The following is a 72,089-nucleotide window of genomic DNA, read 5'->3' on the forward strand; positions in this document are numbered from 1 at the left end:
AAAGTTGTTGTCAGAAGTGGGATTCGAACCCACGCCTCCAGGGGAGACTGCGACCTGAACGCAGCGCCTTAGACCGCTCGGCCATCCTGACAATTTATGCCCGCTTTCAGAATCATGGCAGTTGTGGGTATCTAGTCGCGGTCTACTGGTCGATACGGACCAGGATGAGCTACACTGTGTTGCAATTTTAAAACCTGTTAAGAGATATAATTTGTAAGTTATTGTATGAAACTATTACTTGTGTTGTCACTGAATTAGATCATGAAGCTGCGCTGCGGGCATGTGTACTATATTGGTGTGTCATTGCTGCCACCTTGTGGATATAAAGAGTAATGGCGGCAAACGTCCATTTTCAGTTTCTCAGTCAATTATTACTGTTTCAACTGTTCTGCGTTTCTCTCTGATAGTCATTGCTCTGCTGGACCCTGCAGGGCGGTGAAGGTGTGACTGGATAATAGATGATAATTTTTTAAAAACCTGGCATTTCCTCCTTGTGGTTTTTCTTTCAGTGTGTCAGTTCTCAGATGACACCCCTGCTGAAACAAACAGCATCCACCAGCAAAACCAGCATAATGTTGTGTTTTGGATGCTGTTTTGCTGGTCAACCAGTATGACCATGCTGGGGTGACCAGCTAAACCAGAACCAAACCGGCACTAGACCAGCATAAACCAGCACAAACTAGCATTACATGCTTGCTGGTCTGTCCTGGTTTTTCCAGCAGAGACATTACGTCTGCAGTCATCTATAATGCAGGAAAAGGGATGTTACTTTCAAAAGAGATTATTTAAAGGAACATTTGTGGAAGCAACAGATACATAAAATAAATAAACAATTTCCTTGCTGAAAAAAAGAGAGAAAAAAAAAAAAAAAAAAAAAAAACAGCACAGAGCAGCATACAACATACACCTCTTGGTACCATTCTGTTTAATTCATCTGTGCATTCAAACCACAGTCAACAAAATGTACAATTCAAGCAGAAACAAGACATATATGAGATCTTTCACCAGACAGACTGTCAGTATGTATGGTGTACAGAAGTGATTATAGGCTTATACTTTATTGAACATAAACTCTGCAATAACACAAAAAACGTCTGGGACAGATCACATCTATTTTGAATATATAAATTATAAGCTAGAACAATGTCAGAATTATCAGCCATGGATGTTCACAAGTCATGCAAACCCTAGCCAAGTGTCTGGGGTACTAGTCCAAGTCTTAAGTCTTTTAGTTTAGTCTCTGTGTTTGCTACAGGCATTGCATTGTACAAAAGTAATCCCTACTGTCAGATTCAACACAGCTTCAGATAATAAACCTTTCAATAAAGAAAAATATTCTGAAAGGCAAAACTGACGCGCTACATGCAGTAACTGAGGTTTAAAAGATTGGGGCAAAACAACTCAGCCACTCTCTGGTTTGCACAGCAAGTATACTAGCTAGCGAGAGTAAAAGCTAATACAGACTACGTTTCAGTACGTTTTAAAGGAATGTGATCTGTAACTGCAGCTATATTAGCCGACAACTTCAGCTAAACTAGCTCACGCTAGCTAGCATTCTTGCTATCAAAACTATGTGCTAGCCAACTGTTGCATGTTGCTTTTCCTTTTCTTTAAACACCACATTTACTGCATGTAGCACTTCAGTTCTGTCCTGAACACTGAAGGGTTTTCTATAATGAAAGGCTCATTTTGCGAAGCCATTTTGATCCTGAGACTGCTGCAAACAGGGGGAGCTAGCTAGCCATCAAAACTGTGTGCTAATCAAGTATGTGTCGCTAATTCGAGTTACTTTCTCTGTTATTAGTCAATGACTGCAGGCACAGTTAATACTGTGCTCTGTTGGCAGTTAGGCCGAAACAGCCCATACTACAAAAGCATTATATAGTGGGCTTGTGCGTTTGTCCATCTGGTGCCCAACGGCCTCATAGGACCATGGTCTGTCCCTGATTACACCTCTCTACTTTGCTGGTATATTACACCACATTCTTTTGGCAAAAACATTTAGAAACCTGTAGTTATTGACATATGAGTCTTTTGTCCATTACAAACTCAATATTATGAGCTTAAAAGAGAAACTGTCATGTTGTGCATTACATTAGAGGATTCATAAATGGTGTGAAAAGGGAAGATGCATTCAACGAAAAGCTTGCCTCCATGTATCTCTGTGTTCTTTGAAATGCAGTAGTGCCCTGTATATAACTAGCTTTTATGTGAACTCTAAATGAAGCCTACACGATAGCGCAGTGAATTAGGTTAAAGCTAAATGAACTTGCAGTCCTAGTACAAGGAAAACACATTCCCACCTAAAGATGACCTCCCCAGAAGGGTTTGACAGATTAGGTGGTATACCTGAAACTTTACATAACTTTTCCAGCAACTGTCTGAACTTGAAGTTCCCAGGAGATCTTTTGGATGCGTCTTGCAAACGTTGACTTTACCATGCCACAGTTGTGTTATCCTTGGCCAGGGGACTACGGTATTGCTTGTTCTTGGTACTGAGTAACTACACTGCTTTCCAACTCCAGCTCCAGCGATCCATTAAATTGCATTTCATCATTGTGGCCCTCTGTGAACAGGAACATCTCAAACATCAAGCTTTTGATGGCGTTTGGTGGTATTTAGCGAAAGGCCATGTTTTGTGGATCGCCAGGATTGGAGTTGGGTATAACTGAGATCTGAGCACAATCTGAGGCACATGCACTGTGTTCAGTTCCTCGTCTCAGTCCATGCTGGTAAGATATGTAGGAAGGGAGCGACTGTGGTCAGATCTTCTTTCGGTCATTGGTTTTCGTGGCAGTCTCTTTTTCTGTCCCCAGGCACCGCACGCCCTCCAGCAACATCGGGGTTCCATGGTGGCGGTCTGCAAAATTCAGGGCAAAACTGTTAGTATGTGTTTGGAATGATGATCCCAAATTAGTGCAAAGTTTGGAATCAGTGTTTTCAATGATAGAAAACTATCATATCAGATATAAAATGATTCTAATTTGATTCTAGTACCATAATGATTGAGACGGCTGTCCATCTAGAATGAATATCAAATCTTCAGGCAAGTGTATGATGATGTTGGCAAGCAGTTTACATGGTGCTAATTGGTGGGATGTAAGTATTACTTGTAAGCTCCATCAGACTTGTAGCTCCAGTGCAAAACCAAACTTTTTGATGTAACTGAACAATGCTTTGGGTCAGTTTAAATAATCGCAATCACCTCAAATATTTGCGATTAGTGATTAATTAATAACTGTGACAGGCAAGCACAGGATAAACCTCTGGCTTTTTATTTTCAGGGTATTTACACTAAATGACAAAAGAAAGCATGTAACATGTTTTAATCCTCACAGTACTTTTATTACTCTACAAAGGCCAGAGAGCCCTTGTATTATTAAATAGACGGAAACAGAAGTGATTCTGGAAATAACCAAACTGGAATTTGAGTATCGGGAGTAGTCATATTCTGACAGGGTAGTCAGGCTTAGCTCTGTGTTGTGACTAGTATTTAAAATCCTGAAGCGAAAACATTACTGTCAGAAGTGGGATTCGAACCCACGCCTCCAGGGGAGACTGCGACCTGAACGCAGCGCCTTAGACCGCTCGGCCATCCTGACAGGTGGATAACGGTCGTTTGTGACAGTCCACATGCAACGATTACAAAGCGTTTCTTGACTTCAGTCTCTATCTACTGTAGCGTAGAGAGAAGCATTCACATAAAATAGCAAATAAAATAGCTTGACGTTTTCTTTCGCAATAGCTGGGACAGATAAGAAAAGCATGTTAACCCCGAATTTACAATAATGGGACAAGATCCTATATGAACCACCAGAGGGCGCTGCTGTCTCATTCACTCAAACATGAGCCGTTTCACTGTTAGATTGTAGTGTCAGACAAGCAGGTCAGACGGATGAGAGAGTGGTGGCTGAAATCCTGATGTCACTCAGGATTATAGCTCTCTCTGACGGACGAAGAGGACCAACCAGATGGTCAGTGTGTGAAAAGGTCTTTGTCCACACAAGGAACTATGCTTTTTTAATCCAAAAGGAAAAAAAATGTTTTGACATTTTTTGCAGTGTTTAGACTTTTTGAACCTTCAGGTGCCTTAGGCTGAAGGGGAATTCCACCATTTGATCAAAATTTAGGTAATTCAGGTAGTTTGGTGTGAAATGCAGGGACATTGTCAGAATGTTTGCAATGGGGCAGCCAGGTTAGACCTAGTATTTTTTTTATCAGGGTTTCAAACTACTTGAGAAGAAAAGAAATACTAAAAGAAACAGCAAGATAATAACCTTCTTCTGCACTTAAATTAGACCTACATTAATAAAGTAACTCTTTGTTTTTAAAACAGCTGTTTTCCTGTTTTCAGTGGGAAATGTTTATCTTGTTTAATTTATACTGCTCAGTATTGCGTCTTTGGTTAAAATCATGCAATTAAAATCATAGAGGATTCAAAAATGTATTTAAAAAAACAAAAACACTGTACTATATTGATGTAGAAATGTATTTGGGTGCTTAACTGTGTTTCCCTAATGTGGGCGTCCAAAGCTGCTTCTTTAAGCAAAATGAACAAAGCTAACATTAAGGTTTTGACCAGCATCTTCTGACTTTTTAGATGTAGCACTGATAGTACTGAACATTTGAGCTTAGTTTTCTTTTTGTATCTCTGTCTGAATTGTTCAGTGTGGGAACTTTTATGTAATAGACATCTGGTTCCTATCACCACCACTGTGAACAGTTCTGAGTCAGAGTTTCTCTAGAACAGAGCATTTTGCACCAAACCACTCTGAATGACTTTGTTTACGTCTTAATTACATCTTACAATTATTTAAGCTGACCACACAGTTCTTAACTTTCATAATCATAAGTTTACGTCGCAACACACTACAGGTCTATGCAGGACTGTCCTGCAGAATATCTGAATTATTTGTCCCACACCTGCCCGCAACCGAAACATTTTGTCCCGCCCCCGCCCTTTCAGTTAAGTCAAGTAGAACTGACATCTAATATCTGACACAGTCTATTCACAAATACATTATTCTCGGCTGAAATAACACTGCAGTCATGGTCATCAGGCTCACTGTGAAGTAACTTCACCAAACGCCCTTTATTCCAAGTAAACACAGTATGATGGAACAAACATACATAACACTTGATCCACAGAAAATGGTAGGTTTAGGTGTTGCACAGCAGTTGTATCGAAGTTAATCAAGACCCAACAAAGATAGGAATACAAACTTGGGTGTACTTTCGCTTTGCCAGCACTTATGTAAATGCACAAACACGATGAAAGGTTTGTGTGAGGTTGTATACACACGTTTTTCACCCATACGTCATTCATTGCCCATTGTTATGTAAGGCTGTGTGCGTGTATGTTCCTCACCCATCACTCTGGCCTGCACTCTGACCCGAATGCTGCTGTCCCTCCTGCTCCTGTTAACCAGAGTGAGCTCCTCCTGCACCACTCCCTCCTGCTGCGCACTGTACTCACACACCACTTTCACCCCACCTACACAGAGACGGACGAGGGGGAGGGGAGGCGGCAGGAAAGGAGGAAAAGAAGAGGGAGAAGTGGGGGTGAGAGAGTGCTCACAGAAAAAAAGAATAAGATGAACTTAATGATCGGCAAAGGGAAATTCAGTTGTTAGTGTATAGCTCAGGGTACAACGCTTAAGAAGATATAAACATAAAAAATGAATAAGTAGACATAAAAATAGGATTATGAATAAGTTCTGGTTCTAAAATCTGATTTTATTCTACTGAATACATCAGTTAAATTTGCATAAATGTGCCAGGTTAGTAGGGATGCAATAAATACATCATCTAATAGTCAAATGTAAACATTTATCTAATGCTTGTCATTTTAAAGCAGTTTCCAATACTAATATGATGTCATTGTGCATTTCTATTCAAAACTTATGTTTCACGGCAACCAAAACTTGCTGTGAGCATAACCTTCCATTGACTGCACTGATGGACAGAATAATGGATTGTTTTGACTGTTATTAAAAAGAAAATAAATAAATAAATAATAATCTTGTATTTGAACATTGTAATAAATTAGAAAACATTTTTATGAAAGCATGAATATAGCCAAAAGGGTAGAACAATCAGCTATTGCACTTTTTATTAAAGACAAAAGTGCATTAACTGAGTATTCTTCCTTTTGTATATATTAATATATAAGTGTCTATTCATTTTATTAGATTTTTTTTATATGTACGGCTGCCGTGATTTTTTTTATTTTATCTTTTAAATGTGATCCTAAAAAACAATACAATTATGAAACCATGCACTTCCGCTTCACTGCTAACCACGTCACTGGTCATCACTGACGTGTTTACACCAGAGAACTTGTAGAGAGGAGAATCACCACTCCGTAATGTCTTCCGGGTTTCTCAAGAGTTAGAGGGCGCTCCCAAGCGAGTCCAAAATGAGTGGGTTAATATGGAGCATTTGAGCAAAATCATAGTTTATAAATGCTTAAACATTTTTAATGTTTCATTTCATTTTAATAATGTAAAAGAATGCAATCAATTCCTGAACACAGAATAGCATAACACATTTTAACACTGCTGTTATATTTTAAGAGCTTTTAAACTCAAGTTATAGGACTCAAGTTATATATATATATGTTTAGATGTATGTGGGCACAAACAGCTAATGAGCTGCTCCGCTCATGCTAATGCCAGCCTCAATCTTGAGAATACTATAAACCCTGCAGAAAGGCTTGAATCATTTACCTTACTTCAAGAAAATGAACTAGTTAAAATCGTTTCTTCCGCTTGTATGTTAGATCCAATTCCTACAGGTTTACTCAAGGAAATTTTGCCAGAAATAACCAAGCCTGTTCTGTCAATAGTAAACTCCTCTCTTAGCCTTGGATACATCCCAAAAACTCTCAAACTAGCAGTAATTAGACTGCTGATTAAGAAAGCTAACCTCGATCCCTGCGAACTATCAAATAATAGACCCATTTCGAAGATCTTGGAAAAAGCTGTTGTAAAACAATTAAGTTCCTATTTGCATAGGAATCAAATCCATGAAAAATTCCAATCTGGCTTTAGGCCACATCATAGTACTTATAGTACGTATCTTACTAGACAGACTAGAAAACCTTGTAGGAGTAACAGGAACAGCTCTTTCCTGGTTCAGGTCCTACCTCACTGATCGTTATCAGTTTGTTCATTTAAACGGTGAATCATCTGCCCTCGCAAAAGTAAAGTATGGTGTTCCACAAGGCTCTGTTTTAGGACCTGTATTATTCACATTATATATGCTACCACTGGGCACCATTATCAGTAAACACGGCATAAATTTCCACTGCTATGCCGACGACACTCAGTTACACTTAGCAAGCAAACCGGATGATAAAATTAAACTTAGCAAGATTGAAGACTGTATAAAAGACATAAAAGACTAGATGTCGAGTAATGTTCTCCTTCTAAACTCTGATAAAACAGAGGTTCTACTTCTTGGTCCAAAAGTAGCTAGAAACAAACTGTCTGATTTTACACTTAAACTTAACAATTTCTCAGTTGCATCAAGCTCATCTGTAAAAAGCCTTGGTGTCATTATAGACCCTGATCTGTCCTTCGACGCACATATAACTAATATTACTAGAACAGCCTTCCTGCATCTCCGCAATATTGCTAAATTGAGAAATGCATTATCTCTACAGGATGCAGAAAAGTTAGTTCATGCATTTATTACTTCAAGGCTAGATTACTGTAATGCCCTGCTGTCTGAATGTCCCAGCAAAAGCATTAACAAGCTTTAGCTAGTCCAGAACGCTGCAGCCAGAGTTCTTACTAGAACCAGAAAGTTTGACCATATCAGCCCAGTTCTATCAACCCTACACTGGTTACCAGTTAAATTTCAGATTGATTATAAAATTCTCTTACTGACTTATAAAGCTCTAAACGGACTCGCCCCTCAGTACCTGAGTGAACTTCTCTCTCACTATGAACCATCATGCCTACTTAGATCACAAGGTGCTGGCTTACTATTAGTACCTAGAACTAATAAAGTAACGTTAGGGTGGAGAGCTTTCTCATACAAAGCCCCCCAGCTTTGGAATAATCTTCCTGTTAATGTTAGGGACTCAGACACAGCCTCAGTCTTTAAGTCTGGGCTAAAAACGTCCTTGTATAGTCAAGCCTTTGGTAATTAGTTTTCCCTGTCAGTTCTATACCTGCCAGAGTCTCTGCTGCTCTGCTAACACTGTAATCTGTGATCAGTCACCCATTACAGAACTGACACCCATTACAGAACTGACTCTCTGTGTGTTTTTCCTTTCCTTTCTTTCTTTCCTTTGCCGAGTTGAACAGCTGCCCATCCTGTGCGTCTGATGCTGCTGCCTCTCTGCCTTGATCGGGTGCCACTGCTCGCCAGCCCTCTGGACCGGCTTGACCACCATTGAGCTTCTTGCTGTACAACGCCGTGCAAACCTCACCCTCACAATCCCGACCCCACTGATGCTGCTGTTGCATAAACTAAACTAATCAAATTAATCAATTGAACTAATCAATCATTTAAACTAATCAAATTAATCAATCACCCATTATAGAACTGACTCTGTGTGTTTTTCCTTTCTTTCTTTCCTTTGCTGAGTTGAACAGCTGCCCATCCTGTGCGTCTGATGCTGCTGCCTCTTCTGCCTTGATTGGGTGCCACTGCTCGCCAGCCCTCTGGACCGGCTTGACCACCATCAAGCTCCGTGCTGTACTACGCCGTGCAAACCTCACCCTCTCAACCTGACCCCACTGATGCTGATGCTGCTGCTGCATGAACTAAACTAATCAAATTAATCATTTGCTCCACCTGTTTTCCCTGTTTTTGTACTAACAATGTTTACTATCCGGTGTCGACTAGAGGAGGATGGGTTCCCCTTCTGAGTCTTGGTTCCTCTCAAGGTTTCTTCCTGTTCCCTAGGGAGTTTTTCCTTGCCACTGTCGCCTCTGGCTTGCTCATGGGGGCTTGGACCCGGATTTCTTTCTGTCATGCTGATATCCTTGTAAAGCTGCTTTGTGACAACACCTGTTGTAAAAAGCGCTATATAAATAAACTTTACTTACTACTTACTTACTCATAAACCATTTAAACAGCATTAGCAATTTCCTCAGGGTTGCATTTTAACTTTTCAAAAATGTACAATGTTATTAATGATGCAACAACAGCAACAAATGTTTCTTTTTTCATTGCCACTAAAATTGTGAAATATGTCTCAAACTTTTTTCTTATAGAACTTGGATATTATAGATGCAGCCCAGGTTTTATGACATAAACATATTTGGCAGAGAGAGAGTTAAAGCATCAGGGAGCAAGTAACGTAATAAAAGCATTTGCACGTTACGAAACCAAACAAAAGACTTAGGATTAGAATTAGAATGAGCAGAATGGACAGTGTTATACAAATCAGCCTCCTTTGTCTCTGTGGAAGCAACAAGCTGACCGTGTACCAAGAAACAGACAGGGTTGGAATATATTTCAGTCATTATTATACCTATTGCTTAATTAGACATGAGCTACCCTACCTGCCTTTTTATTGATGCAATGAAATAAACAAATGCATGACACAGACTCCCTCCTACTGTCTCACAGACCTCAGTCGGTGAACCTCCGGCCAACTTGATTAAAATATTGAACCGCTGAAAAATGATGCTGCCATAAACACGCCTACAGTGTTCCTGCTAATGGCAGGATCGATGAAAGAGTGAGATGTGAGTGTGCGTATCGATCTCGCCCTGTCCTTCGGCACTTAGCTGGACGTATGAAGTATTAACAAGATCTGACACCCATGTAAGCTGATCCAGACTGAATGTTCACTAATGCAATCATGATGTTGTTTTAGGTCCAAGTTAGAATTCCACTGACTGGTGTCAAAATATAGATCAACAGAAGTGCAGAAAAAGACAGATCCAGTTTCAGCTCCTGAATGAGTAATGACTGTTCTAAATGAAGTTTCCAATCAATTGTAAAGTCATTCATGTATAGGGATGTATCACTGGTATGACACTCATCTATAAAGACACAGCCACTGTATGTAAAACAACACGCCTACCATTCTGTCGTTGTGCAGTTTATCATAAGCGCACATCCATCTCTGACAGCATCACAAATAATCTGCATGTACCAGAATGGACAGGGCTGGAAGGCACTGGTGTCTTTGGTGACTAGCAACTGTTATGGATTCAAATGCAGAGCACAGAGCTGACTCCAGAAATAAACTCAAAAGAACCTTTTTTACTCACACTGTGACTCCAGAAGACTCAAAACTTCAGTTCTTTTTTAACTTGCCCTCACCCACTTTGCGTCACACCTATGTTAGAGAAGTGGCCACTTGCAGCAGAAGGGGAGGAGAGGACAGTGAGGAGCAGAACGCACTCACCTTCAGCTGGGTCTTCCTCATTGAGCTAATAGGTTAGCCAAGCAAACTTTACACTTCAAAACATTTCTTTTACAAGTTTGAGCATAATGTACATTATATTTATGAGGAATTGGTTTGTATGGCTATAAACTTGGTGTAGAACCATAGTGTAACAGCTTTCTTTTTGTTGTTCTTAGCTGTGTAGCCTTTAGCATGCTAATGAGCCAGCTAGCTGAGGAAAGTGATGATGTATCAGCATTCATGCATCACAGATGGAGTGGTTTGTAACTTAAAGCCTGGGGAATCAAATGTCATGGTTTTTAAATGTTAAGCATTTTAAAGTAGTTTGTTGCTATAGCTTATAAACAGCTTTGTCCACCTCTATTTTGTTGCGTGAAAAGGAAAATGCGTCAGGTCGCAATAAATTTGGTATTCTCGCAACATTTTGAACAAAATTCAAATGAAGACAAAAGATGACTATGATGTTGTTGCACTTACTAATGATACTAAAGGTTGCAGGAGTGCTGGAGTGAGTTGTTGATAGGTGTTAATTGATCTTCAAACAATGCACTTGCATTAGCTGGCATGCTGAAATAATGTTTATTTTACAAAATGCCTTCTTCACAGTTTTGCACAGCGATATCACAATGTCACAATGCGTTGTTACATCTCTTCTGTTAACTAGTAGCAAGTAGTAAATAATATGGAGGATACATTGAGGACATTTATGGTGATGAAAGGCAGTTGCTCATCCAAGACTAGAGGAGTGTTTTATTAGCGCTGGGTGTCGTAATTCGGTCAGTACCGTAAAATTTGACTTTGATAACCAATCCGATGTCTTACAAAGCAGAGTCTCTTTATTGAGTTGGATAAACCAGCCAAAAGTGATGCTCATCCAGTAGGAAGGTCCTATATTTCTTCTCCTATTGGACAGCCCTGATTTTGGACTTGCAATGAGTTTAGAAAGCAATGATGGCCAAAACTCATATTTATACAACTTATTATACAACGGGAGCTGCAAAGCCAATGTAGCTAACAAGTATGAAAAGCTTATGGCTGCTAGGTTAACGATGTGCACACTGCGTGTCTAAATGCAGCGTCAAGTTGTTGAGTTATGCAATAAAGATGAACTGGCTGATGAACTACATATTGGCTAAGGAGACTGCTCTCTGCTTTAGCTAATAATAAACTGTTAGAAATAAAGGTTCTGTGCAGGTACATTTTTCGTTCATCAAGGTACAAACAATGTAAATGTGCCCTCAAAGGTACAGCAGTGGTTTTAAGGTCCATCTATGAACCCTAAATACGTTTTAGAACAATAGTTCTAATAGTTAGTAACAGAACAATAAAATAAAAGCCTGGAGACGAGACGGGGTGTGTGGAGTCGGTACAACTTAGAAAATATCATTTCAATGGATTATGGTACAATTATGTTCCCTGACTAAAGGTACTGAGATGTACCCTTGAGGGTACCACCCCAGTGGCAGGAGGGGTACTGCTCCAGTGACAATTTCATACCTTTATTTCTGAGAGTGCCTATCCAGCCTGTGGAACTTTGTCAGAATGGTAAAGTGTACCTTCAGGGCATGGTATGATGCGTGTTGCACGTAGACGTGGCTTGGGCGTGGTCCGAAGGGCTGGGGACAGGGTGGCATCTTTGCCCAGAGTGGGGACTTGTGGGATAGTGAAGACAATCTCGTACTTGTGCTGGATTCTTAGAAATCCCGCCTGCACAGATAAGGTACAGCACAGCGCACAATTCACACAGTGCACAATCTTCTCTTCTTCAACTTCAGAAACACTGTAAACCCCAGTGAGGAATGAAAGCCCCAGCCCACCTACACTACAGCTGAAACGTCTGGAATCACTTGTCATACTGATCATTTTTGTTGTTTGGTATACTTTATACACTCTTAAAAAAGATGGTTCTTCAAGGGTTCTTCAGTAACAAAAATGGCTCTATATAGAACCATGAACACTTAAAGAACCCATTTGCATGATTAAAGGGTTCTTGTGAATCGTTCTTCAGATTGATGGACAATGTGTTGTAAATGGTTCCATATAGAACCCTTTTTGAAAAAGGGTTGTATATAGTACCAAAAAGGGTTCCACCATTGTTACAAGCCAAAGAACCCTTTTTTGCTACTATATAGAACCGTGTTTGCTAACAGTGTATGCTATGCATTGAAATATTGAAATATTATAAATATTACAAACTGGAATAAATTATTGTTACTGCTTTGTCACGTTATCTGCCTTGAGTTTCAAAATGCAAGGCTTTCTGGATATTCATTTTATAGTGCATCCTTCTACTAAAACACTGTTTCTATAGACTACAGCTGAAATCTCACTCACGCAGCTTCTTTTTGGAGAAAATATTAGGTTTTTAGCTCACTGCTTGTCTATTGTGGAGAGAGAAAGCAGTTGATGTGAGGGTGAAGAGTGGGCAGATGTTCCTGTGAGACTGTGCTTCTGTCATGCTGTGTGTTTGTCGACCCCGTTCACCTTAACCAGGTACGTTCCGTCCGGTTCCGCTATGGCTGAGATGACCTTGTCCTGCTGTGTGTCATTGCAGCTATCGCTGAGAGGGTCCTCCTCCGCATCGTCAGGAAAGCGCACGCCTCCACCCTTGGATGTCGAGCCTGTCGGAGCGAGGGAAGGTGGGAGGGTGAGGGAAAGAGAAAGAGGAAGACATATAATCAGGGAGAAAAGAGAGAAAGAATGGAATAGGGACTCATGCAGAGATGATCAACACATGTGAGACCCTGTACTCAGTGTGTGGGAGAATGAGAAAGAGAGGAGAGATACAGTTCTGTGAAGTTACTGAGGTTTAAAAACAGGCCTAGAAAATTCTTATTTCATACAGCTACTTATGTAGTACACATGGGACATATACTTATTACAATAGGTACTTATAACACATATGAGACATGTTCTTTTTACATAAAGACATTTACATATATAATATTGATAGATTTTTAAAAAGCTATTGTTATGGTAAGTAAGCATTTATTTGTGCAGGAAAACACAAATATTTATAATGAATGCAAATAACACAATAAATAGTGATTTTACATATGTCTCTATGTTCGTTCGACAATTTCTAAACCCCTGCTTGTTGTAGCCCAGTATTATGTGTAATCATCCAGTACCTAGTTTGGCTAATCAGTCCTTACAATAAACCATAAATCAAGTGTGCTGGTAAGGGAACTTTACAAACCCATGCAGTGACTGGAGGTGTGAAGGAGGTCTTGTTACATATAATGCATAAATTTTGTAAAGGTAAACTGCCACATTCAAATGGCGTAGAAGAAAATATATATATATATATATATATATATATATATATGCATTCCTTTTATACATTTTATACAAATTTTACACATGAATGTTTTCACAAATTTCAGAATTTTTTTATATTTGGTACAATATGTCCCTCATTTGGTATAATGACAGCATGAGCTTGAGTTGGCATGGACTCCATGAATTTGTGCAAAACCCTCTAATGAGTACATCAAATCCACCAGAGAGACATTCTAACATATTTCAGTGGAAGAAATCAGACAAAAAAATCTTACTTTTGTACAAAAAAGCACCTTAAAACAGTCAATTTCACAAATTTGCTTCAATTTGAATTGAGACTTAGAAATAGTGCAGAATTTGTACATTTCTTTCGCATTTCAATGGTCAACCTTTTCTTTGTTTTATCCTTTTTTCAGGATTCTAAAATTTTATTTCTATTTCTATGTTTAAACTAAAAAAATACAAGCACCCCACGTCGTAAAAAACAAGGGAGTGTCTGTGTGCGTGTGTACGTGTGCGTGAGAAACAAGAGACAAGAGAGAGCAGGGCAGAAATTGGGACATCAGGCTGCGTTTGTACGTCACTGTGTGCATGTGTGTGTGTGTGTGTGTGTTTGTGTGTTTTATCCACTATTGTGTCAGTGGGCTTAAGTCAAATACGTCAGTAAGACTACATATGAAAATCTGGGTTTTGAAAGTACACACAAAAAAAATGATGAAACGGATTAAAGACATCAGACTGGAGTGCATTAGTTCAAAAAATGTACATATTAGTTTCATAGAAGTTCTGAATTATTTATAACACTTACTATACTTATGTAATCATTTATAGAACTTAATAACAAGTCTTAAAGTGACAGTTTGGTGAAAAATTGACTTCACACAATTTTCCACTTAGTCCAAATGTAGTAGCTTTGCACTGGAGTTACCAGGCTAATGTAGCTTAAAGCACTGTAAGCTTATATTCTTCTGTCAGCATTGCGCAAACTGTATGCCTAATCATCACATTTTGCCTCTACCCATGTTGAACTGCTAATCTCGAATAGACTTGCTGATGTGGTTTCCGACACATGCTGTCATCTATATAAATGAACCAGTGTTAAATAACTGAATAATAAGCATGAAGTGTAACACACAGGACACCAATCATGCATGCATGCAACATTCAGTCACAATCACATATACACACACATGAACACTGACTTTTTCTTCCTGTTGCCATGTCAACATAGGGCCCGGAAAGACCAGCGATGATGAGGGATGTCAGTGGGGTGGCATCTCTAATGACCAGCCATTCACTGTCCGGCCCCTGCCGAGAGAGAAAGAGACAATTTCAGTTTAATGCTGGTCCTTTGCTGTCTTCAAGAACCCATATCTTTTTTTTAAGTCCACTATATCTTTTGTCTGGTTGTATTTACCAAAACTGACTTTTACCTGACTATTTTATAGCCTCTTTTTACTGTGCCTTTGACACTAATGTGTTGCCGCTGTCACTAATGTATTTTGTCTCTTTTCATGCTAGTTTTTATTTATATCTTGTCAATTTCATAATAAATGGACCCAATAAAAATGCTCCAAAATTGGCACAAATAACTGCTGTGTTAAAGTTCAATGTTTTTTTCCCTTTTTCTGTAAAGTTACCCTTTTCGGAGATATGTGGTTTTGTTTTGACTGCAACAATATGGAAATGACCTCTGTTCTTATTGTGCCTCATTCAACAAGCAGTTGAATATAACGCAAATGTAAGACGTTATAAATGCCAGCCACTTCTTTCGAATATCTTCTGGTCATGTAAGGCAGCAATGACATATTTGCCTCCTGACAGACAGGAACGGCACCACGTTTAACTGTCTTCCACTCATAACTCTGCTACAATGCATCTGCATTAACAACACTCCATATCACTTTAATGTGCTTTGCAGGCTAAACTGCCGTAGGCTGAATGAGTGGACCTGTGTAAGTGTGTTCATGGTTGTGATGTCACAAAAGCTTAATTTCCATATATACACTGTAGCATCTGGTGTGTTTTGGAAAAAATAAAATGTGTACATAGTAGAAACTCGTTTATTTCAAAAAAAGCAAAGGCTATTTTTTTTTCTATGATTAAATACAAACCTTAGCAACTATTGCATCATGAACCAGCCTTGCATGAGTGGCAGAAAACAGCTAACCAGCTGGCTTGCCTGTCAAACAGTGCTCCTTTTCTAGATCTATTTTTAGTTTCATCAAGAGAATGGGAGAAAACAACTCGGAGCTGGACAGACATGATTAGTCAAGTGCCATGTGTGCTTCAAAGAACTGCCCAATCACTGTCCAATGTCACATCAATGGCAAAATTGAAAAGGACAGGTACAAGGAAAGAGTGTATTATAGATTCACTGGAGTTTCCATTTACTTTTATCGTTAGTATTATTAGTAGTACTGTTCAAAAGTCATTATGAATAATAAGTATCATATTGTCTTTTAAATATAAACCATTAGATTCATCTGCTGCAGGAGAGCAACCATTTCAAGCAAATTTGAATATTGTTGTTGTTGTTCATTTACATTTTAAATTACAGGATGATTGAAAATTCAGAGCCACGAACACTCATGACCTTGCAAAAGTCAGGGAGGATGATCTCACAAAGCCTCTGGGAACTGGAGCACTGTTTCTGGATCATTTCTGCTGGGTTTGACCTTCTTCTGAAGTCAGATAAGAGACAGAAGAAAGCCTGATCTGAAAGAACTGCTGCTCAGCTTCACGAGTTATGGACTTGGATTGCTCTGTCTCCAGATCAGCTGGCCCCTAAGGCAATGTAAATGGATCAAAAGGTTGACTTTTCAGAAGGACGTGACCTACATGACGACTATAAGCTATGGCCATTCCAGTTCCCAAGAGGCCAAGGCCCCGCTCTGTTATGTTCAGCTTTTAACAGCACACATCATTACACTCCTATGAGCACTGCTCTTAACAGAGATTGAAGACAAAAAAGTAAAATGGCAGGGTCTCCATTCTGAATGCTCTCATTTATCCCGTCTTTAAGGAGTCACCCTTAAAGAAGACATATTGCACTCCTTTTTTTTTGGTTAATATAGTTTGCAGTGCTCTTTGAAAGACAACTGTGGAGAATATAAAAAACATAGCTCCTTAATTCACTCTTTCATTTAGCACTGACATTTAGGACTGAAACAATTATCTGATATTATTGATAATGTTGACCAAAAAAAATAACAGTATTCCTGTTACACATTTTTTGCTTACATTTTCAAAGTGCTGTTCAGCCTAGAGTGAGTTAATCACTAATTCTGAAAAGTGCAGCTATCCATTTATAGTATCGTACCTATGTGCGCAGATAGAAAAAGAACAATGTCTGGGGGCATTTTTTAAAAATGAATGACGAAGTAGTCACATACAACATATGCATGTCTGACCTTCCACAGAAGCACTATGTTACCTTTGATTACCAGAAAAGAAAATAAGCTGGTGTCGAATCAGCAAAAAGGGACGAAGCAGAAGTTAGGCTTCTTACAAGCACCAGAATGAAAATGCTGGCCCATTTAAGGTGGAACAGATCATTTTCTTTATAAAAAAAAGCTGGCAATCAGGAAGCCAAATTCAGCCCATAGTAAACAGAAGCTTTCCCTCCATGCCAGTAGTTCTGACAAACCAAACTAGGATGTGTGGTTTGCACTGTAAGGGATTTGTCAGAATGAGCTAACATTCCATTACAGAAATCACTAAAGCTCATGCTACATTACTAACATTAGTCACTGGAATATTCTAAGCTGTATCAGTTTCTGTTAACTAGTAGAATTTAGCAGCTACTTCATAAACTATTGAACTAGGGAGGCATCAATACCATTTTTTTCAAGTGTGTTTTTAGTACTTGCTAATAGCTAGACTGATACATAATGAGTAACCTACTTAGAATTAAGTAGTTGTGAGTGTAAATGACCTTAATGTACCATAGCAGTTAAATGATTGAAATTTAGCTGATTTTACATAAAGTGCAATAGCTAGCTACGTTACATTATGTTATGATACCCTGCATTCAATAGGGTTACAGTGGAGAAGAGTACTGTTTGTTCCATATGAGAACAAATAGTACTTCTGCACTTCAGTACAGGTGTAAGTATAGTACATTTCATAGTTTTGATCCCTGCTTTTCATCTGTCTCATTTAAATGTAGCACAACAAAAGCAGGAAACACATCTAATGGATCCTGCAGATCACAGTATATAGAGGCCACACATGTTCAACTTTGTAAGCTCATTTAAGCTAAAAGACTACATAGAGTCACTGAATCCTGAGCATGTGCCAGCCAAGCATGTTATTTTATATTTTAGCAATCCTTCTGAAGAAATTTGTCATTTTGCTGCCTGTTCAGTCTGGAAGCAACATGTCTTCGCCCACAGAGCCGTGCCACCTGGGGCAGTTGGGGGTTTTGCCTTTGTCAAGGGCACAGCTGGGACCCAGTCACTAGGATGTGAACTTGTGACCTTTCAGTTGCTGGCTCACCTTGCCTGCCAGTAGGCTCTTGGCTACCCCAAGCAATGTTACACAACAAAGTTTAATGCAGAAAACGTTAGGTAGCATGTTCTTTACTTTGGATGCTACGATTTAGATGGTGATTTGGGTGAAGAATTGAACTTAACCCCTTGAATGGCCAGGGCCTGCGGGCCCAAGGTTTTATTACATACTTCTGTGACCTAAGAATAGCTCAACCAGTTTGCAGTGAAGTCCCTATAGTTACTGAATAATAAGCCTTAGTATGTAATTAGCCTGGGATTTTAAGGAGTTAAAGCCCTGCATAAGTCTCTGAATATTACTAGAACCTGTTAGCTCAGCTTTGTGCCAAATTTACTCTGGATTTACTATAGTGAGAACTGAATAAGGCCCAGTTTGCCCACCGAGAGCCTGTTAACATCAACAGAGAAGAATCTGCTGTTTCAGTCACTGACAATGTAGTTCAATGTTTTGAAATTACATCACTGTTTTATAGAGTCCCGTCTATCAGAGACGTCCGTTTGTGAAATGGCAGAGACTTCACATTTCACGATTTCTCAAGTGGCCGATACAGTGACAAGTGAGGTAAATGTCAACTGGCAAGGAAATGCAGTTTTGTTTACTATGCCTCCTTTAATGCTGAGGATAAACTAAGTAGACAGTGGCTTTTTGTTAGGCTTTTCTCTCGCTTTGCACAGTCACACTTTACTAATTGCTGCAAAAAAATAATCTATCTTGGCTTTTAAATATAATCTCATGGGACAAACACTCTGCAGGAGTGGAGCAACAGAATTTGGAATTAATTGGGATGGCATTTGATGAAGCCAGACCTGCTAATTATTTATAAGATGCAGAGGAATCCCACCGAGGGACCATTCAGAGTAAAGTTTATGAGCATCAGTAAATTCAGATGCACAGTAAAGCTGAGTCGTTGCAGCTACTGCATTTGTACAGTACTGTGCAAAAGTCTAAGTTTAAAAAATAATAAAAAGATGTAGAGAAAATGGGACTCCTAACAACCATGCAAGACCTGGTAGACCATCAAAACTGCCCCATCAGATAAACAGCAGATTTTTCTCAGATAAGAGAAAAAACAAGCTTTATCCTTGCTTTAGATCTGTAAATATCCAAGTGTTTCTGTCTAGGAACTGAACTTTGGAGATGTGGAAAAATATCTCTGCATTTTTTTTTTGAAAAGCTCAAAGCACATCTCTTGAAAAGAATGGAAGGTAAAGAATGGACACATTAAATATTGAACTTAGTGGCGGTTTTAACTGAAAATAAATGAAAGGATGGTCTCCGACTTTTACCTTATACTGTATAGACAGGCACACATCAATATGTAGAATATAAAATAGGCCTACAAGGCTATGATCAGCAGAGGCTAAAAGAGTTGGGTCTTCACATCCCCTGGTTTCTGATACTGATATCATTAATAGCTTTTAAATATAGCTTGTTCTGTCCTGAGACTTACAAATCTCATCTCAGAAACCACGCAGGAAGGAATTAATAATGAAGCACGGCCTATTGACCTGAAAATCACTGGGCTTTATCCATGTTATTATGCCAGGCCAGCTGTGTGCTTGGATATTTCAAACAATAGTAGGACTTACATACATATCAAAGAGGCTTAAGTCAACCTGAGCTTTCCCTTGAATAAGGAAAGTTATTTCTGGCCTTTTAACTGTGTCTGAACTTTCCCATTTAAATCTGCTCTGACGTGCCGAGGGGAACAAAGAGGGTTTATGTAACTCTAATCACCAGTGAACGGGGAAGAACAGCAGCAGACGTGATGCAGGTATCTAAAGATCTGGTGTCCCAGGGGTTCACTGACTTGACAAATAGGAAACTTCATCTGCAGAAGCGAGTCGCAACGAGGAATCGTTCATATGTAACTGTTTCCCGACCCTGCTTGTGTTCCTTGATGTTTTAAATCAGCTCACAATCTGCTTTATGCCCATATTGAACTTCTTACCATGTTCTTACATCTAATTCTGTACACTCTTAAAAATAAAGGGGCCAAAAAGGGTTCACTGGAGAAATGCCATAGTGGTAGCACTTCCTTTAGATTCCCTAAAGAACGTTTCCTTGAAAAAACTCATAATTGAAATCACCAAAGTGGTTCTTCTACAGCCCTAAACACCCAACATAACATGCAAGAATCTTTCTTTTGCAACTATACAGTAATACAGTATTACATAAAGTAAAGTAAAAATCTGATGCAACCCAGAGGAGAATGGGTTCCTATTTTGAGTCATGACCCCTCCTTGCACTCTTAAGGAGTTTGTCCTGCCACTATCAGCATCAGCTTGCACATAAGGGGTCTATACCTCTCCATATTTCTCTGTGACAAACCAAGCTGCAGTTAAGTTCCACTGGCCTCCACATTGCACCATTTCTCTTGGACTAACACACCATTTTAAAGGCTTGTTTATGAGCTGATGATTTAAGTCAGGTGAGTTTTAGCAGGGAGAACACTCACACATGCAGTGCAGGGTTGCCTGAGGACCAGCACTGGGAAACACTGATGCATAATTCATAAGGAGCACAATCCAAGCAGAGTGTAATGTTTAAAAATAATAACAATAATTCCAGTTTAGTGCTGTGGGTTATGACATAAATTGCAGTCTTATCTTTGCAAGCCAAAGCCATGGCACAGATGACAGATGCAGAGGAACGACGGGACACAAGGCGCACAGTTGGTGTGCCAGTATGGGTGGACTATAAGATTATATGTCCTGTAACTGGTGAGCTGATGCTGTGGTTTTGTGGACCTGGACACATTGTAGACTAACACACACATATATATATATATATATATATATATATATATATATATATATACATATATATAATGTATGTGTATTTATATTAAGGTTATAAGGGACACACAGAAAAGCCCACATCCCCATATATTTCTTTCTTCGATAATAATCCTGCTTACACAACTGGGAGACTTACTGCAAAAATATCCATGAGATCAAAGACAAAACATGCCTCTTACTCACCTCTTTACCTCTATGATGGATGGGTGCTAAATGAAGGCGTGTGCTCTGCTCCGTCCGTCCGGTCTCTTTCTGTGTCCTCCTAGACGCAGTGAACAGCACAAATTGTACAGCAACCTTTTGGTCCCACCTGTATTCCGTCAAACCCCGCCCTCCTGCGCTCCGATTGGCTGGTAGTCCCATCTCTGTGCATACGATTGGCTGGTTGTTCATACTCTCCAGCAGTCCGAGCGCCGTGTCGACAGACTGCCTAGGGCGGTGATATAAGGAATATTTTTCTTTTTCCACCCGTATTCCGCCAAATTCTCTTCCCTTGAGGTGTGATTGGCTGGTCTCTCGCGTCCTATTAGTTCATATTCCCAAGCAGTAGGTATACAGTGTCCCCCATAAAGGCGGGATACTGGCAGCCAATCACAGTATAGGAGGCGGAGTCAGTCCAAATACGGGTGGGGAAAAACAGGAGTCCACATTCACCGATACTGGATTATGGACCACAGAAATGGTCCGTCAGCTTAAAAAGGAGTAAACTGGTTTCATGAACCTCAAACTGTCAGAATAACAGCAGGTGTTTATACAGTTTGAACAACACTAAGGAATTAAAGTGGTTTCATAAAAGAGAAAAAATAAAAGAAAAAAGGTGAAGCGTTTAAATTAGGAACACAGCAGGGGCGAAATACAGAATTCATAAATACATTTTGAGACATTTAGGGATTCAAGAGGTCAATCAGGGGGTCCTGGTGGCTCCTGATTAACCTCTTGGACCCTCTGAACGTCTCAAATTCAAAATTCTGGGGTGTCCCCGAAAATAAAACCTATTATGATGTTATGCTGTCATTGTTTACCTGCTTCACCCACAACCGATAAACTTCTGTCTTCGGTATTCATAACAAATTAGAGCTGCTTCACTGCTCTGCCTCAGGGGGGTGCTGTAGCAAATTGGTTCACCCAGTTGGTCTTTCATAGCCTAGAAACTGTAACTATGTCCGGAATACCTCTGAAAAATTTTACAATATGCCATAACATATTTGTAAATCTGAAAACTTGCCCAATTTTCCCAGGAGACTGGAGAAAAGCGTGAATTGTTGCTCATTTCTCAAACTGAAAACAAAGGAAGAGACATATAGGATCACAGTTAATGTGTGGAAAAGCTCAGTACTAAACTAGAAGAGGGCATTTCCAGAAGAAGAATTGTTAAACCAAATATTTTTTGACAGTGAAGCTAGCATCGGTGCCGCTATGGCGAGTGAGCAGCCAGTCAATGCTGGATTAGTGAGCCAACAGGGGACCCCCGAACTCCTTGGTAGGCCTATTTATCTACTACTTAGGCCAAAATACCTCTCAGCCTTACTATTGGCTCAAACTCAGTTGATTAACTAATAAAATTAAGAGATGTTTTGATCTGTTTGGACTGAACATCATTGCAAACCTTCTACCTGTTATTAGGGGAAAAAAGACTTGAGCAGGATTTCAGATCAGCAAATTTAACTGGTATAGCTTGCAGTCCAAATAAGTGAAGAGTAATTTGACATGTTGAGATTCTAATTACGTGTTCAAATTGATTTCATTTAAAAAAAAACGTAGCTTTAATCTTATTTTTCAATTTCCAATGGATTTTACAAAGGTGAATGTGTGAAAATGATATTTTACTGGTGAAAAGCACATTTCTTGCAAGTAAAAACAGAATTCAGAATGAAATAGCTAGTTGAAATGTAATTTGTAATGTGTAAACTGAATTTCTGAGATCTAGAAAAATAGGAAATAAATGCTAAAACAGCTCATCATAGGAATTCAAATCTTAGCATTTCCTTTTTGAACTGTAAAAAAAAAAGTGTAAACTAAATTATTACTGCAATTACAACAAAGTGCAAAAAGGCTTAAATTCTCACCAATGAGAAATGAATTCTAACGTGTTAAAATACAATTCTTTTAAAATGTTATAATTTGATTTTTTCATACATCATGTTTTATAGTAAAAGCAACAATTGTCTAATTAAGAAACTGTTTTTCTTGATTAAAAATTAAAAGCATCTTTACCAAACAGTTTAGCTTTCTTTGCTAGCACTTCTTCCCTTAAAATTGATCACTCTCCTCCATAAGATCTCCTCACATTGCTCAAATCATTGCTTCAAATGTAAACAGGAAAGAGGTACATATATGCACTGTTTTTGGTCATGTGACGATACAATTTTAGGGGAAGGGGATCCACCGTGAACTTGAAAAAATATCGAAGATTCATCTAGTCTTCTCTCCTGCTTTGTTTCTATTAAACTTTGATATGGAATCTGTACTTGACTATAAAACAAAGCACTTGTTTTTTTATATTAGAATCTTTGGCCAAGAAATGTATTTTACTTTTGTGGTCAGCTCCTCAGGTTCCATCTGTTGATCTGACTTACAACTTAAATCAGAAAATGTATGAGTTCTGGCAAATTTGGCAGAACTAAACACGGTCCTAAATAGTCAATTTCTTCCTTTTTTTTCTTCCCTCCCTCCTTTACTCTATCATGTCCACTGTTAACCATGAGTATGTATGTCCTAAGGTAACTGTATCTGCGAACCTGATTGCGTGTGCATTGATCACTGCAAATTGATCACTCTTTCTGAGAATGTTGGCTTTCTTTGTTTCTTTGTGTTCAGTTTTTTCATTATGTCCATTTTGGTAGCCAACTTCACTTGTCATGGGTCTTTAATATGTCCAATGCAGCTTTCATTTCAACTTGCTTTCAGATTTCCAAAAAAGTCTGCAAGCGATGTTTTTCCTCATCTTCAAAGTTCAGTCTTGAGTTCAGTTGGTTGCACTTTCTGCTTCTCACAACCCAAGTAACCCCAAACACAGTCAGTGATGTTGAGGTCTGGACTCTGGGGTGGTCAGTAAGTTGTTCTGAGAACACCAGCAGTTTGTTTCATTTGTATTTTTTCTTATTTTTTGTTTTTTCCCTTTTCCTCTTTACAGTTACAAATCCTTTCAGACCTGTAATGTTGAGTTGTCTTCTTACAGTGGAAGGATTTTTTCAGACCTGAAAAGTGGAGCTTGATTTTCTTCTGTCTCTCAAAAAATAATGACTTTTTTGGACTGGAAATGAATTAAATAAAGTCTATTTTATCCCACTAATGATGTGACCTTCGATTCATTCAACGTCAAAAATCGATTTTCTAAATATTTAATTTATAATGTAATGTTGACGGAACGCAAAAGGCTGAACTGGAAGTGGGAAAGTGCAGCGCCCGGACAGTCTGTGACGGCACATAACAAAAACACTACTGGAGGAGCGAGAAATTCAACCGGCTCCCTCTGCATTAAAGGCAAGGTTAGGTCAGGAGTCACAACACAAATGATAAGAAGAGCCATTTTGCCTTTCAACGAAGTCAAACCACCTTGGGAGCCACAACATTTAATGTCCAGTATGTCTCAGTATGTGTTAATGTCCTAGTATGGGCTAAACAATATAAACGAGAGCGCAGATTTACTTCGCTCTGCTTTAAGCTTTAGCTTTAGCCGCTTTCCTCCCCTTTCTGCCAGAAAACTTTTCTTCAAAACTAGAAGTTTCTTGTAAAGTGTCTCAGCATCCGGCTGTTTTACGAGGCTGAAGTCGCTTCTCATTCGCCAGTTTCTCGTTCTGATTTTCACGTTCCACCTTAAATTCTGCCTTAGGCGCCGAATGTAACTGCTGCACCATTTAAGGTGGAACGGGAAAATACGAAAGAGAAGCGAGTTCATTTTCGCAACTTTTTAGAGAAAGACAGTCTCTCAGCAGATTTAACCAACCGTGCTGCTTATAAATGCGAATAAGTCCTCCAAATGTTCGTCTTAATCTGTTTTTTCGTTCGCTACTGGCGAGGCCAGACCTCGGGGCTATGTGAGCTGCTGTCAGCTGTCTGTTCTCAGTCGTTGAGAACCAGGGCTTTCGCGTTATGCTGCACACGAGCCGAGATTCAGCGTCCAGTCTCGAAAATACATTACAAATACTTTGCTTTAAAACTACCAAGTCCTCAGACAGTAGGAGGATAGAAATCATGTATAGAGAAAAAAGATGCATCAAGATGCATCGATAATCGTTTTATAATCGCATCGCAGCCCTCTGGATCGTAATCGAATCGAATCGTGAGGTGCCTAAAGATTCCCACCCCTAATGGGACCTTTTTGTTAGCTTGTCTCATTACATTTTAAGCTCTCAAACATAAACAAGTTTAATATTATTTTGGATACATGACATGCCTTGTATTTCATATTTTAACAAAGTTCTTCACCACATGTCAGGTAAATTATGAGGCTACAAACTGTAAGGTATAACTGTTTATCACCCTAAAAAATGTTATTTCTTAAACAAAACATGCATATACACAGACAAGAACACAGTGCTTGGACAGTAAGCAATAGCTAAATTACAAAACCCAGAGATAGAAGTAGAGAATGTAGAAAATATTGGTCTTAAGAGTTCCCAAAATGCTTTACATAGGCATACTTTTTGCATTTTCACTCAGCCATTTGTACATTGTTAAAACAGTGCTATTGTTAAGCATATGAAAAATGTGAAAAATACCTATTTGTATATTTCTCATGTTTCAAACTCATGTTTCAAAACAGAACAATAAAATAAAAAGCCTGGAGACGAGACGGGGTGTGTGGAGTCAGTACAACATCAAAACAGTACAACAAAATATCATTTCAGTGGATTACAGTACAGTTATGTTCCCTGACTAAAGGTACTGAGATGTACCCTTGAGGGTCCCACCCCAGTGATTAGAGGTGTCCTGCCCCAGTGACAGTTTACCTTTTTCCTGAGAGTGTAGAATTAAACAGGGTGTTATTGTACTTTTAAGAATGATATATGTACATGACCTCTGTTCTCACTGGCTGCCTTATACAGCGCCTCGCTCAAAAAGCAGTCCAAGCTGAAATACTACTTATAACTTCAACATGAATGGATGAGGCTAAACTGCTGGCTGAAAAAGCAGGTATATAAATATATCACAAAAACAATTTTTCAAAAGTTTTACATTCTACATAAAACTCCATTACTTTACAAATGTGAGAAAACTTCAGTTTTCCATGATATGGGCCCGTTGAAAGTCAAATTTCCATATCATTTGACCTCTCCATGGCTCCCAGAGTCAATTTCCACTGTTTGGAGATCAGCAGAAGGCTAATTTGTGGACTAATTCTGGGCTAATCTATGGGGTTGTATCTCTCCATCTCCTTCTTTTCCCTCCCCTCTATCATCATTTCATGCCACAAATTGCCTTTGTACTCATTATCTGTCCATCGCATATTTTTAAAAAATGTGCTGAGATGGCAGAAGACCTGCATACACGTACTGAGCACTTTATTAGAAACACTCTACTGATGCTAGGTAGGGCCTCCCTTTGCTGTTAAATCCTACAGATTTCTCAGGAGCATTTCATGCTGTGAATCTCCTGTTCTACCATATTCCAAAGGTGTTCTATTGGATTCAGTTCTGGTGACCGGGAAGGCCACGGAAGAACACTGAACCTTGTTATATTCATGAAACCAGTTTCAGATGACTTTTGCTTTGTGACATGGTACATTATCATGACTGGAAGTAGCCATTAAAAGATGTGGCCATGAACGGATGAACATGGTCAGCAACAATACTCAAATAGGCTGTGGCATTCAAGCAATGATTGATTGGTATTAATGGGCACAAAGTGTGCCAGGAAACATTCCTCATAACATTCCACCACCTCCACCAGCCTGGACTGTTGACACAAGGCAGGTTGGGTCCATGGATTCATGCTATTGGAGCCAAATTCTGACCCTACCATCTTTGTGCCTCAGCAGAAATCGAGATTCATCAGACCAAGCTATATTTTACCAGTCTTCAACTGTCCAGTTTCGGTGAGCCTGTGCCCACTGCAGCCTTATCTTTCTGTTTTAGGCTGATAGAAGTGGACCCTTCGTAGCCCCCTGCTGTTGTAGCCCATCCGCCTCAAGACTCAATGTCTTGAGGTGCATTTCTGATCACCACAACTGTACAGAATAATTATCTGAGTTAGCCTTTCTGTCAGCTTGAACCAGTCAGGCCTTTCTGCTTTAACTTTAACTCTCATTAATAAGGCATTTCCGACCGCAGAACTGCCGCTCACTGGATGTGTTTTCTTTATTGCACCATTCTGAGTAAACTCTAGAGATTGTTGTACATAAAAATCCCAGGAGATCGGCAGTTATAGAAATATGCCATGGTCAAAATCACTGATATCACATTTTTTCCCCATTCTGATGGCTAATGTGAACCCGTGAAGCTGATAGGCCTTATTTACATGATTTTATGCACTGCACTGCTGCCACATGAATGGCTGATTAGATAACTGCACGAATAAGTGGATGTACAGGTGTTCCTAATTAAGTGCTTGGTGAGTGTATATCAAGGGTAATTCTGTTCTAAGTGACTGAGACAACAGTTTTCTCTTGATGCATTTATGTGTGCCTCAGCTAGCTGGATTGATGGGACATATGATGAGGGGCTCCACATTTCTGCCTGACTTGTTTGTGCAGGGACTGAAGAAGGGATGTAGAAAGTCAGTAAAGATGTCCATGTAGGTGAAAATAAGCATCTTGGCATCTACATTATAGAAGGACACTTGGCCCTTCTCAAAGTCAACATAGATACCAATCTTCTGAGGCTTGAGGTTTAAAGATATTGCTGTAGGTGGATCGGTGCGAAAGGCGTATTCTTTATTGTCGCGTAAGCTCAGAAACCAATAGCCATTGGCTGGGCTGACGGAGATCTTCCCTTTTCGGTTGATGGAGCGCTTGGCCACGCCCAAATCCCAATCTGTCTTCCCTCCCACTTGGACCTCCCAGTAATGGCGACCAGAGTTGAAGCCTTGGCGTCCCAGTACGCACACCACGCGGTCAAAACGTTCAGGAGTGTCCACTACAGCATGGTAGCGTTCGCTACAGTACACTTGCTTACAGTCCTCTGAGATAAGCAGCCGTGGATGGGCGGAGTCTCGATCCAGAGTCACATCCACTATGAGAAGAGTGGTAGAGAGAGTTAGACAGGTTTCTGAGTAATAATTATGTGTTAATTATTAATATGTGGCCATGCAGTAATGAGCAAAAGCCACCTGAGATAATTGTTTCAAACTATTTTATCATGTTCTCTCATTACAATAGCCATAATTCCACTTGGAATCCCTGTAGGGTCAACCAGTCTTAATTGCTAGCCCAGCCACTGATTTATAGATAAACCAACAAAACCAGCATGAGTGTAACTCCTACCTCAGTGGTCAAACAAATTGTGAATAAAACAGCAATTCTATCTTTATTTAGCACAAAGCTGACAAGTTTTTTATTCATTCAGCCAGAGAAAAGAAGCCAAACTGAAGTAAGACATCTAGACAGACAAGCAGCTAACTTGCTAACTTTAGCGTTTAGCTTGTTCTTCACATCTGATGAGTTATTTCTTAATTATAATTAATTAATTAATCAGTTCACTCCATTGTAATGATGATTACTACAGGCATATGGCTATTTGGCTTCCTAAAAAGCCCACAGTGTTTGTAGTTTTTCAAAAGTTCCTCCTTCAAGATACATCATCAAAAGGGGGTTTCGTAGTCTTTAAACCATCTTCCCAAGCAACTAAACATTTACTGCCCAGATAAACAGCTTTAAATATAATTTCTCATGTGGCCTAAGACATTTGTGCAGTATTCTAGGTATATCTAGAAGATCTTGCATTTGTCAGAGATAAGAAAGTAATAAAAACAAACTCTTACATGCGTATTCTTGCACGGTCTGCACTTCTACAAGCAAAGGAAGAGATATGAGATATATTAGCTAAATGATCAGACCAAGTCTTAAAATAGGTCATCTTCTAATAGTGATGAGGTTATATAAACAGTGTTAGTCACATGTTAGCTTTTATGAGGATACCATATTTACAGGGAATTCAAGTGAATCTCAGGTACATGACTAAACTTCTGCTTCAAACTATCAAAGAGTCTATCTCTGGTGAAAAACAGACAAAACTTACTTGGATAATATTTAGCCGGTGAATCCATGGGTGTCTGCAAACCTGTACAACAAAACAAGCACGTACCAGCGTCACAAACAACATGACACCATGATTGGCATTCATACACAGCACAACAATCTGCTCCCAGTGAGCATACTGTTCATTTTTTCAGGAAAGAAGTCAAGCATTGAAGCAGCAGAGAAATATTGTAAAGGGCACACTTGTTGTTTGTAAAAACAAACTAAAGACTCATTAACCCACCTATTATATTCAGAGTGATGTTCTTGTTCATACTGGCAGGTTAATTTAACATAAAAAGAATGTTTTGTGCTGTGTATTTTCATTCATTTTCATACACACATTGGCTGACAAGTCACTGCCATAGAGTCAATGATGTTAATCCTTTTATACTATCACAAAATGAGAATAATTGCTATGAGATCAATAACTGCGAGGGGCTTTCATAAGCAGTCATGAAAGGACAGCAAACTGACGAGGCCTGAATGTTATTATAATACATCCATATATGAACAAGCTTACTCATTTTTTCCCACCCAAAATAGATCATGGTGGTGATGAATTTGGATTCTAGTACTGTGTATTAGGCAAAAGCTTACAGCTTGTGAAGCTTTGTTCCATTTTACCTATCTCCAGAGAATCATTAGTGTTTGAAAAAGACCCCCACACATTAATGGGCTGCTGCCTCAGTAATTTAAATGTAAAGGGTCCATGGGTTCTATATTCTTACTGCAATTTATTTTTTCCCCAAAAGTTCAATTACAAATTTTGCATTTATGTAGCAAAAAACAGCTGTGATTCATTTTCCATCCTCCCTTAAAAACATATATTTAACCGATCTCTGTTCTGATTGGCTGCCTGTAGTGTCATTGAAAACGCAATTTTAAAAAGTATAGAATAAATTGTTAAGTATGGAAATCCTCAGGGATATCAGAAAAAATAAAGTTCAGCACTTGCTTTCAGATAGGTGGATACTTTGTAAGGCTGCAGTGATACATTTGCTTCTTGACAGCCAGGAACAGCACAATGTTTAGTAATTTTCTACTCTGCTATAGACTGTATATATCTGCAGTAACAACACTCCTTATCACTTCCACATGAACGAATAGGCTAGGCCTATGGTCACCAACCCTGTACAACCACAATCTATGCAAAACAGCCTCAATTCCATATCTAGATTGTATGGATTGACAAATGCACAATATGTTTTGAAACTTTAACAAAATGTATGTAGTACATCAAGCTGAGTTATTTAAAAAAGACAATGAAAATTCAAAGAAAATAGTAATGTAAACATGTCCATCTCACATAGCTGTGGCAGTCTCTTCAGCTCCTCCTGGAGGCTTTCCACTATTTGAGTGGCATTCCTCAGCACCGCCCCTGCTGTGGGATCAGGGGTTAAGGTCAGCTCTGTCCAGCTCTTCACTTGAGGAACACTACACAAGGACGAATAGGCCTGCAGAAAGAGAGAGATATGTGAGAGGGGGGGGGTGGTAGAATTTAAGAAAAAAATAAAAATAAATAAAAAATAGAGTATTTGAAATTTCTTTCATATTGGAGGTGCTTCTGACTAAAATAATTCACTAAATTTCCTTAAAAGAAAGGAGACAAACTGTGAGACAAATAAATGAACCAGCACAGTAAGTGCTCGAACTCAGTATTAGGCAACAGCTTCCACAGACCGGGCTCTGGTCCTTGTGGGCCAAAACACTGCAGACTTCAGCACATTGCCTTTAAACACACCTGATTCAGCTCATCAGCTAATTAGCAAGGCCTTCATGAACTGAAGCTAACTGAGCGTTAGATGTGGGTAAATCTCCACAGCACTTTGGCCTGAAGGTCCCCAGTTTGACATGCCTGCTATAGACACATAGCAGGTAACTCTACATTAGCAATGGTTCTATCAAAAGATGTCTGGAAAACTTTTCTAAATGGAAACAGCTACAGCTTTTCCAGATGGAAACCTCATCTTTCTTAATTGATAAACCAAAACTTTCATGATAACAGGGCTGCATTCAGCCCCGACAAAACTATGCAACTGTGGCAGGTAAAAAGGTCATTTTTGCCTTTCTTTTCAATGATTTTTCGGAGCCTGATAAAGTAGGTTTAACCATGAGTTTAGTACTTCAAAATACAGCTTCTTATGTCCTCAGCTGTTCCATAAAACAAGCTGCAGTGACCACATTTGTAGAGGACTTTATTAGACTCTTTTTAATACAGTGGGGTTCACATACACATCATTGCTGATTGGATAACACCCCTGACACACTCATCAAATGAGAGAAAATATACCCCAAAGCCCACTGCACACTGTTCTGCACCATGTCAATGAAACATGTCATTCAACCTGTAAGCAAAAGCATAATGGTGCACAATGGCTGTGTCCAAAACCGCATAGAACCATACTAAATAGTATGTGAAAATAGTACATCACAAATAGCAGTGAATTCAGCAATGCAGTATGTGTAGTTTGGTAGCATGCGGTTTTGGACACAGCCAACATTTTGAGATTAAATGTTTCCCAGTTTTTTACAGGAAATGACATACTGTAAAGCATTTGTCTCGCTACAAGTTTGCGTAAATAAGTACTGTCAGCATTGTCGGAGACTGTCAGCAATTTTGTAGCTAGAACCAATACAAGGATTAAAAATACATAGAACATGTGAAACAGTCATCACCTTCAATCAAGCAGAGTAAACTGTGATACAGAGAGTCCAAATACACAACCCCATTTCCAAATAAGTTGGGATGCTGTGCAAAATGTAAATAAAAACAAAATGTAATGATGTGCAGATCATTTAAACCTTATATTTAATTGAAAATAGTACAAAGACAACATATCAGATGTTGAAACTGAATTTGATGCCAACAACACTTTCCAAAAAAGTTGGGACGGGGGCAGCAAAAGGCTGGTAAAGTTGTATAATGCTAAAAAAAAAAAACCTGTTGATTGATTGAATGGGAACAGGTCAGTAACATGATTAAGTATAAAAAGAGCATCTCAGAGAGGCTGAGTCTTTCCGAGTTAATGATGAGGAGGGGCTGACCACTCTGTGAAAGACTGCGTGGGCAAATAGTGCAACAATTCAAGAATAACATTTTTTAACATAAAACGGCAAAGAACTTTTGCTTTTCATCATCTACGGTACATAATAACATTAAAAGATTCAGAGAATCTGGAGAAATCTTTGTACGCAAGGGACAAGGCTAAAAAAACAGTATTGGCGGGCCGTGATCTTCGGGCTCTCAGGCAGCACTGCATTAAAAACAGACATGATTCTGTAGTGGAAATCACTGCACGGGCTGTGGAACACAGATATACGCAATCATTGCATCCACAAATGCAAGTTAAAACTCTAAAATGCAAAGAAGAAACCATACATAACAGGATCCAGAAATGTTGCCACCTTCTCTGGGCCTGAGCTCATTGAAAATGGACTTGTGAAGTGGAAAAGTGTCCTGTGGTTGGGCGAATCAACCTTTGAAATTCTTTTTGGAAATAATGGACACTGTGTTGTCTGGGATAAAGACCACTCAGCTTGTTATCAGTGCACATTTCAAAAGCCAGTATTCATGATGGTATAGGGGAGCATTAGTGCACATGGCATGGGTGACCTGCACATCTGTGAAGACACCATTAATGCTGAACGATATATCCATGTTTTGGCAACATATGCTGCCATCCAGACGACATCTTTTTCAGGGACAGCCTTGCTTATTTCAGCAAGACAATGACAAACCACATTCTGCATGTATTGAAACAGCATCGCTCAGTATTACAAGTGTCTAAACTGGTCTGCCTGCAGTCCAGACCTGTCACCCACTGAAAACATTTGGAGGGTTATGAAATGAAAAATACGACAAATGAGCCCCCAAACTGTTGAGCAGCTGAAATCCTATATCAAGCAAGAATGGGAAAACATATCACTTCCAAAACTACAGCAGTTGATCTCCTCAGTTCCCAAATGCTTACAGAGTGTTGTTAATAGAAGAGGTGACGAATCACAGTGGTAAACATGCCCCCGTCCCAGTCTTTTCGGAATGTATGGTTGGCATCAAATTCAAAATGTGCATAAATTTTCCAAAAACCAATAAAATTTCTTAGTTTCAACATCTGATATGTTGTCTTTGTAGTATTTTCCTTTTAAAAATATGGTTTACATGATTTGCATATCATTGCATCCTATTTTTATTTACATTTTGCACAGCATCACAAATTTTTGGAAATGGGGTTGTATTTTAAGGTGAAACAGCTGAGATGAACTTTAGATGACGGCCTTGCTTATGGTATATAAGACAAGTTTTTCTCTAAAAGAACTCCAGTTGGTCTTTTTCAATCTCTCAAAAGAAAATGGATGAGAAACGAAGCAGAAAAATGACAGGGAACATGCAAAACAAAGGCTGCATGAGCTTCCACGCCACAGTGTCTTATTAGTGATAACAGTTTTCTCAAAAGAAGACAAATTGCAATGAAGTTAGGTAAGATGCGTCATTACAATAAGATTTAAAGCTCAATGAAAACTGGGAGAGCATTTGCAGCGTTGTTTCCTGAAATGATGAAGCATCTGAAAAGCGTTTATCTGAAATCAGAGTCTTATTCACTCCACCTATTCAAGCAGAGTATGAGTCATACTTTAAGGAGATCTATCAAAGCCAAGAGTTTAGAACACAGAAATAAAGAATGGCACAGATAAAATGCTGAAATTAATGCTATTCCATCTTTAACCTTGAGCAGCAGGGAAAACTAGAAGTAAATGAGAAAGCTGTAAAAAGCTTAGTCACTTCACTTCCACTAATTTCAGGTTTCTTACGTGTTATTTTAACAATCACAGAAACTTTTCCCAGAAGAAATGAAGCTCAAAACTTCTTCTGTTTTCCCAAGCAACACATTGTGGGAAATAACAATAATGTAATATTAAAAACTGATTATGCAAAAAAAATAAATAAATAAAGCAGAGAAACAACAAAAGAGTAAACTGAAGCTTGTGATCTCAGTTCTTGAGGTTTTGTTTTATATGCAAGTAGTAAATACAAACCTCCATATTTCACTCTTTTTTTTTTACATTTTCACCAGGCTGCTACAACCAGCGAATTACTTCGATTTTTAAAGTTTTAGTTGTTGGTGCTGTTCTGCTGAACGTTTAGATGTGACAACTATGACATAAGAAACTGGCAGAGGCCTCACAGAAATATAAATATATAATCAAATATAAATAAGATTTTGGGTGATTTTACTTTATTACATCTAAGCAAAAAAAAAAATACTGCAATGCAATGTGTTTGTGTCTCTTGCTTGACAAATTGATTTTACTGCTGTAAACAGAAAAGCAACTTAGAAAATCTCACATGTAATTGGTATTGCATATGATCAGTTGGCCTATGATTAGTCAGTTTATGACTGTTTAGCCTATGATTGGTCAGTTTTTGACTGATTATACTATGAATGGTCAGCTTATGACTGGTTATCCTATGATTGGTCAGTTTAAGACTGTTAAGCGTATGATTGGTCAGCTTATGAGTGGATAGCCTATGATTGGTGAGTTTATGCCTGGTTAGTCCATGATTGATCAGTCAGCTTAGTTAAGAACTAAGAAGAAACCCCCCAAAAAGACATATTTTCTGTACATTTGATGAAAAATGGTGCATGATTTTTAGTCATTCTTAGTTAATGATGTAAGCGTAAGGTTTAGGTATAGGTATATAAGGTTCTCATAAAAGAAACGGAAACAACTCTAAGTTCATGCCCATGACACAGCTTTATTTTATCGGCACCCAGAGTACAAAAGGGGACAGTCAGTACCTAACTCAGCTCACGTCTTTACTCCTGTCACACTCTCTCTCTACACACACACACACACACACACACACAGCCTGGGGCAGTTTCTTGGCCTGCCCTCTACAATAAGAGTCTCTAGCAAAATGAATCCAGTGAATAAATGCTGGAGAAAAAGAACCCAAAACCAACATGCAAACATTTCTCAAACACACCTCACTGCTGCTTTATTAACTAAATAAAACCCAGGTGAGTCCTCTGAATGTGAAACCATGTGGAAAGTAAATACTGTAAACAGTGGGGTGGGGGGTCAATAAACTGGTGTGTGTGTGTGGTGGGAGGTTCCTTCAGTTTATAATTTTTTGTCTGGTAATTTTGAGACGGTTCCTAACACTGAAGCGGTTGCAGAAGCAAACACAGTGGTAGTTTGCAAGTTGAAGCTTAATGTTTGTCAAATAAAAGTACATAATAAAAGTGCTATTCAGTTGTGGTTGCACAACATTGTCACATTTAATTTGGCTGTTTTGTCTGATGTCTGAAGCCTGGTGCTGTGTCTGAGGATGTCCTAAAATGTACAACCAAAGTGTGAAATACCGCTTAAACCACACAATGGCAAGGTCAGCCTATACTTGATATTCTTAACTAACTGGAGATGCTGTAGTCCTTCATAGCCTAGAAACTGTAATTATGACCAGGATACTTTTGAAAAAAATTACAGCATGCCGTTGCATATTTGTGAATCTGAAAACCTGCCGAATTTCCTAAGAAGCTGGTGGAAGTTTTTACTCATTTCTCAAAAACAAAAGACAGAAGAGCAGATGTGTAACATCTCCAATAATGTGTGTCAGAGCCAATTACCAAACTAGAAAAGAGCATTTCCAAAAGAGGAATTGTTAAGCCAAACGTTTTGTTGCCAGTTGAGCTAGCAACAGTGGTGCCAAGCCAGCCAGCCAGCCAATGCTGGAGTAGCCAGCCAACATGGGACATGTCACACACTGTGTACAATCCACCATATAGGTGGCTTTTTGTACTGGCATGACATCTGCTTGTAGCACAGAGCATGTTCAAACAGAGCAGCTCAACAGCTGTTTCTACAACGATCTTATCTATGTGCAATAAATGTGTGAATAATCACATCAACCAACATGTTCAAATGTTAAATAATGTTTATGTGTGGAAATACTACTGTCTTGCTATTGGTTCACATTAACTAAATCAACAAATTAATGTTTTTTTAAGCTGCCAGTAAATGAGCTTTTAGTGTCACTGAGGCTGGTATGATGGTAACTCAGTTAAGTGTTACTCAGCCCAAGCTTACAGTCACGTTTGCATATTTTAAATTCTGCTAATAGATTTACGATTCATTACGATTCATTAACTCCATACCTTTGCCTCCTCCCGAAAAAGAAAAAAGAAACCCACACTGCAGTCTGACGGAGACTGACCTTGAAGAAGCTGATGTGGTCAGTGGCCTGTGTGAGCTGGGTGAGGGCGCTTCTCCTTTTTTTCAATTCATCTATCTCCTGGTGAATGTCCTGGATGAGGGCCTGTGCACGCAGTTCTGCGGCCATGCGGCCCATCTGCACCACCTCCAGAAGCTCGGCCTGACACCTCTCCATAGTGTTGAGTAGGATACGAAACATACTGACTGTGACCTCCGCCTCTTGCTGTGCATTCGCCTGAGGACCGAGGAAGAAAGCGAAGGAAACAAGGAAAAATTGGTTTCAAAGAGATTCAGTCTGACTTCAATCTTACCTTGGATTTTCAGAATGTACGTAAAGTAGATGTGGTGTTGAGATACACACTTGAATGTCTGCCAGTGAAGTTTGAATTTCCTCTATCTTCTTTTCTCTGGCCGTGATTAAAACCTGCAGCTCCGTCCCTATGATGCCCAACTGAGACTGAGCAGATCATAGAAAGGATACAGACTTTCAGACATTTCCATATTCAGAAATCACACAATAGTTCATACATTCTCCAGTAAAAGCACTCATACGCACCCCCTCCCTCTCAAACATATACCATACACTTGACAACAGATAAGCCTATATTCTACAAAGAGACACAAATAATGGGTTCTGAATATTTGTTCCCTCTAAATATCTCCCAATACTATTTGTATTCATTAATTTTTCTTGTTAGGTCATTTGTTAGGTTGTACTGCAAGGAAGTGGCCTTCAATCAGCTGACAAAGTCATGAATACAAGTGGTATTAAAGTGGTAACTGACGTATTATCAACTCATATTTTCTGCACAGTAAACAGTATAGAAATTGGACTGTTCCATTTTGCATTGTGCAATACACAATGGTGCCATCAAGGGGCCACCCTAATACAATTGCATAATATGCTTCTATCTGATATATTATATTATATAAACACTTGAAAAATATGGTTCTTTAAGGGTTTTAGGAAAGAAATTGGTTCTATATAGAACCACGAACACTCAAAGAACCCTGTATGATTATAGTGTTCTATGCATCATGAAATGGTTCTTTGGATTGATGGAGAATGTGCTGTAGATGGTTCTATATAACACCAAAAAGGGTTCTGCTATTGTTATGATGTCAAGTTTGTAATAATAGAAGGATTTTTTTTTAGAACCCTATATAGAACAATCTATAGCACATTCACCATCAATTTGGAGAACGCTTTCATGATGCAAAGAACCCTTCAAGCATGCAAAGGGTTCTTTGAGTGTTCATAGCTCTATATAGAATCAGTGTCTTTACAAAAGAACTCTTTTCCATATGCCTGTATATCAGTCTTAAAAGCACAGTAAGAAAACAGCATAGGCATAAAAAATGGTCAGGAATGGTCTTATAGAAAATAATTATAATTGTTTTTGATACATAAAACCACAGAAACTTTATAAGTGAATTTCCGATTCAAAACCAATATGCAAGAAAAATATAGGACATGAGTCCTTTAAAGACTGGATGGATTTAAGAGATGGATTTAAGAGCATCATTAACTGTGCAATGCTTAAGTTTTTCAGGTCTTTGTCCTATCTCGGCACCTTATTTCCATTTCTGGTTTAAGCCACACCCACTGCTAGTTTACAACCAAATACAAATATATTTTTCATTTGAACAAATAGTGGACACTGACCTTCTTAATATTCATCTCTCGTTTAGCCGGGGTCACGGAGTGTCCATGATGTTCTCCCTCAATGCACATTGCACACACACACATTTGTTCATTTCTGCAGAACATATCTAGGCACAGTCCATGCCTGGCACATGGTGGTCCAGTTGAGCCACCTGCACTGACCCCACTGCTGCTGAAACGCCTCTGGGAGGCCTCATATGGCGGTGGCGATGCTAGCAAGTTCCCACTGGATGATGCTTTCTGGAACCTGGTCTTCATCTCTGTCAGCAGTCCTCCAGGCAGCTCCCCTGGTCGCGGTGGGACACTAGGTCTCTGGTCAGAGCCGGAGGGTGCTTGAGCGTTTGCAACCGCACCTCCAGCCTCTGCCATGCGCTTAAACTGCTCGGTTATCTCTTTGAGAGTGTGGTTGGTGTGGAGCTCGGGCCGCTTGCGGAAGCTCTCCTTGCAGAGGGGACAGATGCACGCCTTGCCCCGTGTGTCCCAGTAAGAAGTGATGCAGGCCAGGCAGAAGCTGTGGCCGCAGGGGGTGGACACAGGGTTGGTGAAGACATCCAGGCAGATGGAGCAGGTGAACTGCTCCTCCAACAGGAAGTCTACAGGAATTGACATGATGGGTGTGGGAGATGGGCTGCGGCATAGAAAAAGAGCAAAGTTAAGAAGAAAAATGTAATGGAGTTAGCTTTAGGTACCTGTTCTATTCTTCATTTAGGGACTTTGCCGTGTCTGCAAGATGGAGCTTAAGTGGAGGTTTGGCCAAAAAAGTCAAACATATTGCGCAATCTGCATGTCTAAATAATCAGACACATGCCTCGAGTTGTTGAGTAATCAGGGGCTGCTGACACTTGGTATTAACAAATGTCTCAAGTGATCTGTTACAAAAATTTATACTGCATAGACTGCTAATGCAAATTATAAAGAAACAGGAGAGGAGATAAAAAATTGAGTTGATTAAGGCGACCCTTCCTTGTTGTTAGGGACACAGCGGGACGCAACATTACAAATATTATGTGGTCATTTGCTGGTTTTGACCTTGCCTTCAACATATGGTTGTACTGTGAGAAGAGACTATATGACTATAGGAAGGGAAGAAACTTCTGGGCAGCTTCTGCTTTGAGATAGAAAGCTAGACCGCTCCTGATGAACAGATTGAGGTACAGCACTGAGTAATAGAGAGGAAAAAGGGTGGTGATAGGGTGTGAGAACTTTGTCACAAGAAACAGAAGATAGAGATGGAAATTTAGGACTTTAGATTGGAAGGAGGAGGAATTTCAAGCATGGTCCGCCTCCCAAACCTTACATATTTCATAACTCCATTATGCGCCCCTGACCACGTTCAAAGGTGATCAGATCATAATGTGTCTCTGAGATGCAGTGGACCCCATCACACCTGTATTAAGCGCGTATGATCAGATCACTCAAGACACAAGTCAATGTCAGGTGTTAACAGGGCCTCAGATAGACTTTCTTATATGGTTTATTACTGCATGACTGGTCGTTCTTAGAATGAAGAAAAGTGCAGTGTCAGAAACCACATAAGCAAGTCTATTTGAGATTACTTAACAGCGCAACCTGGTCTGAGGTGATCATTTAGGCATGGAATTTCATGATGATGTTATCAACACACTTAAGAAATGGTTTTTCAAGGGTTTTTCCATAAACACATCTTAGGAACAGAAGAACCTTTTCAAAAAGTTCCATACAGAAGCATCTACAGAATATTTCCCATCATTTTGAACAACATTTTACCATGTAAAAAATCTTTAATCATACAAAGGGTTCTTTGAGTGTTCATGGTTCTACATAGAACCATTTTCTTTACTAAAGAACCTTTGAAGAACAATCCTTTTTAAGAGTGTATGTTAGCCGGCATACTAAGGCATACTGATAGTTGGTGGTGACAGCCTGACATTTGAAAGAGTTCAAAAGTCTGGAAGAATGTACACTTCTATGGACTGACCACTCACCATGTTTTAAGTAATGCATAGAAAACCAGTTTAACTGTTTGTTTAAGTTCTGTTCTTGCTTCATAGATCCTCATCTCCAATGTGAATGCCAAACAAACTGTACATCAAATTTTAACGTTTTGCACTTTGTTTTTCATTTAAAAAAAAAAAATACAGGGTTTAAATCTTTGGCTTTATCCAATAAGTACAGAGCACAGAAGTTTCGATTGTAGCTGACGCCAAGCTGTAAGTAAAAGGTCCTAAAGCATATTCCCATCCCAGATTTAACAGTCTTTGCTGGGGAATAAATATAAGCAAAAATGAATCAAAAGTTGGAGGCATATAAAGATTGACAAGGTAAAGACCTATTTCCAGTGTTCCGTGAATCTCTGGAATGAAGCCATACCAGCCACAAACTCAAGCAAGAGGCCTAAGCACTGATAGAAGAGCAGTCTTCCCAGCCAACAACTGGCTGGCACAAAGTACAAAACTGATTTCAGAGCAGTTTGTGATTAACATTACTGCTTGTTAGCTTGCAAAGTACACAGTGGAAAAAGCAAAGTCATGCTGTCTGTTACCTTAGAGAGTATTGTAACAGGACTTTTATTATTATTAAATTATCTATCATTTCAAAAATCTTTAAGAAGTCAAAATAATCAGCTTACCTGTAGCTCTGTTTCAATGGGCTTCCACTCCAATAAGTTTTATATGCTCAGATATTTTAAGAATTACCTTTTCTCCCCAATTCCTGCCTTGTTTTTCTCTTTCTCTCTCTTATTGTCTCTGTCTTACTCCCTCTTTCTCAACATGTCAAGAAATGGCATCTCTCTTACTTTCATTCGTTCTGATTCTCTCAGTCTCTGTCCTTCCTCTCTCACCCCACGCATGCTATTTTCATCTCTGCCACTCTTCTGGTCTGTACGTTCTTGGCTAGCGTTTAAGAAAAAACTTGAGAAAGAGGGTGTGACTGCACACCTCTGTACGCAGTACACACACACACACACACACACACACACACACACACACACACACACCTGACCACTAGTCCAACAAGTTAGACAGGCAGAACCATCTAGGAACTTTGTATAGCTTCCTCTCCGTTCTGTTGCACCTTTCCATTACTACATCTCCAAGTCATGGTACGTCAGCACTGTGACGTTGTCAATATGCTTATACAAGAGAACGTCTTATAAGCCTTATTTAAAAAGTCACATGATGGAGTTTTATGTATAAATCTCAGTTCCACAAGTGTTGGGACAATATGTAAAATACAAATAAATACAGAAAGCAGTGATTTGTAATAAATTGTATATAAATTATAGTAGTACAAAATAGTACAAGACCAGATATTTCATGTTGTGCTGTATTATCGTCATTGTGTTTTTGTAAATATTTGCTCATTCTGAAATTGATGCCAAAAAAGTTGAGACAGGGCCAATTTAAGACTAGGGAAAATAAAACCCATCTTAAATATGCGATACAATCATGCTTGACTATAAAAGGAACTTCCAGGAAAAAGGTTTATTTTAGCAAGCAAGGCAAAGATGAGTTCAGGCTCACCATTTTACACAAACAAAAAATCTAAACGTATTATATATATATATATATATATATATATATATATATATATATATATATATATATATATATATATATATAGTTAGAGAACCAGCGACCTTCCGGTCACAGAGCTGGTTCCCTAACCTCCAGCCCAAGACTTTTTTATACACACACACACACACCCACACATCCTGTATATAAATTGTTGTTGTTTTTTAATTACAGACTGTAGTTCATCTGTTTCTCTGTATATTTCGTTAGCCCCCTTTTACCCTGTTGTTCAGTGGTCAGGACCCCCACAGGACCACAACAGCATAGGTATTATTTGGGTGGTGGATCATTCTCAGCACCTGCGATGGACTGGCGACCTGTCCAGGGTGTATCCTGCCTTCCGCCCAATGACAGCTGGGATAGGCTCCAGCACCCCACCGCGACCCAGAAGGATAAGCGGTTTAGATGATATATGTATGTATGTATGTATGCATGTATCATTCTCAGCACTGTAGTATATATTTTCATATATATCCATATAACTCATTCTCATATATTGCTCATTTCCTTGTGGTTGAAGGTGACTACAAGGACCACAAATTCAACTGAGTAATAGACTTACTGAAAAAATACAGGTGTTAATTACTGTGCTGCAATGTTTTGAACATAGTAGTCAAGTTAATATTGGTATTTGCACTGATTCTTCCCTTGATTTAAATAGCTTGTCATCTTGCAAGTCACAGTAGTAGAGGAATGATCTGTTCATGAACGAGACTTTTTGATTTGAATATTAGATCTTTTTAATTGACAAGACTCAAGAAGTAACTGTATGTGCAAACTTTTGATATGTAATGTGAAGGTAATGTTGCAGAAACAGTGTAAGTTTATTAAGTTTAGAGGTACACAAACAACATTTTCCAACAGACAGGCCTACTGTTTCATTTGCATGTAAGGTGCAATATTTTATTGAGCCTCCCCAAAACAATAAACAACACAAAGACAAGTGAAGCAAAGAGCAGCCAAAAAAAAACCCTCAGCTGTAGTGCTCTCATTCATGACCTTCTGAGAGCCCCAAACAATCATCTATGACAAGTAGGATACAGAGGGCAGACACATGCAAAGCAAAAAACCCAACCAGCCTCTGATTTACAAACCAATATTTCAGACTAGCTGCAGTACAGACATCAAATATTGGTTCAACGATATGCTGTACAAGTATACATGGGAATGAACTAAAACAGATACTACTTTATGTTAATATAGATACGACTAGTATAAATACTCAGGCACGTATTTGACAACGTTACTATCATTTGACATGCAACAGAACATTTTATTATAGTGTTTACATTGTTATATAGACATGTAAGCATATAATTCACATATAAAGAGAATACATGACTTATTTACACTCTTAGTAAAAAGGGTTTTATACAGTACTGAAAATGGGTTCTTTGACTGGTAGGAATAATGGAACCCTTTTCGGTGCTGTATAGAGCCATTTAAAAGCAGAACCATATACAACTGGATTTTCATCATTGAGAAGAACAATTTGACCATGCGAAGAACCATTTAGGCATTCATATGGTTCTTTAAGTGCTCATGGTCCTGTGCAGAACCATGGCCTTCACTGAAGAGCCCTTAAAGAATCATTTTTCTTTAATGTACCTCTGACAAGAATAGGCTTGAAGAATGTAGGACCTTATATCTAAATTTTTCATGGCAGTTAGCATTTTCACTTAAACCTAATTTTAAGTATATTCACCTGTCCTACAATCAAATTAGGGCTAGAATCATGTGGTGAGAAAGACAGATGTCTTTGATCCAGTATGGATGTAATTTGGACTGTTAGAATTCAATAAGACTCAGATGAATGACATTTTTCCAGCCCTGTGAAGGTACAGAAAGGGCTGAATGAAACTGCCGAAGAAGCAAATGTTTATAACTACGGAATACATGGTACACTTGTATGTCACAAAAGAAATGGTTGGCTTCATAGCAGCTAGCACAATAATGGGCATGTAGTTCACCAGAAGCTTTAGCAGAAGCAAAATAATAATAATGAAGGCTTTTTGCTTCATGAGGTTTCCTTCCCCTTTGCGCTCCCTCATTCCTGTTGTGTTTCCCGGACTGGGACGCTTCAGAACCCAGATGATGGATAGACTACAAAACGACTCAGTACAAACAATGGGAATCAAAACAACCATAAGTGTGATGGGATTGTGCAACAAAAAGTGGTTTATTTCAAAAATCACTGCTATCAACCAAACCAGGCACAAGCATGATGCCTTGTATCTGAGAGGTTTGTACTTCAAGAAGGTAAGAGGGTGGACCACAGCCACATAGCGCTCAACACACACTAAGCACTGGAACAGGGGCAGGCTATGCAGAGACAGCTGATACAGGAAGATCCCAATTAATTGCAAGTTCTGTTTGCAGAAAATATAATAGTTGCAGAAAGCATATATGTTCAGAAAGACGCAGGCAATGTCCATGCAAAAAAGATGAAGCAGGAAGAATTCGGCTTCCAGAGTGGCGCGAGAGCCACTTCTTAGGAGCCAAACAGCCCAAGATCCACTGGGTACTGTCAAGATGCAATTTATTGCTACAACTACCAGAACAAAAATAGTCCAAGTGTAAGTGAATGAACACACTTCACAACTGATGCTGGTGGTGTTGGAGAATGTGTCGTTTTCAATGTCAGGCATTGTTAGCAGATCTGATGAAGCTGTAAAACATCATAATGCTTTAAAAAGAGACACTGTAAACAATTTATGCTATCTAAACCCCTTAAAACAAGACATATTATCTAGTAACTAGAGGGACTTCAATGTAAACTAGTCTTAGGTTATCGAAGTGTGTAATAAAACTTTGGGGCTGCTGGTGGGCCCTGGCATTGCACGGGGTTAAACAATTGTTTGAATTGCAATTGTTTAAAAAATCAAGCCTAGGCACTCACCGTTTCTGAAGTTCGGAAATATCACAGATTCTTTCAGCAAACATTATGACGTTAATTCACAGCAGTGAGTGTTTAGTGAGTGGCTCCCTCAACAAGGCTTATGGTGGTATGTAAAATATGAACACCCCTGATTACACGTATGTTAACTCATATAAGTGCTAACTGACAGGTTGTTTTTTGCTGCTTAAGTTCCATATATGGACCGTATATGAATTGGAGAGTGAATGTCTGTATAACAGACTTTATTTCAATAATTACACATTAATGGTGTTAAAATTTTGCCTCTTTAGTTTAGCCCTTGAGCATCAGTAGTCAGAAATCAATAGTCGCCCAAATCTGTTCTAGAAAAATACATGACCAAAACGTATTTGAACCTGCTGAAACCACATCCAGGTCTTCATTAAAGATGGTTGCGCCAGGTTTACAGCGCAGTATGACGAACAAAACTTCACTGAGTAGCTAAACACTGCAGTCAGCAGCTTTAGATACCTCAAACATAGGCTAGGTGTAACATAAGTGTTCACCAACTTCAGGTTTACACTTTACTGATTCAAAACAAGTTGCACCATACAAGCTAGCTTTAACGTTGAGCTTAGTAGTTACCAAATGTTTACACTTCCCCCAGAGAAGATGTACATGTTGGGGAAACCAACTGAAGCCACATAGAAAGCACAAAAATGGTAAAAACGTGACTTTTTGGTTAAATAAGCTCAAAACACTAAATGCTACTTGCTGTGCTTTGCTTAAAGCTCTAATAATCGTCCTCCTTTAACTCCAGGCATGAAGCTGAACACCCACAGCCTCAGTTCACAATGACTCAGAAGTTGCCCAAGCATCTAAACTGAGGATGGTGTAGTGTCGAATGGCCAGAAGCTTTATTTTTGTTGCAAGTCAGTTAAAGCTAACGTTGCGTTTCTATGGCAGCAGGTTTGTAAATTGGTTCTAAACATGTTATTGTCATGTTGAAGAGACATATGCATTAATTGTTACTTATTAAGACATGGCTTAATGATTTGTGACTTAGTAAAGATTTCACACACCAACCTAAATATAAACTAGGCTGTGGTGCAAATGCAGGCCCAAGATTACATTTGCGATTTCTTTTGGTTCTATTCACAAACATAGATTTTCAGTTCAAAAGATCAATCTTAAGAGGTACTCCTACAGAATTAGTGAACATAATCTGTAGATTCCACATGCCTGTATGAATTCAGCATAAGACCTGTTTTGTAAAGAAGTTCTGTTCATAAGTAAGTCATACTGTGCTCTAAACTACACTGACAAGTCTGATTGACCTTCATGAAGAGCTGGATGTGGTTTGAGCAGGTTGAGAAAAGTTTTGGGGATGTATTTACGGAAAAGATTTGGGTGACTATTAACTTCTAGTGTTTGTTAACTTCAGCAAAATTTGACGCCAAACATGTCTTGGTAGGTTGACTATATTAGAGTAGATTTGATTTTTGGCCAAACCATTTCTTTAAGTACTGCACACCATATTAGTCATTCAAGGAGAAGAATGCATGCACACGTCAGAGCTGTTGCAAAGTTTAATTCAGAAAATTAGGTAAAGTTGAGTAATCGGAGAAAGAAATCTGATTATAGATACAATAAAAAGGACCAATGTAACTATTTTAAAAGGAAGGATTATTTCTCTTTTCAATTACAGTAGCATAAAAAACATTGTTATTATGTAGTACTGGGTGAATATTTAACATCCCACTTTAGAAATTTCTTATACAAAGTCCATTTTGAGTGTCACGATAACAACATATCATTGTAAAACCAGTGACTGTCGATCATTTTGACAGCTAACTGCTTTTCTTGTGTAACATAGTTTAAAAAGCTAAAGATCAATTCAAAGAAGTTCTGTTTTATCAATCAGAAGATGACAGAAAGTTTACTGACCTGTTCAGCAGCACTTCTAAAAGGCTGGAGGTTGTGTCTCTGTTTAAATAGACTATATGTGGTTAATATGATAGGAAAATTCACACCTGCTGTGAGAAATGGACTGTTTTTATTAGAGTTAAACAAATGTAAATGTGAAACGACATTATTGAATAAATGGTCTCCAGACTTCTTGTGTCAGTGACTCTTCAATCATGTTAAATTGTTCAGTGCAAAAACTGCTTTGTGGTTGCTCACCCCTCTCAAGTTTCAGCTTTGGCATTTTAATTTAGACCAAAAGGATCCCAAAAGAAAAGAACAGCACTTAAGAAACATTTCAATGCCAGCAGATGTTGGAAGTTCTTAGAAGTTACACTGTAAATCACATGGAAACTCCGATCTCAAGAAACTTTTTACTAACGTCTTTCTACGTTGTTTTGTGCTAAGCCACTATTTGAGCCATTATTTCATTGAAGTAATTATACTTTTACCTGAGCACTTTAAAAAGATGGTTCTTTAAAGGTTCTTTAGTAAAGGCCAACATTTCATGATTAAATGATTCTTTGCATGGTAAAACAGTTCTTCAGATTGATGGAGAGTATGTAGTACAAGGTTCTGTACAGAACCTTTTTGAAAATGGCTCTTCATAGTACCAAAAAGGGTTCTGCTATTGTTACAAGCTTGATATCGTAACAATAGAACACTTTTTAGTGCTATAAAGAACCATTTTCTAAATAGAACCATATACAACTCATTCTCCTTTAAGCTGAAGAACCATTTCACCATGCAAAGAACCACTTAAGTATGACATGGTCCTATAGAGAAGTCATGGTTCTAAACAGAACATTTGCCGTTATATAGAACCCTTGGTTTCGACTACTGTACCCCCCTCTATTGTTTGAGTTCTTTCAGATGCTAGGAAATATATTCGCTTAAAAATTAATGAGCCGGTAATTGATTATTTATTTTGACATTGCACTGATATTTGATATTTGTCCACAAGAGGGCCACAATCTACAGTCTTTGTCTCACAAACACAACAACAGGCTGTGCTTGGAGTTTTGCTTGGGGTCTCGGAACTGCTTTTTCTGTGCCAACGCAGAGAGTCAGGAGACCAAATGCAGTGATGATGTTCTTTGTACAATAACAATGGCCTAGTCTGAGCAGTGCACTGTCCATCTGCACTCTCTGTCTTCAGAGATCGTTCTTAGTCACCATGCTATCCCAGTCCGCAAACACCTGTCTGTCATGTTCTTGTCTGCCGATCTTGGTTATGACCAGGTTAGGGCAGAATACTTTGAAAAAGGAGTAATATCTCTGAATGTCTTCAGTAATGTGTTCGCAATATATTTAGAATACATATTGATAAGGCATATGGAAAAACTCTGTTGGTACCATTTTTAATTCACACTGTTCCTCGCTGTTGCTGTTTGTCAGCTTTCTGCTTGTAATTCTTCTGTTAATATGTTTGATGAAAAATTCACAAATTTATAGTTCTCAACATGACTTTGGCTCTTAATGCCTGCTTCAGTCCACTGCTGTTCCCATAACCCCACTGTGCCTCATGAACTAAGCAAACGATTCGCCAAATCCAAATAACAAAATCTTGCAAACTTGACTATAAAGTGGTTAGCTATGTGATTTTCAGTTGATATGTATATTACCTCCCATAGATCGCATGTACGAGTCCCGTACAATACAGATTTTAAGCTGATTATCATATTGGTTTATCAGTCTACTCAGGCTTTAGTATGAACTTCAGTGTTTGTAAAGATTGTAATGCCATAACTACAACAATGTTTCAAAACATCTCATTTACATAGGCAACAATAAAACAAACACATTACATTAGAAAACATTTTTTATTAAAACTGAACAAATATGTTTAATTTCATTAACAAAAGGCGGAACAACAATAGCAGACAAAAAAGTCATTAAAACATGTTCATAAAAACTGAAGCAATCATAAGCGATCATAATTTATACACATAAGCATGACCTAAAAGCTAATTAAGGGGAAAAAGGCGATCATTGCCTCTTTGTGTTCAAGAGCACCTCATACATCTTAGTTTACCAGCCCGGTGAAGAAAAAAGACTGGCTGGACAAACCCTGCAATGATGTTACTGATTAAACTACTGGATACAGCCACATTAAATGTAAACTGACATAAAGAAGGCTGAATGCCAAATATAGTAGCTGATGGAGTGATTTGCATTAAAAATGTCAGCAAATTGATGGAAACCAGTTGAAAGGCCTTTTTTTTTGCAGCATTCATTGCAACATCTTCCATTTGCCCTGTTCCTGGTCTTGGCTGCCACAGGCCTTTCAGGATTGAGACACAACAGAAGACATCTGTGATCAAAATCACTACATACATAATCCCAAAGATCCAGTGAGGCATATTTGGAAAGTAAAAAAGGTAAATCATGCCACACGCCACTGCAAGCATCCAGACCACAACTGCGCACATTAATCGGTACCTCATCGGTTTGAACTTCAGGAAGGTAACAGGGTGGACCACAGCCAGGTAACGCTCAACACATATGCAGCACTGGAAGAGAGCCCGAGAACTCATACAGCTTCCAACTAAAAACCCGAACAGTTTTAAAACGCAAAGCTTGTCACTTACATAGCACAGGATAGAGAGGGGTGCTGCAGCGGAAAAGATTGATTCAGCAACAGACTCGCTGAGGGCAAAAAGCACAGACACATCCAGCCCTCTACCTCTGGTCAAGCAGAGCTTGATGACGTAGCAATTTAGCGGAAATCCCACCAAAAAATGCATTATGCAGGCGCCCATAGCAATGACAGTTGGTGTTTTGAGCCAGACGTATGTTGGGCACAGAGTTGCGTTTGTGAGGGTGACATTCATGGTCTTGGAGTGAAGAAAACTCTCTACATAATGAAGACAAAACAAATGCAAAATGATATAAACGCAGAAAAAGTTGAGAAGTGCATAATTAGTGACCGCAATTGTGAACAAAAGCTGTAAGACAAAATAAAGCAATAAAACTTAAAGCAATGACGCATATAATGAATATGCCAACTGCTGGTAGTAAAGATTATAATTAGCCTAATTACATATTTTGTTGATTATTAAAGTGAAATAAAAACTCTGCAGCAAACTATATTTTAAAATAGCAATTTTCTGCAAATGTCAATGTACACTAGCTTTATATTTAATTGATTCACTTAAAAAGCAGAAAAAATATAATAGTAATTGTGACAAGTATAGTATGTATATTCCAATTATAAAGTGTCAAAACTTTATTATCTTGTGAAGTTTAAGCAGGTCAAAAACTGTGATTACAAGTGTCAGCTGATGACAATTTCAGAGCATAATAAATTCTGACTCCTCAAACTTTGTACTAACATTAAAAAACCACATGTTCCTCTGAGCAGCTGGCTAAAAATCTAAGAATAACGCTAATTGATGCCTACAAAGCAGCAGAAGATATTAGAGTCAAGGAGTTGGAAGCTAAAGAATTGTAGAAGGCAAGGCAAGATCTGGAAGACCAAGAAAACGCACAGTTAGGACTACTTCTATGCCAATAATTAAAGTTTAGCTGCAGGAAGCTTTAGCTGACACAGGAGCGGTGGTGCACCGTTTTACTGTGCAATGATCTACAGATATGCTACAGCATATTGCAAAGTTTTTCCAGAGGTGTTCTGGGTATAGTTACAGTTGCTAAGCTATGAAAGACCAACTGGGTAAATCAATCTGCAACAGCCCCACGCACAACAATCATAGCATGGGTAGATAAAAGAATGGATGAATTGATGCCATTTTTTTCCAGAGCAGCTATGCTACCTTAGCTACCTTGGACTGAGAAACACTGTGTTCCATATCAGAAAAGTACTTCTGTACAGCTATAAGTAAAACATCTTTGATAGTTTTGATCCTCATCTGTCTCTTTCAACAGCCTCTGTAGCGAAGTGACAGCAAGAATCACATACAAGGCTAATGTATCCGCAGAGCTCATATTTTGAGTTTTATATCTTGTTGGAGTCTTTTTGTCTGATTGGCTGGTTGAGCTGTAGTTGAAAGTCCTCTAAATCCAGGCATACACCGTATGTTTGAATAGACTATCATAGATGGAAAAAGTCCACGATTCTCACTCTGTACAGTATCAGTATCACTGACATGCAATAACAGGCCTGGAACTACTGACAATAATGTTGCCACTACATTGCAAGTCGGTGAGTCACAAACTGACCAAACGATACAAATAGATTACAATGCTGCTTCGTCATGTGTTAGCTGGGTACATGAAACACAGCCTCTACAGACAGCTGTCTATGGACAATTATTAATAAAGCTGTTTTATTAAAAAAAAACATGCTGCACACCCGAGTACTGAGCAAACATACTAGGAACTGAGCTACAGCAGCTGATGCCAATATTGGTATTGATGTATTCCTAGATTCCACTAAATATCCACAAATTCTGACACAATCAAGACACTGAAGCTGAAAAGAGGCTGGCTTCTACAACAGGACAAAGATCCGAAACATATCTCAAAATACATTATGAGCTACTTCAAGAAATTCAAGCTAGACCTTTTGGAATGGGCCTTACAGTCCCATAAGCTTCAATGAAAATTGCAGGGTCAGATCTTAGAATATCATAGAACACAAAGTGTTCTGCAAGGAAGAGAAAACTCCTAAAACAAGTGGCTAACTGGCTACAAAAATTGTGTGCAAGTTGTGATAACTGGCAAAGGGGGTATGACTTAGTAGGGCTTCCAAACTTGTACATATGCCACAAGTACTATTTTTTCTTCTATTTTTAAGTTGATCAAATGTCAAATAACTGCATAACGTGCAGAAAAATGTTATTTTTTAAAAAATGTTTCTTTTTTTACGCTTCGGAAATAAGCAAAACGTATAATTTGGTAAGAGGTGCACAAATGTTTGCATACAACTGTACCAGTACATGACTTGATCAATTGAGCAATTAATCCATTAAGCAACACTTCAGTAAATTAATTACAAAACATTTTGTAAAAGAAATTGTGCACTTTAGCCATCTTCATAGTCCAAACACAACAGGTAATTTCCATGCGAATTGATTTTACTGTCAGCACCATTAATGCAAAGTAGCTCCTATATTGCAAATTGAGTGATGCTTAAGTATACAGTGTTGTACATTTAAGGAAATAGGCTGAACAGACATTCAAAAGAAAATGGGGAAAAATGAAAATTAGCAGTTAAGAGTTGAATCATATACATATATATAATTATATATATATAATATATATAAATATATATATATAATACACTGCAACAAAATGACAGTAATCAGAATTATAACATTATTTAAAAACATACATCGCTGCTGTCTGATCAAAACCTCATATATCCAAAATAGTAACTTTACAGGACAAAGAAAAAACAAACTTTACTTTTAATGTAAGTCAATGGAACCAGATATTTTCCAAGTTATTTTGGGCCGTTTCTTGTGGTCCGTTCTTCACGAATTTTACATACAATGTAAAGGACAACAGGCACTTTCACATTATGCAAAAAACTGAAAAACAACAAAAATGAAGGTACAAGGTTTTGTTCTGACAGCAGCGATATATTTTATATATACATTTAGTATATCATTCTTCAGAATTCAAAATATATAAAGATTCATTTTTGAGTACTCATACTCATAATATTCACATTCTCAATTTTTAGTAATTATTTACAGAAATATGCACATATATCCAAATTAATGCAATGGACCTTTGCTCAGTTTGTCAGTAACTGACATGTGACAGTATTGACAAAGTTCTTATGATCAGCTCTTGCATATAAAAGAAAGTTATTTTCAAGAATTCAGTAATAAAGCGCATGAATATGCCATTGTAAGGATATTTTGATGTCAAAGATATGATGACGTCATGTGCAGTAATACATACCTGTGAAAAACGAGAAATCTGGCAAGTTTTCAACTATAAGCTTTGTTATCTCACGGTTGCTACTGTTTGGTCCTGGTAGTAGTAAGAGTAGCTGAGAGTTCATCATAGTTTTGTACATTTTCATTGGCCTATCACATTGTAGAGGAGAAAATTATTTGAATAAACTTTGTTCCTGGCATAAGTGGAAGAATCTGTCACTTGTAGAAATACAGACAGGAGGTGGGAATAGAGCTTGTGTTGTTTGCATGATAAAAAATATCCCTATAAGCTCAGATATGAACTTAATCAAGACATATATAATATAATAAAGCCATAAGAACAGTAATGTACAAAAACCCTAACACATAGCATGTAGAATATAAAAATGTGTCCAACTATGGAACCCTGTTGAACACCTTAATTCCATTTGTTTTAGAGACATGTTGAAAGCATTATCTTCCCGTTAAATACAGCAGAGGAATCTTTAAGTACAGATGAAGAAATGCTTCACCCAACAATTTAAAAAATAAATGAATAACTTTACACGTCATATATTTTCAAATTAACCCTCAGACTCATTTAGTCTGGCTAGGTAAGCTAGTTATATCACCATTAGCTAACAATACCTTGGGTTTTACTACCCTTAGCTTTACTACTACTACTTATTTCTGCAAATTTTGGCCACTTTGTGGCAAGAAAACCTGGGCTGCATTCAGCCCCAACAAAACACAGTTTTCTTAAATGTTTATTTAAAAGGAAACAATGGTGTGTTGTACACTCTGTTGTTATGCAAGCGCTGCAACTATGGCAGCTGAGAAGGCCATTCTGGGCATTCTTTTCGACCCCAAAGGCTGTTGCACATTGTTTCGATGAAACATGTCGTTGAACCTGGAAAGCATAGCAAAACACTGCGCAATGTTTTGATACTGAATGTACCTCTGGATACGACTAATGGAAACACTGTAACATTTTTAAGTGTTATTGTTAAGAGTGGACATGGGGAGCTTGCTGATAAACTACTGATACTGAGCCATATGCAGTATTCTCACTATAAGTGTTCTAGTTGTTTATGTGAAATTATCCGCTGTGTTTTTTGGCCTGAAAGACCTAATTTGCTTGTTTGTTTGGTTGTTTTTTTTTGCCAAGACAACTCAAACTTTAATGTTAAGTCATTTTATACTTTTGCCAAAGTTCTTTTTTTTTCCTTCATTGACCAACTCTATAAACACACTATTATTTTAATTTATTTAGCTGCATGAAAATGGCTTTTTCTGAAATCTCACTCAGGCAAAAATGTACAAGCCAAAATTTACACACACTGAGAGAAATACAACTGGAATGCTCAAATGCAGTTCTAGTTCTAGTTAATTCAAGGGAATTAAGCCTGTCAACAGCAGAAAATAATATATTTTAGAATACTGCTTTCATTGTCCGTTATATAAAATGCCTTCCAATATATTTACGTTATTTTTTCTAAGCATTTTGCCATTTCTACCAGCAATTATTTTCATTTGGAGCTTTTCTGCATAACTACTGTAACCGTATTTTTTTTTTGTGAAACCTGCTGTTCCAAGTTGTACATGTCAAGAAAATCTCTGCATTTCAAAATGGAACAGAATGTAGTTCGTGGATGTTGTTGTCAGTGCACTTTGCCAAATGACTATGATACAAATGTTCAAATTTCAAGAAGAATCTTGAAACAAGATACCATAATCATTTGGCAAAATGCACTAATAAAAAAATTATATACCAGATTATACCTCATTTCCTGCCTGATCCCAAAAAAATCAGGAATTGCTAAAACAGCATTGCAGCCACCCCAGATCTACTTCTGGTTTTACCAACAGAGAGCATCACTGTTGGTTCTTTCATAGACTGCGTTGTTTTTGTTTGTAGCTGGTACAGTTTAAACCGATGCAGTGTACATCTTGAATTGCAAACTCTCTTATGAACTTTTGATTCCACGGATAATGTCAACATGAGTTGAGATCTTTATTGAGAAAAGCTTAAACAGTAGGTGATATCCATGTGTTTTTACTACATAGTTTTCAAATACAATAAAATAAGATAAAGATTAGCACTATTTCTGAATTCAAAAACATCTCAGAAATGTTAGTTTACCAACTTTATGGAGAAATAAGACTGGTTGCACAAACCCAGCAGCAAAACTAACTGACGTACAAATGGCTACTGCCAAGTTGAAAGCATTAAGAGAGACAAAATGTTTTTCAAATATACATGTAGCAGTAAGTGGAACGGTTTGCATTAAAAACGTCAGAAGATTGATGAAAACAATTATGAAGGCCTTCCTTTTGGCACTGTTCATGCCAGCCTCCCTACTCTCCCTCTGCTTCTCCATCTCGCTAGGCCCTGGTTGCTTCAGAACTTTTAGAATAGAAAGGCAAGAGAAGAGATCCACAGCCACAACGGTGCCGTACATGGCTCCCACAAAGTTAAACGGTAAACGTGGAAAGGTGAAAATGGTCAAAATGCTGCAACCTAATGAGACAGCCCAGGCCACCATTGAGCATGACAAGCGATACCTCATTTCGATTGTACTTCAGGAAAGTGACGGGATGGACCACTGCCAGGTAGCGCTCCAAACAAACGCAGCACTGGAAAATGACGCGAGCAGACATGCTGATACCCCAGAAAAAACCGAGGGGCTTAGCATAACACAGATCAATGCGCACATGGCACATGATTGACAGAGGTGCCACAGAACACAAAAGGATTTCAGAGACGGCTTGATTCATGACAAAGGTCGAAAACATATCCTTTCCTACAGTTCCTGTGAAAAAGAGAAGGAGAATGTAGCTGTTTAGAGGAAGGCCTATAAAAAGATTGATCATCTGATTGCATATTACTATTGTGGATGAAGTAGCAATAAGCCATTGGTCCATTGTATAAAGGGTTGAGTTTGTGAGGTTGGTGTTCATCTTCTTGAGGTTGAGAAGATGTCCTGCAAAGTGAAGATTTAAAAAAAAACAGACATGCTAATGGGATGGCAGTGCAAGCAGAACAGTATATCTTGAATAACCCCACTCAGTGGAGTAGATCAGGGGTGCCCAACCCAAAACGGATCTATCTAAACAGCACTTTAAAAATCTGACAACAAATGGGAATTTTTCAATCATTATGTTACTGGCTGTAATATTACCCACATTTTCTGAAATTCAAAGTTCTCTCCTTTATAACTTACATACATAAAATCAGAGTACGCATTACAGGTAGCTTCACATTTCCAGACCATAAATGAGTTTAGGTGCCAACAGGAATGCAAGGAACCAAACAATATTTGCATGTGACAACAGCTTATTAATCATCATTAACACATCAAGCATCACAGGCACAAACCTGAAAAAGTGGGATTCCGCGTTCCCTGTGTTACTTCCTCTCTCCTACAGGTTCAGCTGTACATTCATGTGTGGTGATTATTTCTAAAGTAATTACCTCTCTATGTGTCTACACTCCTGTGTTGACTTTGAGCAGTCACATCAATCACCCTGGAGAGTGTCCTCTTGCATGCAAATCTGAACATCTGTAGTCATATCAGTCTTCTCAGTAATGAGGAGTTTATGCATATTACACATTCTTACTTATGTCTGCGTGTATTTTACAGTCTATGTTTGTTGAAGGTACCAAGTGTTCATATACACAGAGAGGTGACAAATTATGTCAGTGGCGCTACACTTACAAAAAAGCCTTGCTGGCTGAGTGACAATGTAACTAGGCCATTGACTGAGTAACTAAAACTACCTTTCATGTCATGCTAATCAGAAGTCTTTGTAAACCTGTTCATGTGTTCATGGGAGTTCCTGTGATATTGTATTTTTTTCATTTGGTTTAGTTGGTTTCACCCCACAACAGCTGAAGTGCACCAAATTACACACAGTGGTGTTAGTTTATTGGTCAGGAATTTTGCAGAGATTCAGTCACTCTATTAGTGTCACATTTACCACCATGAAAAAATAAAATATAAACAGAAAATACAAAATAGAGACACGTAACATCTAAGTGTATCACAAAACAAACCAATAGTAATAAACTTTTCTTGAAATCTGTTTCTTCAGGATTGATTTAACCGATCAGGTCGCTGATGCTCATCCAAAAATACATTCTGCAATCCATGTGTGAAAATTAAAAGTTTATCTATGCTATTTTTTATGGCTTGCTTGCTGTTATTAACAAAAGCTTGTGCTGCAGGAACTATATGATAACTTTAGTTTATTTTTTGTCTCAGTTCCTTTTGTTTTCACTTACTTGGTAATCTTAAGGATAGATAGATAGATAGATAGATAGATAGATAGACAGATAGATAGATAAATAGATAGATAGATAGATCACACAACAGGACAGTTATAATAATAAGGATGATACAATATAAAAAGAAGAATATATACAAAAAAACCTATCTACAGGCACATATATAACTAGAAATATACAAAAATATGCAAAAGTATTGAAGGAGTTTTGGTAACTGTTAGGCTCACTGTGTTTGCATGTTGAGTAGCCTACCCTAGCTGCGTCTGTTTTTAAGTTTTGTCGATTCATTTTGGAGACTGGTTGGCAACGATAGGTCATTGCAAAATATGCAAGCATAGTTTCAAGAATTAGGGACAGAAGTAAACAGCATCAGTAAGCCATCACCGAAGCTGGCCTCAGCGGCCATTGTGAACCTGCTGCCTGACTTCACCAGCCAACGTTTGAAAGCCAACTGAAGAGCCACTTTCCTTACCAGAGGCCGACAAGAGCCAGCTGGTAGCCTGCTCCACCCACTCAAGGTCCAGTCAGATGCTTCCAAAGTTCACCTCTTCAGCTGCCTCACCCCTTTGACCCACGGACTCTTCTCAACGCGACACATGCATCACCGTGACTCTCTTGGAAACTTCGAGGCTGTAAGGTTCACACTCTCACTTCTCCGACTATATGGTTCAGTCTTGCCTGTGTTCCTCGCTTTTTATCTAAATATAGGCCAGTTGTCGATTAATCTAATATTAGTACCTTTATGTCTTTGTATCAATAAATTACCTTTTTTTTAATGCTATCACTTGGTTCTGTATTAAATTATCACAATTTGATCAAGATAGATCCTTGTCCACAGGAAGATCCTAACCTGAGATTAAACTAACTATGTTTAATGGTTAGTGGCCTTGTCCTGCTACACTAGGGTTGCTCAATCCTGGACCTAGAGATCTACCACCCTTGAGAAATCAGATTCAACACACCTGGCTCTTAGTGTCAGAAGCTCCTGAGGGCCTTCATTACCTGGATTAGGTGTGTTAGATTAGGGTTGGAGCTAAACTGTACAGGATGGTAGATCTCCAGGACCAGGATTGAGCACCCCTGCGCTACACCATGCTGACTTCAGCTCAAGCCTGTTTTAAAATGGCCACTGTTTAAACACTAAATCCTTTATTAGGTGCATGATTATACATTTTGTAACAAACATTTATGTATGTAGTTAACTCATATCATCAATAGAGCATAACTGGCAATGGTAACTTCAATGCAACAGCAAAGATGATGAAGACCCAAAGAAAATGGAAGTTTTTTTCCTGTTATTCTTAAATTTATATGATGTAAAATACTATCTTAGTATTTCACAGGAGCTGGCACTTGAAAATTAACCTTATACCATGGTGCAGTTTTGTAATTCACTACGCTGTCAACACAGAAGCACTGATATTTGATGCTGCTGCATTTTGTCACTTCTAAGGAACTCGAGAAAACGTAATAAAAAATAAGAAGCCCAAACACCCCAAAATTTGCTGCTTTTCTCTTCTGATCCAACTCCTCTCCTCCATGACCCCGAAATGCATTTCTGTGACACCATCTTTCCAGCTGTCTCAGTATCAGAAGAGATGAAAGAAGCTGCTCCAAACACCTGCTGAAGCAGCTTTGAGCAGAGGATATGGGGGGGATGATATTAAGGAAGTCTTTTTTTAGATTTCAGAGTGACGTCTCACTGCACACATGTCCAGAGAAGACAGACAACATGGAGGACAACATGGAGGACAACATGGAGAAGTCTTTTAGCCTTACATTTTTTTTTAGTTTATTTTAGTGCATGTGTTATTAACTTATTTATACACCTTTACCTTGCATTTCTTGATTTATTTTACACTTTTATGTCACAGTATTCTTTTATTTCCATGTTTTCATCTATTTATTATTTTTTGAAAGCAACATTTTCCATAATTTTTCCAGAAAAAATGAGGAGGAGCTCTGTGTCTGCATTCAAAAACACCTTATGAATGTCTGTTTACCAATCTGGTGGAGACAGATGAATGGTTGCAAAATCCCTGCAGCTACGTTGATACTCACGCTACTGCCGAAAGCCAAGCTAAAGGCGTCAGAAGACATCCTGTTTTTGATGCTGCAGGCTACAACCAATGGGATGGTTTGGATTAAAAATGCCACAAGATTCAAAAAGACTAATTCCAAGGCCTTCTTTTTGACAATGCTTGTCCCACCATCTGTCCTTTCCTTCTCCCCTGGACGAGGTCTCCTCAGAATTCTCCGAATGGAGAAACAGAAGAAAAGATGCATGCTGAGAATGATGATTAACAGGATTCCAAAAACAGTGAAGGGCAGATCTGAAAAGTACTGCATGGCCACAATGCCACTTATGAATGAATAAATCCATACAAAGACTGACTTTGCTACACGACAGTTCACCAATTTGTACTTCAGGTAAAGAACAGGGTGGACCACTGCCAGGTAGCGCTCAAAACACACACAGCACTGGAAAAAGATACGAGAAGACAGGCAGAGGAAAACGAAAAATGCTACTGGTTTCTCAAAGCAGAGATTTTTCATGTTAACATGACACAGGATAAACAGAGGTGCAGGGAGAGCAAAGAGCATTTCAGTGACAGTCTGACTCAGGCTAAATATCAGAGACCCATCCAGTCCTCCAGCTCTGATTAGGAGGATGACAACATAGATGTTTAGAGGAAGACCCAGAGTGAAGTTGATGATCTGGACAGAAATGAAAATGAATGATGCGATACTTAGAATCAATGGGTCCAATTCATAAAGGGTTGAGTTTGTAAGGCTGGTATTCATCTTCCTGCAGAGGAGAACAGAGTCATGCTGAGTGAGGTATTGAGAGACATGCAATAGGGATAAAACAATAGCAAAGGAACACAGTTCTGTAACCTGATACTGTTTAAATTCTATATGGTCGCTGGCATAATTAAAGAATCTTGTATCTGTGAAATGGTAACAGTAGGTCAAATAAATGTTTTAAGCAGAAACAATGTAAACTACGCCACAGTCAGAAAACATACTTTTTATATAATTTATTTTGAGCCTATAAATGAATAATTGATGAATACTTTATACTAATACACACCACACTTCAGCTTTTACCAGAGTATTTTTTACCAGATTACTTGTACTTTTACTTGAGTAACCTGTGTACTTCCACAAGCTCCTTCTTTAAGAAACACTGACATAATGGATCATATATGTTATGGACAATAAGAACTGCTTTGAAAACTGCAAACAATCCATTTGTACAGCAGCATATTAAAGCTGCACTATGTACGTTTTGGAGACCTCTCTGGTGGCAATGTGTAATTGCACATAACATGCAAAAGAACATTTTGCAACTTCAGTCCCCTTCCCTGCCCGGACAAATCTGATGATTGGGAGCGTATTGAAAGAGTATTCAAAGAGAACTCGGTCAAAACTTGGTGAAGGACATGTCTTCTAAGCATGCAAGAATTATCTACCATTTTAATAATTTCTTCATCAGTACAATGTTGGGTTTAGGTCTACAAAATAAGCTAGTTCAACAAAGAAATTAAGTTGAGGTTACTCAGTGAATACACTGATTACTCAGTGAATGTGCTGTGTACTTATGAACTGAAATTGCTTGCATTTTTAACTTAGTCCCTCACTCAATTGTGATTGTCAGGTTGTCAGGCTGAGATGAATCTTTAAAGAAAAAAAAAGATACTCTTTCAACCATGTAACCAGTGAAGAACGTTATTAAAGAGGAAGTAAGCAACCCCACCTCAAGACCAACAGAGAAAACAGCAGCAGCATTTAGACTAATTTCTGAAGGAAATGGTCTAAATATCCGTCTGTAACATTCAGAACTGTCACTACTGAAACATATTTTCTGCAGTTATGTAAACTTTGTGTGTACAACTGTTCAAAGTCATGTTTGCTAATCATGTATTGGCTATCATTTTAAGTTATGCTCAAAATTAGCTGAAATCGTCACTACTGTTTTGGTACTAACAATCACTTGTTTGAATAAAATAACATAATTAAGGCATAGGGGCTTTCAAAGCAAATGTATATATATATATATATATATATATATATATATATATATATATATATATATATATATATATATATGTAACAAGTGGTTTCTCCAAATTCAACACAAAAAAATGGCACTTTTAATAACTACTGCAGTCTCAGAATTATTCAACCCTCTGATTAGAATTCCTTATAAGTGCACACATTTGCAAATCAGGTATTGTTATCAAGGGCTTCATTAGTTGCATTTGGTGTGCTTGAGATAAAACACATCAAACATCTGGACTGGCTAGGGGTTTGTTGACTGCCAAGTTTGGTTGTATGTTAGAAAGTCAAGAGAGTTGTCCAAACGGTTAAGAGATCACTGACTCATTGACAAACAGGAAAAAGGCACCTACTGTTTCTAGAGATACAGCTGGAAGCACAGTTTGCAAGTTTGAAGGAACACTGCTACACCTGGACATGGCAGAAAGAGAAAGCTATCATTGGCTGCCACCAGATTTCTGAGAAGGTAGGTGGTAAAAACCCTCGAGTGCTTGCAAAGGACCTGCAGCAACATTTGGTGGCAGCAGGCACAAGGTTTAAGTTTGCACAATAAGGTGCATATTACATGCTGAAGGTCTCCATGCCTGAACTCCTAGGCATGCACCTCTCCTGACCCAAAAGCACAAGAAAATCTGCCTCTAATACGCTAAAAACCGTATAAGTAAGCCACAGAAGTTTTGGGATTCTGTTCTGTGGAGTGATGAAACAAAACTGGGACTGGGGCCTCTGTAACTGTGGTATATGTGGTGGAAGAAAAGAATACCCTGGAGGCCCATGGGCTAAGATAACTCAGGAACACTGCCAGAAGCTGGTATTTGGCTATGCATCACATAGCCAAATTATATATATATATATATATATATATGTATATATATATATATATATATATATATATATATAGTTTTAAAAGAAAAACTTTTGAATAAACGAAGTTCAAAATTAAATAAAAGGCTAATGCTAAAAGGATAATGTTGCGTTATAATGTCCTTATTTTCAGTACTCTCACACTGTAGTTGTTTCATGCATTTATTGTGAAGGTTACAAAGATATTACATTGTTCTACATTATATGCTGTCACATCTGTCATGCTCTGCTGAACCTCAAACTATGTAGCAATAAAGGGAAAAACAGAATCATAATAGAAATAACATACCTGTTAGTCTTTCACTTGATGTTCAGTATAAAGAGAGGCTCTATGAAATGTTATGAATATACTTACTCATATAGCCACCTGACTGAGAGTGATTCAAGATACTCTTATATAAAATCTGATGATTGTAATCTAGGAAAATATCTCACATGCAAATGAACAAATGCCTGAGAAGATTTACCACAGTACTGACAACAAAAGCAAATCAGCACTCTGTTTCAAAGCTGGCTGGTCCTTGTAGTTAATGTGACCCTAAACCCGGCACAGTAAACACAATTGCACAATAGTTATGGAGCCACATGTTACTAGTTGTTCACTTTGAGAAAATAAAAGGATACTAGTTGGTACAAGTAGTAGCTTATCTGTGGTGTGAATCAAGCTCATTTTAGAAAGACAAGTACCATATTTTTTAAATTAGTTATCAGTGGTAATGCTTTGCCCTGTGATGGACTGGCGACCTGTCCAGGGTGTATCCTGCCTTCCGCCCAATGACAGCTGGGATAGGCTCCAGCACCTCACCGCGACCCAGAAGGATAAGCGGTTTAGATGATGGATGGATGGTAATCCTTTGCAATGTTATGATTGTTTTGGTACTGATATTCATTTGTTTTAATAAAATGACTCAATTAAGGCATAGGGCCAATCAATGCAAAAGTGTAAAAAGTGTAAAATTAACTAAAATAGCTATGCAGAAGATCTCCAGATCCCTCAGATCCCTCAGCCCTCTGTGGCTGTGTAACAATAAACACTTAGTCATCCTTGTTAATTATAGGTTTAACCATTTCTAGACTTCCTTTGAAGCATTTACGTCTGATTTTGTATATATCATTTTTATACATCATATCATCCAATATGATGATGCAATATACTATTAGAAAGACTGAAATCCCAGGATTTGATTCCTGCAAACCATTTTATGATCTTTTACTCACAGAGGTAATGACCCATTCTCATTTGCAACAAAAGCACCAAATGAGCAAATGCTAGCAAATCTGTGGGTTACTTTCAGAGTCATGAAAACTATCCACTGAGACAGCATAACCTAAACAAGTGTAAAAATATTGGTTTCAGCTCATTTGAAAGTTTAGTTTCAGAACAGTCCGGTAAAAACAAAATACATTTGGGTATGGTCCTACTTACATCAAATAGTACTGACGAGGAGCTATGCATTTAAACACAACTTCCAAATGGTAGTTTGCCCATCTGCTGGAGAAGAAGGATTGGCTGCACAATCCCCACAGCAATATTGATAACCATGCTAAAGTTGACAGCCAAACTAAATGTGTCAGAAGACAACATGTTATTTATACCGAAGGCTGTAGCTATTGGGATGGTTTGGATTAAAAATGCCAGGAGACTGAAGAAAACTAATCTAAAGGCCTTCTTTTTGATGACATTCACTCCACCATCTGTCCTTTCCCTCTCTGATGGACCAGGTCTCCTCAGAACTCTTAGAACAGAGAAACAGAAGTAAAGGTGTATGCTCAGAAGGATGGCGTACAGGATTCCAAAAGCAGGGTAGGGCAGATTTAAAAAGTCATTTGTGCCGATAATTCCACGTTAAAGAGTACATCCATATAAAGGCTGAGCCTGTTAAACGATACTTCACAGATTTAAACAGAGGTGCAGGGACAGCAAAGAGGATCTCAGAGAAAGCGTGACTCAGGCTAAAAATCACAAACCCATCCAGTCCTCCAGCTCTGATAAGGAGAATGATGACATAGATGTTTAGAGGAAGACCCAGAGAGAAGTAGATGATGTAGACATGACTACGGAGGATGAAAGGCTCAGAATCAATGGGTGCAGTTTGTAAAGTGTTGAGTTTGTGAGGGTCGTGCTCATCTTCCTGCAGAGGAGAAGAGTGTCATGTTGAATGAGGGGAGACATGTGATGGTGATAGCACAGCAAAGACTGAACTGTACAAATTATACCTTGTTTTTCATGTTTCAGAATGTCCTGTGCTTAAGACTATTCAAATTTAATTCCATGTGTCCCACAAATATAATACATTGCAATGCAAAACAAATGGTATCTTGGCAAATGAAAACATTGTACATCTGGTTGATATATCCAATATTCCTCATTATAAGAATTCAAAAGGCTGTTCTAACAACTCCCAGATGTTTTACTGTTTTAGAGTAATTTTAGATATCTAATCTAGATACAATGTCTCATTTTATTAGCAAATAATATTCACTAGATTTAAGATGCTTTGACTTAATAAAATATTACTCTTTATTTATGCAATGTGGAATATTCCAGACAACACTGTAGACTACAAGACTACATTACAGACTATACCCAGACAATTGCCAGAAAATAGAATCTACTGTGAATATGGATGAACTAATATAAGAAACAGCAATGCAATGGATCTACACTGCAAAAATAATACAAGCTCATTTCTGAAAAAGTCGGGACGCTATGCAAACTGTAATAGTGCAACAATTCAAGAATAACATTTCTCAATGTAAAATACCAAAGAACTTTTGCTTTTTCATCATCTATGGTGCATAATATCAAAAGATTGAGAGTCTGGAGAATCTCTGTATGTAATGGACAGGGCCAAAAACCAGTATTTGCTGGTCATGATCTTTGGGCCCTCAGGTGGCACTGCATTAAAAACAGACATGATTCTGTAGTGGAAATCACTGCATGGGCTCAGGAACACTTTTAAAAACCACTGTCTGTGAAAACAGTTTGTTGCTGCATCCACAAATGCAAGTTAAAACTCTTAAACACAAAGAAGAAACCATATATAAACAGGATCCAGGAATGCTGCCACCTTCTCTGGGCCCGAGCTCATTTAAAATGCACTGAGGTAAAGTGGAAAAGTGTCCTGTGGTCCAATGAATCAACATTTGAAATTCTTTTTGGAAATCATGGACACAGTTTCCTCTAGTACAATGACCACTCAGCTTGTTATCAGTGCACAGTTCAAAAGCCAGTATTCACGATGGTATGGGGTGCATTAGTGCACATGGCATTTTTGAAGGTACCATTAATGCTGAATGATATATACATGTTTGGCAACATATGCTGCCATCCAGACAACGTCTTTTTCAGGAAAGGTCTTGATTATTTCAGCATGACAATGTCAAACCACATTCTGCATATATTACAAAAGCATTGCTCTGTATTAAAAGAGTCCAGGTGCTAAATTGACCTGCCTGCAGTCCAGACCTGTCACCACTGAAAACATTTGGCGCATTATGAAATGTAAAATATCACAAAGAAGACCCTGAACTGTGGAGCAGCTTAAAACAGATGTTAAGTAAGAATGGGAAAACATTTCACTATCAAAACTACAGCAGTTGGTCTCCTCAGTTCCCAAACTCTTACAGAGTGTTGTTAAAAGAAGAGGTGATTAAACACAGTGGTAAACAGGCCCCCGTCCTAACTTTTTTAGAACGTGTTGTTGGCCTCAAATTCAAAACGGGCGTATATTTTTCAAAAAATAATAACATTTCTCAGATTCAACATTTGATATGTTCTCTTTATAGTATTTTCCTTTAAAAATATGGTTTACATGATTTGCATATCATTTTTACTTACATTCTGCACAGCATCCCAACTTTTTTAGAAACGGCGTCATATCTTGTTAAGTGAAAATATCTTACATTTGAGATGGTTGTGCACTTATTATAAGATTATCTAGCTTATTTCTAGACAATTTTAACCTGTTTTAAATAGTTTTATCAAGATGGTCTCACTATATTGGCAGATAATTTTGCTGGTTTCAAGCACATTTCTTAAAACAAGCAAAATTATCTGCCAATATAGTGAGATAAATTTACTCAATAAAATCACTTAAAACAAGTTAAACATGTTTGGAAATAAGTTAAAGTAATCTTAAACTAAGATTTATCTCAGGATAGATCTTACTGCATATTTTTGTATATTTCTAGTTGCATATATGCCTCTAGGTAGTTTTTTTTTTGTATATATTCTTCTTTTTACATTGTACCACCCTTATTCCTATAACTGTCCTGTTGACTGCTACTGGCTGCTAAATTTCATTTACATTTACAGCATTTAGCAGACGCTCTTATCCAGAGGGACTTACAAAAAGTGCTTTGTCTATCCAGAGAAAGTATCTTTGCTAGTTACCAATAGGTTAGAGAGAAAGCCAGTCCTGAGCTCAGATAGTGCTAGAATCAGAAAGTCATTATTGACACCTAGAGAAAAAGGAATAGAGAAACACAGAGCAGTGCAATACAATACAATACAATACATAAGTGCAGTACAATACATTAGAGACTCTGCTGTACGGACAGCCAGTGGGAGTTCGTTCCACCACCTGGGTGCCAGCACAGAGAACAGTCAAAAAAAGTCTATCTATCTATCTATCTATCTATCTATCTATCTATCTATCTAACAGGATCTCAACATGAGAAATATTAGATTTATTGAATAGATTTAAGATTTTACTTGACTTGACTTGATTTTTGCAGTGTAGGCAATAACCGCTGTGCAAATCATGAATAGAATAGAATATTTTTTAAAAAAAAGCAAGCTTCTATAACCTTCCAAATTGTCCTGGTAATTTCTACATTGTTCGTAGCGTAACCATAGTGCAAATAATTATCAAAAAGTACAAGGAGTACACTGTGTATAATTCAAAGTAGGAAGCAAAAAGTAACCCCTGTGCTAGCAAGAATGGTAGTGCAAGAGGCCAAGAAGAACCCTAGGATCACCACCAAGGTCTGATGAATCTGAGCAGTTCTGGCACCAACATCTCAAGGCAGACACTCCAGCAGACACTGCACAAGGCTGGTCTCCATGGATGCCGGCCAAGGAGGACTCCCATTCTCCAAGACAGGAACAGAACTCTTGCCTAGGTTTTGCAAAAGCTCACATAGACAAAGAAGAAATTTTGGACCATCAATTCTGTGGTCAAATGCGATGAAAATGGAGTTGTTTGGACACAGAGACGTAGCATTCATTGACCAAAAGAAGGGATAAACATTTAACCCCAAAAACACCATCATCAAGGTGAGGGTTACTTTAAAAATGTATTGCATTACAGATTACTGATTACCTGTTAAAAATGTAATTGTAAGATAATCCAAAGGATTACTATATTAAAGTTATGTAATCTGATTACTTTCAGTTACTTTGTATTTCTTGTCTTTAATTAAAGGTATCAAAGTAAAGAAAAAAGAAAAATCATTTCCGCAAGATTTTTATCAAGAATTTAACTTCATACAGTCAAACACAAAAACTGTACTGTTGTTTAAACAAAATGACAGATTCTAGGTGACTTAAATATTGTGTCCTACAGAACCACTGATCTTACTTTTAGCAAAATGGCCAAACTTAATATATGAAAACATTTAAAATATAACGATGACAGATTACATGTTTGTATAACAGTGTAATTTGTTTGAGTTTAGACAGGTATACTCAAACCTTAAACTTCTGAAATCAAGCTTTGCTCCCCAGGAAAAAAAAAACTGTGTGATTTTAACAGGAAAATAATAATAATAAAAAAAAAATTGATACACTGAGACTAAACGCTCTTGGAATAAAACACAGTAATTAACAAGTAAATGATGTAGAATGATCCAGTACATTTGATCAAACACAAAATAGTTAAAATCTATACTGCTCTCCTAGGACTTTTTATTATATATTATATATTTTTATTATATTATATTTATTAAAAATCTGTTACTTTTCGTGCGAAAGTCAAAAGATCCATCTGATAGAAATCTTATTTTGACAGCCCTCCTCAACAATAATCATAAATTGAGGCCATTCTAAAGACTCTGACTGGCCATTATGTGTGTTCTATCTGCTAAAAGGCTGTACTGGCTTGTAAGGTTTCATGCAGGTGCGTCGTGCTCAGACTTTGATGATTGTAATTCTTAGCGCTTCCTAATCAGCTCTCAGCAGTTTCAGTCCACAGAAATCCTAGAGCTGATTGTCCTAGCACAAATAATAATAATTTAAACATATTCATATTTTTCATACATCATTCAAAAACTAGAAAGAAATAATACCAGTGAAAACTAACTTTGCCACTCACAAAACTTAATTTGCTCTCTTTTTACATTTAAGACTGCTAGTTAAAACCTAGCAGGTTAAGGTTTTCAACAGTTTGATTTATAGCCAGTCAAACTGTAGAATTTTATGGAACAACAAATGAGAATAAAGAGTTTACTGCCTGATCAGATCAGTCTGCTACTGTAGAATCTGATAGTGGGGAAATCCAGGTTGAGTGCCTGATTCAAATATCTTCAAGAAAACTGCAGATCTCAGTTCTGCCAGTAAAAATTAAACACTTAATAAAAATTGCATAGATTGGCTGGATAAAACATGGTGAACTGCTGCTGGACAAGGAAGTCTTCAGATTTCTCTCCTGGCAGCAGCACCACCTCCTCCCCTTACCCCCAACTTAAAAACTCTTCAAATCTATGCAACTAGTGACATATGTATCATTAAAATGGTGTATTTAGATAAAAGGTGATGAGTTTTTGTGTATATGGTTTGAATGTAATCCTGCTGGTTATCACCTAATGTTTACAATGTACCTGAAATTTGATAACTGTCTTTTTATACTGTAACTGTAATGGACTACTGATTATGTAACATTACAGGTAGTAAAAACGGAATACAAGTCAGTCAATCAACAGAACATTTAGTATTTTATTTTTATTGGCAGAACTTAGATCTGCAGCGTTTTCCCAAATATATTTGAACCAGGCGTTTAACCTGGATTTCCACATTGGCATCAGCAATCTGTCAGATCTGGAAGTTAACTATTTTATTCTCTTTAGTTGCCCTGGAATTCTACAACTTTACTGGATATAAATGTAGCCTTTACGAAGGTTAACCTGTCAGATTTTACTGAAGTGAGCTAACATTAATGAAGTTCTAAAGTGTGAAAACAGATCAAAATCTTGTGAGTGGCAAAGTTAGTTTTGTTTTAGCATTATTAAACAGTTTTTGCATGATGGGTGCAAAATGTTAATATATATATATATATATATATATATATATATATATATATATATATATATGTAAATTATTATTATTTTATCTTAGTTTTTGTGCGAAATTAATGCCTTTTTTAATTCATAAAACCAACATGAAACCTTATGAACTAGTTTAGGCCTTTTAGCAGATATAACACAAGACCAGCCAGTCAGAGTTTTGGTCTCTATTTGTAGATACTGTTGATGAGGGGTCTCAAAAGAAGATTTCTACCTGACTAATCTTTTGACTTTAATAAGGTGTGCCAAAGATTAAGAAATAAAGCAAAATCACAGGAAAGCAGTGAAGTTTTAAACTATACTGCATCTGCATGTTGAACTCAAAGTGGATCATTACTTGTTTTCCTGTGTTCCCCTTTAGTCTTCCTTCACTGTCTTGACATTCAGTTTTTTCTTGGGTAATTCTGCATAGATTTCTGCACATTGGAACTGTTTTAACTGCTCATGAGTGTACATATATAGATTTATGATTTTTATCTTTAAAATATTTCCATATATTTCTTCACTTAGATTTGGCCATTTCGCTAAATGTAAGATCAGTGACCATTTCTGTGAGGCACAATATTTAAGTCACCTACAGGCTCTAGCCTTTTGGGAGTCCTATGCAAGATTTTCTGGGCCCCCATCTTGCTAGCTGACGTATTTAAAAATTAGAGGCTGGTTAATAACAATGACTACCACAAGCTGTTTAAATTATATAAATTTAGAACTGGCTAATTGTGCATTGCTAATGTCTGGACGCCCATTTGAAGTTCTAATAAGTTACAGTTTAACTTACAGATTTGCATCCCAGAGGTCTGGTCATTCTATCCAATAGATCACTGTGTATGCATCTTGGCCACTTTATCAGAAACCCCTCCCTTTATGCTTCACCTAGTGTTTTTCTGATGCCCATTTATTGATACACAGTTTGTGTTAGCCATCCTCAAGTGCTTCAACAGTTTCTGAGCAGAGACCTGCTCTTGGCTGAATATTTTTGGGTGGTGCACCACTCTTTTAAAAGTAACAAAAATAATATATAATTAAAATAGTCTATGCAGAAGGGTGACTTTTCAAGCTGAGCTGCCAAACTTTTTACAGTGTAGTGAAGTCTTATCATTACCTGTGAATATCTTGGGAGCTGGCATTTTGCACTATGTTTTATACCAATATGTTCTGTTGTAATGTCCTCATTTTCAGTACGCTCACACTGCAGTTGTTTCATGTACTTTATTGTGAAGGTTACGAAGATATTACATAGTTCTACATTATGTGCTGTCATATGTCTGCTGAACCTCAATGAAACTCTGTAGCAATAAAATGAAAAACAGAGAATCATAATAGAAATAACAAACCTGTTAGTCTTTCACTTGATGTTCCGTATAAAGAGAGGTTCTATGGAATGTTATAAATATACTTCACCCCGCACAATTGCACAATGGTTATTTCATGGTGCTATATGTTAGCTGTTTACTTCAGGAGATCTAGACATTAAAATGACTAAAATGACAAACAGCTTTTCTGTAAATTTGTCTGGTGCATGTCAAGCTCATTTTAGAAAAACAAATACCATGTACTTTTGGAATTAGTCATCAGTGATATTAAAACCCTTAATAATATTTCTGCAATGACAACATATATGGAATTTCATGGAATCTGAGATCATTGCTCCACGCAGAACATCTTCAGAACCCTCAGATACTTTAGTCTTCATTGCATGCTATGTAAAGCGGAACTTTTCTGTGGCTGTGTAGGCATAAAGAGTTAGCTATCTTAGTTAATAATAGGTTTAACTGCTGCCCTAACAATGTATCTTTAGGAAAGTTCACAATGGCTTCTATGAAAGTCACGGATGGTTATTTAAGACTGTAAAGGAATGGGAGATTCATCATCTTGTATGTAATGTGAGTATATGTTCATAGGCCATGCACAATCTTGTGTTTTGGGGGGTAGTGGCTTTGGAAGGAGGGCTGAAAGTAGGGGGTGGATTTTTTTCTGGTTTAATTTCTTTCAAAAAATAGCTTACACTTCCGGGGTGAATTCTACAAAATATGTTTCACCTCAATTGAAACTTAAATTGCAGAACAATCTAGTAAACACCAAAGACATTTTTCAAGTTTCCACAAGTCACTGAATATACAGGTTTTTCTAACATATATTTGGTAATTTTCCAGCATTTACATCAAATAGTACTGATGAGGAGCTATGCATTTAAACACAACTTCCAAATGGCAGTTTGCCCATCTGCTGGAGAAGAAGGATTGGCTGCACGATCCCTGCAGTAATATTAATAAACATGCTAAAACTGACAGCCAAACTAAATGCGTCAGAAGACAACATGTCATTTATACCGAAGGCTGTAGCTATTGGGATGGTTTGGATTAAAAATGCCAGGAGACTGAAGAAAACTAATCTAAAGGCCTTCTTTTTGATGACATTCACTCCACCATCTGTCCTTTCCCTCTCTGATGGTCCAGGTCTCCTTAGAACTCTTAGAACAGAGAAACAGAAGTAAAGGTGCATGCTCAGAAGGATGGCGTACAGGATTCCAAAAGCAGAGTAGGGCAGATTTAAAAAGTCATTTGTGCTGATAATTCCACATAATAAAGAGTACATCCATATAAAGGCTGAGCCTGTTAAACGATACTTCACAGATTTGTTCTTCAGAAAAAGAACAGGGTGGACCACTGCCAGATAGCGCTCGAAACACACACAGCACTGGAAAAAGAAGCGGGTACACATACAGACACCAAAGAAGAATACTATTGTCTTCACAAAGCAGAGGTTTCTCACATTCACATGACACAGGATGAACAGAGGTGTAGGGAGAGCAAAGAGGATCTCAGAGAAAGCGTGACTCAGGCTAAAAATCACAAACCCATCCAGTCCTCCAGCTCTGATAAGGAGAATGATGACATAGATGTTTAGAGGAAGACCCAGACAGAAGTTGATGATGTGGACAGACATAGTGGTAGAGGATGAGAAGCTCAGAATCAATGGGTGCAGTTTGTAAAGTGTTGAGTTTGCGAGGGTCGTGTTCATCTTCCTGCAGAGGGGGAGAGTGTCATGTTAACTGAGGGGAGACATGCGGTGGTGATAACACACCAAACAGTACAAATTATACCTTGTTTCTGTCATGCTCTGCTGAACCTCAATGAAACTGTGTAGCAATAAAATGAAAAACACAATCATAATAGAAATAACATACCTGTTAGTCTTTCACTTGATGTTTAGTATAAATGGAGGTTCTATGAAATGTTGTAAATGCACATACCCCCACATATAGCTACCCGACTGTGAGTGACTCAAGCCATTCTTTTATAGAAACTGATGACTGTCATCTAGGAAAATATCTCACATGCAAATTAACAAATGCCT

General features: G+C 38.1%; 2 protein-coding genes and 2 non-coding genes across 4 annotated transcripts; all 4 read right to left on the minus strand.

Moving 5' to 3' along the window:
• Window positions 1-8: 8 nt before the first annotated feature.
• trnal-cag lies at window positions 9-91 on the minus strand. The gene has a single exon. It is a non-coding gene; the product is annotated as a tRNA-Leu (tRNA).
• Window positions 92-904: 813 nt separating this feature from the next.
• Window positions 905-21,237, minus strand: si:ch211-151p13.8 (uncharacterized protein LOC562078 homolog). Its single transcript, XM_036564784.1, has 6 exons — window positions 21,154-21,237; window positions 14,860-14,965; window positions 12,860-12,996; window positions 11,932-12,082; window positions 5,369-5,494; window positions 905-2,860 (listed from the first exon to the last, which is right to left on the minus strand). The coding sequence occupies exons 2-6, from the start codon at window positions 14,876-14,878 to the stop codon at window positions 2,763-2,765; spliced, it is 531 nt and encodes a 176-aa protein (XP_036420677.1). The 5' UTR covers window positions 14,879-14,965; window positions 21,154-21,237; the 3' UTR covers window positions 905-2,762.
• On the minus strand, window positions 3,520-3,602 carry trnal-cag. Its single transcript has one exon. It is a non-coding gene; the product is annotated as a tRNA-Leu (tRNA).
• A 6,002-nt stretch (window positions 21,238-27,239) lies between the features above and the next one.
• On the minus strand, window positions 27,240-40,957 carry btr01 (bloodthirsty-related gene family, member 1). The gene is made up of 8 exons (XM_036564785.1): window positions 40,639-40,957; window positions 38,031-38,658; window positions 36,726-36,821; window positions 36,366-36,599; window positions 30,456-30,603; window positions 29,148-29,189; window positions 28,891-28,917; window positions 27,240-28,142 (listed from the first exon to the last, which is right to left on the minus strand). The coding sequence occupies exons 2-8, from the start codon at window positions 38,637-38,639 to the stop codon at window positions 27,598-27,600; spliced, it is 1,701 nt and encodes a 566-aa protein (XP_036420678.1). The 5' UTR covers window positions 38,640-38,658; window positions 40,639-40,957; the 3' UTR covers window positions 27,240-27,597.
• Between the last annotated feature and the right edge of the window lie 31,132 nt (window positions 40,958-72,089).

This window comes from Colossoma macropomum, unplaced genomic scaffold, assembly GCF_904425465.1.
Source record: "Colossoma macropomum unplaced genomic scaffold, Colossoma_macropomum, whole genome shotgun sequence".
In the NCBI taxonomy this organism is placed as follows: Eukaryota; Metazoa; Chordata; class Actinopteri; order Characiformes; family Serrasalmidae; genus Colossoma; species Colossoma macropomum.

Coding starts and splice junctions, on each gene's coding strand:
- si:ch211-151p13.8 (XM_036564784.1), bottom strand. Junction 12,083..12,859: donor ACGGAACGTACCTGGTTAAG/GTGAACGGGGTC, acceptor TTATCTGTGCAG/GCGGGATTTCTAAGAATCCA. Junction 2,861..5,368: donor AGTGCAGGCCAGAGTGATGG/GTGAGGAACATA, acceptor TGAATTTTGCAG/ACCGCCACCATGGAACCCCG.
- btr01 (XM_036564785.1), bottom strand. CDS start 38,639: ATGTCAATTCCTGTAGACTTCCTGTTGGAGGAGCAGTTCACCTGCTCC. Junction 29,190..30,455: donor GAAGAGACTGCCACAGCTAT/GTGAGATGGACA, acceptor TTTGTTGTACAG/GTTTGCAGACACCCATGGAT. Junction 28,143..28,890: donor GACCGTGCAAGAATACGCAT/GTAAGAGTTTGT, acceptor CTCTTCTCATAG/TGGATGTGACTCTGGATCGA.